General features: G+C 36.3%; 2 protein-coding genes and 1 non-coding gene across 3 annotated transcripts; all 3 read left to right on the top strand.

Moving 5' to 3' along the window:
• Positions 1-38641: 38641 nt before the first annotated feature.
• On the top strand, positions 38642-38748 carry LOC124888289. Its single transcript, XR_007046417.1, has one exon. It is a non-coding gene; the product is annotated as a small nucleolar RNA R71 (small nucleolar RNA).
• Positions 38749-63373: 24625 nt separating this feature from the next.
• LOC124887745 lies at positions 63374-63760 on the top strand. The gene has a single exon (XM_047397661.1). The coding sequence runs from the start codon at positions 63374-63376 to the stop codon at positions 63758-63760; it is 387 nt and encodes a 128-aa protein (XP_047253617.1).
• A 459-nt stretch (positions 63761-64219) lies between these two features.
• Positions 64220-65139, top strand: LOC107861627. Its single transcript, XM_016706924.1, has 2 exons — positions 64220-64408; positions 64948-65139. Exons 1-2 carry the CDS (start codon positions 64220-64222, stop codon positions 65137-65139), a joined length of 381 nt encoding a protein of 126 aa, XP_016562410.1.
• Positions 65140-72089: the final 6950 nt, after the last annotated feature.

The raw sequence follows: 72089 nt of genomic DNA, 5'->3' as shown, positions 1-72089 counted from the left end.
GGTGCCTGCAATATCTTCAGCCAGTGCCCCTTCACCCAAGACCAGGCAGGAGCAGTAGGAAAGACTTTGAATTCCAGTCTCAGGCTAGTGTGGTCGAGAGGCCTAGTTACTCGATATGTGCAAAGTATGGAAGGACCCATCCTAGCGAGTTCTTGATGGGTAAAGAAGTTGCTATGGTTTTGGAAAGTTAGGCCACAGGATCAAGGAGTGTCTATATGCTAAAAAGAGAAGCAGGGATATTCGTCCTCAATCTCAGGATACTAATCCATCAGCTCAGCCAGGCCGCCCAATTCCTTCATAGGGCGCATCATCCAGTACCAATGGTGGTCAACACCAGAATTGGTTCTATGCTTTATGATCCCTTCAGGAGAAGAAGAGTTCACCATACGTTGTCACTGGTATGCTTCGTGCCTTCCACCTTGATATATATGTGTTGTTAGACCCAAGAACTAATCTCTCTTATATAACTCCATTAGTTATTGTAAATTTTGGAATTGGTCTTGAAAATCACTCCAAGCCCTTCTCAATTTCTACCTTAGTGGGTGAGTCAGTTGTTACTAAATAAGTCTATAAGGAGTGTCCTATTACCGTCCTCCATAAGATCATACTAGCGGACCTAATAGAGTTAGAGATGGTAAATTTTGATGTTATTTTAGGAATGGATTAGCTCCATTTATGCTATACATATATAGATTATCACACCTGCATAGTAAAATTTTAGTTTCTTGGTGAGGTAGTTTTTAAGTGGGAGGGTAGTGATGTGTCTCCTAAAGGTCATTTTATTTCATATCTTAAGGTCCAAAAGTTAATATCAAAAGAGTGTATCTACTATTTAATTCGAGGTCAAAGATACTAAGTCTGAAGCCCCAACAGTTCAATCCGTTTGTGTAGTCAATGAGTTTCCTGAGGTTTTACCTGAAGATCTGCTAGGGGTACCTTTAGATAGAGAAGTAGAATTTGATATTGATCTTCTTTCGGATACTCAGCCCATTTCTATCCCTCCATATCGTATGGCCTCGGTTGAACTTAAAGAGTTAAAGGAGTAGTTGAACTTAAAGAGTTAAAGGGGTAGCCTAAGGACCTCTGAGATAAAGGTTTTATCATACCCAATGTTTCTCCATAGGGTGCTCCAGTTCTTTTCGTATGCAATAAAGATGGAACTCTCAGAATGTGTATAGCTTATATATAGCTAAATAAGGTCACCATCAAAAATATGTATCCCATTCAAAGAATCGACGATTTATTCAATCAGTTTCAAGGTGCCCAGCGGTTTTCAAAGATTGACCTTAGGTCGGGATACCATCAGTTGAAATTCAGGGAGAAAGACATTCAAAAATAGCTTTCTAAACAAGGTACGACCATCTCAAGTTTGTGGTTATATCGTTTGGACTAACAAATACTCCTACAGCCTTTATGGGTTTGATGAACAGGGTCTTCAAGAAGTACTTGGACATGTTTGTAATTGTCTTTATAGATGACATACTGGTATATTCTAGGAGTGAGGAGATCATGTAGACCATTTAAGAATAGCACTGCAGACCCTTAAGGACCGTCAATTATATGTGAAGTTTGGTAAATGTGAATTTTGGATGGAATTTGTTCCTTTCTTAGGGTATATTATTTTTGGGGTGGGTGTTCATGTAGATCCTCATAAGACTAATGCAGTGAAGCACTGGCCTAGAACTATCACTCCATCCAATATTAGGAGCTTTTTGGGTTTGGTTAGGTATTATAGGAGGTTTGTTAAAGGGTTCTCCTCTATAGATGCAACATTGGCTAAGCTGACCCAAAAGAAAGTGAAGTTCATATGGTCATATAAGTGTGAGAAAATTTTTGAAGAGTTGAAGGATAGATTGACTTTGGCATCAGTGTTAGCTTCGCCAGAAGGGTTAGATGAATATGTAGTGTATTGTGATTCTTCAAGAGTTGGGTTGGGTTTTGTATTGATGCAATATGGTAGAGTGATAGCTTATGCCTCTATGCAACTTAAGGATCATGAAAAGAATTACCTAACTCGTGATTTGGAGTTAGTTTTTGTGATTTTTACCTTGAAAATTTATAGGCACTACATTTATGGCATGCATGCTGATATTTTTGCTGACCTTAAGAGTCTTCAGTATATATTTTCTCAAAGGGAGATGAATCTTCATCAAAAAAAGGTGGTTGGAGCTATTGAAAGAGTATGACATAAATATGCTATATCATTCGGGTACGGACAATATGGTGGCAGACGCACTAAGTAGGATGTCTATGGGTAGTGTGTCTCATGTGAAAAAAGAAGAATAGGAGTCCCATTTGGGAGTATGTTTTCTCTACAATGACGATAGAGGAGTAGTAGTTTAGATAGTTTAGAATCATCTTTGGTAGTGGAAGTGAAGGAGAAATAAGAAACTGATCCCATACTTAGCCAAGTATTAGAATCAGTCCAGCAGTAGAAGGGCGAGGTTTTCTCCCAAGGGGGAGATATTGTATTTCACTATCAAGGTAGGCTATGTGTTCTAAATATAGACGGGTTGAGGGGAAGGATACAAGACAAGGCTTATGGTTCGGGTATTCTATTCATCCAGGTTCTACTAAGATGTATTGCAACTTACGGGAAATTTATTGGTTGAATGGTATCAAGAGGCACACAGCCGAGTTTGTAGCCAAGTGTCCCAATTGCCAGCAAGTTAAAGTTGAACACCATAGGCCTGGTGGTGCATTGCAAGAGATTAGTATCCCTACCTAGAAGTGGGAAGCAGTGAATATGGATTTTATCTTAGGGTTGCCTCGCACAAGACATCAGCATCATTCAATTTGGGTTATAGTTGATCAAATGACTAAATGAAACCATTTCCTACCTTTCAAGACTTCAGATACCATAGATTATTATGCAAGAATTTATATTTGTGAGTTATTAAGGCTTCATGGGATACCCTTTTCCATCATTTCAGACAGAGGCATGTAATTCACTTCTTAGTTTTGGCAGTCTTTTCAGAAAAGCCTTGGTACAAAAGTTAAGCTTAGCACTACTTTTTATCCGTAGACTGATGATCAGGCTGAACACACCATTCAGACGTTAGAATACATGTAGAAGATGTGTGTTTTAGACTTTAAAGAAAGTTGGGAGAACTATCTACCTTTGATTGAGTTCACTTATAATAATTGTTATCTTGCTGTCATTCAGATGGCACCATTTAAAGCATTGTATGGGTATATATTCATATCACCAATAGAATAGTATGAGGTTGGTGAAGTGGCTTTAATTAGGCCAAACTCCATTCTCAAAGCTATGGGAAAGATTCAGTTGATACATAAGAGATTAAAAACTGCTCAGAGTCATCAGAAATTGTATGTTGATGTAAGAAGGAGAGATCTCAAGTTAGAAGTGGGCGATTGGGTATTCTTGAAAGTGTCACCTATGAAAGGAATAATGAGATTTGGAAAGAAAAGGAAGTTGAGTCCCTGATTTATTAGTCTGGATGAGATAGTGAAGTGTACAAGAGAGGTTGCTTACAAAATAAATCTTCCATCAGAGTTAGCTATAGTTCACCCAGTGTTTCATGTTTCGGTGCTCAAGAAGTGCATTGGAAATCCATCCTTAGTAGTTCCCTTGGAGAGTATTTGGGTCAAGGATAACTTGTCATATGAGGAGATTCCTGTGGAGAAGCTAAGAAATAAGGAGGTAGCATTAGTATAGGTTTTTCGGAGAAACCAATTGGTTGAAGGGGTAGTTGGGAAGTTGAAGCAGACATGATGACCAAGTATCCTCATCTCTTTTCTCCCAAATCAGTTCCTACAAAAGGTTAAAATTTATTTTTAGTAAAAACTCCTTAAGTTTATGTCTGTCTAAGCATTCTTAAGTCACATCTTATGTTATGTAAAACTGAGTCCTTGTGGTAATTGTAAGTTTGATTATAAAATTTAGTGTAGAGATGTTGATTCTTTTACCAAATACAAATACTAGGTGAACCACATTCGAGGATGAATGTTGTCAAGAGGGAGATATTGTAGCACCTCGAGTCTGAAAGACACTATCCATCGTACGACTCAATCTCTTAAGTCATACATACTTCATACGAGTCTTAAATAGTGAGTTGTACCCATGTCAATGTGGGGTGATGTGAGTTATATTCAAGTTACTAGTTTACCCTAGAAGTCATCAATCATGGTACGAGTCATATGAAGGTAGGTCGTGAGTTCATCAGTATAGGCTCCCTAAGATTTTGTCTAAGTTACGATTGGGGGGCCACAAATCGTATGGAGATGTTACTAGTTATAGGTTTAGACTTGGAGGTCGACCAGTGTATACCCTCTTAGATCCAACCAAGCTTAAGAGTTAGGAGGCCTAGTTGTACCTTACCATACGAGTTGTATGGTTGACTCGTAAAGACTGATGATCAATTTCTGTGAAGTTTAGTTAAAGGGCCTTTTGGTCTTTTTCCCTCTTATAACTCTAATCCAGAAGCTATAACCCCCAAAGAGGCATTATTTTCCTCTATTCCTCAATCAATTAACAACACTTCCTTCTCCCATCTTCAAGAACATCAAGATTAGGGTTTCTCTCACCAAGTCACCTTTCAAGTCCCAAAGTTCAAGCTCTCTTCACAAGTCAAGAGATTTCAAGTATGTGGGGTTTATGAACAATGATAATCTTTCATATTTATTCCCAAAAAGCATGATTTTAAAATTGAATTTACTTGTTTTGAATTATGGTTCATACCCAAATAACTATATTTTTGAAGTATGATACTACCATGTGATTGAAAGCTTTAAGTGTATAAAGGTTTACATATATTCATATTATGACTTGTAAGATTTATATTGTGATTTGAATATTATTATCTTGACTGGGATATTGTTGAAAGATTTCAAGGCGATTATTGAGCATAATGTTTTGTTATGAATTTCAATAAAACAAAGCATGAATTCCCTATCCTTAGTACAAGCGTTGAGTTTACAAGAAGTTTATACTCTTAAGTTCCTTTGATATGTGTTATAGCATAATTTAAAGAAAAGCTTGATCTTTTGATCTAAAGATAAGACATGAAATCCCCAACTACTCATCTTGGTTATGATTTATAGTAAAGAGAGGCATAACTAGTTTTCATTCTATAAAACCTTATGTTATTTTAAGGTGGATTTCTAAAGTATGAGCATATAAGTATTCTGGGAGTAGTATTTATCACCGAGAAGGGATGTGGATGAGCGTATCCTAAATTCCTAGAAACTATGAGTCACCGTAGGTTAATCTTTTTCCTAATGTGGATGAAGTTCAGCGATCACTTAAGTTAAGGTTCTATTCCTATGAAAAAAGTAGAACAGCTCTCCCCAATGTGGGTAAGACGTTTGACTCATGGTAGCTAACATGGTTTATGTTGGTTAGAAGAATCTCCCATAAGAAAGAATAAAAGTAAAGATTTTAGAAACTAAGTGTTATGGCTCAGTAAGCTTATTTTATGCTCATTATCCATGTTTTATGATCTTTTAGTCTTCAGTTTTTCTCAAGTCCAAGGTGAGTTATTAACGCTTAGCATGCATCATTTGAAAGTATATATATAGATATTCAGCTCTTGTTTTACTTATGCATTCATTCCCACATACTCAGTAGATTCCTGAGGTACTGAACCACATATATGCCTAAAAAGTTATATTGTCTTATAATGTAGGTTTTGGTGCTCATTTCCAACAACACGATTGACTATGGGCATCATCACCTACATCCCTACTTGTGGTGAGTCCTCATAGTTCAAGGACCCAGCTTACCAGACTTCCGTTCAGTGATGCAAGTATATAGTTGTTTGATTTCCGCTTGTGTTTGGGTCAGTTGGGGTCTGTCCCAGTGGCTTTCTATTAAGTAGTAGAGGCTTGTCAGACTGTGTGTGTTTTAAGTTCAAGGAGTTTGTTTAATTTTACCAAAGTTAAGGATTTACATTAAGTCATGGAATTATTTACCTTCAGTTTCTATATATGTTAGTTCACTTTGCATGTGAGTTTCAAGTTGAATAGATATCATGGGTTAGCTTAGGGCTATTCATAGTCTTAAGCACCGTGTGACATCAAGGGGATAATTCTGAGGTGTTACTCTTGTCTAGACTTAGTAGTTGTTTTCAGTTATCACCTCATCTTAGAGGATCTTCAGTTATTATTTACATTATTACGAGTGTTAGTCCATTCAAATTTTAGACTTATGAACTTACTAGTTCCTCCTATGGTTTTGAAATATTAAGAACATCAGATCAATGCTATGTTAGAAACATGGGTTAGTTCAGGATACTTTCAATCCTGAGCATCGTGTGACGTCTAGGGGGTAGCCTCGAGGCTCACACTTTAACACCTAAATTTTCACTAATCTGAATATAAAAAACAAAATGACACAAAATTGAACTAACCCAGATAAGATAATCACCAAAAATGTACTAGGTCAAAGAGAATTTAATCATTAGAAACTCAAAATTGCACAAGATTTGACAAAATCAGATAAGATAATAGCTAAGAATGCACCAGGTCAAAGATAAATTGAGTTGTAGAAACTCAAAATAAAAATTGTATCTACACAAAATCAAACAAAATAGAGGATACACATCTGAGAAATGGAAGTAACAAAGCATCAAGATGAATAATGACACCTTTTACATCTTAAACAATTTGTAGGATAAGGAATGAAGAAAACAAAATGAGAAAAAATGGTGGAAGTTATTAGCAATAAAGAGTGAGGACAAGGGAAAACATAAAAAGCAAATTTACAAAAAAGCTCCTTAAATGCGCTCAAAATTCATGTAGCACATGCCCTTTGCTCAGTCAGCAAAAGGTTATAAAATGACATATTTGAAGACTCTTTTAGGTGCTTAAAATAAACAACGTCCACTTTAGGCACCAAAATGGAAGTTTCGGCCAAGTTTAGGGGGTTGGCAATGTGTTTATCTCATATTTTAAGTAATATATCTAAAGACAATATCTATCGCAAGAAAAACTAAGTAATGTATCCAAGATAGTTGTATCATGAGTAAAATGCAATGTATTCGAGATTTAGTAATGTATCAGAGATTTTTGATTTTTGGGCAATGCAATATATCGGGACCAACACAATGTATTAGAGATTTCAATATTATATTTGAGATTTCCGATGTTTTGAGATTTTTAGTCATATTGAAAAGAATTGGATATAGGGTAATTAGCTCCAAAAATCATGGGATTTATGTTGTTTATACTAAGTGTACTTTTACTATATCAACATTTGAATATAATAAAATTACTGCTTTATAAATATATTGAGTAATGAATAGTATTTAATAGTAAGGATAAAGTGAGTAGAAATGAGTAAATTATTCATTGATTTTTCAAGCTAGACAAGTAATGTTGGACATTTATTTTTAGAAACTTGGACAAGTATTATTGAAGGGGGTATTTCATTACTACCTTTTGCTATTTTTATTGTTATATGAGGAATGCAAGTAAAATTTCTTTCTTTTCACTATTTAGTACTTAAAAAAATTGAGCATGATCTTAAATCTTATTTGAGAATATTTTTTCTTATATAATTATTGTAAAAATATGTCAAATTCTTAAAAGTTATTATAACTTGCATTCATCTCATACTGCACTGTATTCACACATTTATGCTTATAAATTTGTACGAGCTACTAGTTATTCACTTATCATTATTTCCATTAGGTTGTAGATGTTTAGATATCTTTTTTCTTTCCATTGTATAGATGTAGGTTATATTTGCTCTTTATACTGTATATTTTTCTTCTGAGCTCAGTCAGCCTATGACGCTCTGAGCATCACGTGTTTTGTTACCCATACTATACTTTTGCATCTATTTTGATGCAAATCCTCATATGAGTCTTCATCATTGATCCCCTACTTGTTCAGAGGCCTTTTCATGTCAAATTTGGGGTGAGCTCTCGACGTTCAGAGCAGTTCCATCTCCTTCATGTGGATATTGTCTTTATTTTTGTACATTCAGAGACTGACTTATATATTTACACTTATGTAGTATTACTCTTTTATTATTAGCTCTTGTACTAGTGACACTAGGCCATAGGGGTTGTTTGCATATGTATTTTAAACTTTCAAACCACTACCTATGAGCCCTTATTGGTTGTATTTATCTACATAGTTCGTCGAATTATATTGTTGTTCTTTATTTCACTTATTAGCTATTACTTTTTTATATATCATTAGTGGAGTTGGCTTACATGTTGGATTATTAGAGAAGGTATCATTACGGCCTGGTCTCGGGTCATGACATAAAATCACCTAAAATCAAGCTCAAATTATATCAAAATCAGATTTGAAAAAATGAAATTGCATCAAGGAATATTTCAATAAAAATTCTAGGTACCTCCACAGTTGCAAACAAAATATCACAATTGTGAGATTCTCTTCGATCTTAAAGACATTTTCTTCCAACCTTGAAATTGAAAAAAAAAATCTCATAATTGAGGGATCCACAGAGACCTCAAACATTGCATTTGTGAACCACCATTACAAATCTGAACCTACACTAGATGACAGTCGTTAGCAAGACCTACAATAATAAAATTCTCAGCATTGTTACGACCCAACTAACCAAATCGTGAGGATACCTACTCTAATTCACCTAGATAGGAGAACTCTTACCACCCATTTCAAAGTACATGCAAAAGTTAAAAGAAATTCCATTAAGGATTTCAAAATCTAATAAATAATACAATTTTTAAAAATGAAATTATAAATGAAAACACTTTCCCCAAAGACCTTGTCTAGACAATGTACAAAAGCTTTTAATATAGTTTAATACAAAAACTCCCACCATAGGAATGAAATAAGTAAAAATTGTTGGAGACTATCCAAGTCACCTAAGAAATATCAGTTGATCCTACAATCAGACTATAGCCCACAAAGGAAATAGCAAGAGTAGTATCAGTACAACCACACGTACTGGTAGGTATCATCAGCCGACCAGGGTTAGATCATATAAACATAATATAGAAGTTACAAAGACAATTTGTATAATAAATTACACATCACTTTCATCCACTTATGTTACCGAAGAGTATTTCCATTCTTATTCTTGTTGACTTAGTTGTATCCAATTCATTACTAGTAGTCAATATGTACCATTGACATTCCCCTTATACCATTAACACTCAATCTTACGAATAATGTGTAACCCTTCACTTCAAAGGTCATTTATCATAACTCTCACTTTTTAATCCCAATAGTTATTATAAGTCAATATGTTTCACTTACACTTTAATTAAACTCAATAATAAATGAGAACAAATAGACATAATATTGTAAACAAGTACAACCATAAATATTTAACAATTACTTCAATTATGTTACCACTTTACCTTTCACGACAACAACAAGAAATTCGGTCAAGTGTAATCAATATAGATGTTAAATCAAGTCTGTCACAGCCCAATTTGTTAGTTCATGATGGCATCTATCATAATTCATATTAGGTAAGCAAACCAATATTCTGGAACCACTAGCAATGGACTAAAAATAAAAGGGATACAAAACTAGTGAAATAAAAAGTGGACTAGAAAAAGTTAATCTATTCCCAAAACCCGGTGAAGCCGGTATAATAGCTTCTAATAGAACAAGAATACGAGATAAGATAAATGTATAAATATACACAAAATTGTCTCTGAATTACAAATTAAAGATCAGTCTAATAATAAGAGAGAGCTTGAATATTTTGAACGTTGGAATCTTACCCCAGATATTCAATATATGGTTGCTCTGCACGATGCACACATAAACAATGAGAACTCATACTATGATCTGCAAGCTGCAGAAGTGTAGTATGAGTACCAAACAAGTGGTACTCAGTAGGCTTTGATCGACTGAGCTATATAAATAATACAAATATAAATAACATGTAAAGCAGGAATATAATTTATAGGAAGCTATATACAATACTAAGCATAATAATACTAATGAAGCGATAAGGGTAACCTATCATGAACTACCTAAAATTAGGGACAAGCATGATACCATAAGTATCTAGCTAATCGTAGAATGAAGAACTGTATATACAATGTGTAATAGTAGTAGGAAAGAAGGAAATGATGTACAAATCCTGACTAGAAGATAGTATATATATAGATATATATATCAATGTTATACCTACAAATAAACCCAAAGATACTACTCCGAGAGATATTTCCTAATATCTCAAGGATCATAAGTAATGTGGGAACTATCACTTGTATAATTAGGGTCTCTACCCAAAGTGCATAATAATAAAATAGCCTAACAATACTAATCCTTACCACAGTACAGAGTAAGGAACTCAGAAGTGAGCCTGCAATCTTAGGTACCAACCTAAAACCAATCTGTCATGAATTATTTAATAATATCAAAACAATAGCAACATAATTGGCTAGATTAGACAAATAATAATTGAATAGAGACCCCATAAGCCCAAAGGTACATGCAAACACTCAACAAACAGTAACCATAACCTATACCTATACAGTACCCCATAAGATAGATAGATACAGGCTCCAAACAATTATACTAGTGGTAGGAAATGCATATTGATGAATTAGTGTAGGGGAAATCCAGTTTATTAACCAACCCAATGTCAAAATATACCAAGTGTATACACTTCCTCTAGCTCAGTACTTGCAAAGGCAGGACCTACGGTGACCATCCTTCTTTGTTACCTTGAATTATCAAATGAAAAGTCCCATAGGGGACTTAAGATACCCATATACACTACCTGGTCCAAACTAGGACTTCCAATACCCATCACCACAAATCTACCATATCTAGTACCAGAGAGGTGTATATATAGTATCATAAGAATGTCAGACTTAAACAAAAAATGAATGAGTCAATATCTATAAATCTGTTGCTCCAGATTGAATCTAGGACTTAAATAGTATAAATGTAGAAATAGTCAGAATCTCCCTCGATTGAAGTGAGTGGTAATGGTAAAATAAAGTGCATCAAAGTGGATCAAAACAACCTCGATCAAAGTTTTCAAAGTAATATGTTTAGTTTAAACGTTTTTAACTCATTAATAAAGGTGGTACAACTTCCATTTAAAGGATCAGTTTTAAAGTTGGGGATAAATCCTTTTTTAGAAAATAGTAGTAAAACCAAGGATTTAGTTGGAATCATGCCACTTATCATTGTAAATGCATCTAAATGATTGAATGCCATCACCAGTATTTAAACAATACCACCACGAGTGTCTAAGCATCAATAAGCTAAGTCAACATTCTAACAAAGCATAGAGGACTAACCTGGCATCTAACTAGTATCGTAACCATGATTTTAGGCCCAATAGTATGTAACACAACAAGATATTAATGCCATAAATTGAGAAATAAGGGTAAACAAGGGCATAAGCCTACTTGAAAGGTCTAATCAGGAAATATCACTCAACATATTATGTAATATTATAAGTCTTATACTAAAGGATCCCTGATACAAATCTATGGTTAATCAAGTCTATTATTAGGTGTAATAGGATCCTATAACCAAAATAGGTATTGTAAGATAAGTTTTGAGATACATTTCTATTCTAAATCCCCTAATTAGGTCAAGTCATGAGATATCTAGGTGTAAATATAACCCATAATCCCTATCTAGCATGCAAAATTTACAATACACAATTTCATAGAGATAAGTAAACCGCCTACCTCGATGTTGAACCGCAGTCTTGAACTATCCATAAATTGCTCGTCCTTACTCCATGATCCCAAAATAATATTGTGATATCGAAAACACAATCTAGATGTTACTAGGAGTATAGCAATTTCAATATTAAACTTCAAACCTAAAATTGGGTCAAAAATAGGCCATGAGGCCTGCGAACGGAATTTCCAAAATTGAATCTGTCCGCTAGTCCCTTAAAGGACGAGGAATATGTGCTCAAAATTTAAGAATAAACGAAGCACAAATTAGGACTCGAATCATCCCCTAAAGACCAAAGATTCTAAAACTAAAAACAAGAATAAAATAGATTTTAGGAAGGAATAACAAAAGAATAAAAAGGGAAAAAGAACAAGAAATGATGGTTTAACATACCTGAGCTTATTTGGATGAAATCCTAATAATTTCCAAGCTCTAAGGTCCAATAATGGCTGAAAACCGGCATGAAAATGATGAATAATCATGGAAGATGTGATTTTATACTACCGGGGCATTGGACTTTGCGATTACAAGGGACAAGACTTGCTAACATGAAGCTTTCAAGGATTGCCCTTTGCAAACACAGAAAAAAAGGTCACGAATGAAAAGGCAAATGGGTGAGAAGACCACAATCGTGATGCAAGGTGGTCATGAATGCAATGAGTATAGGCAGATCAAGTTGGGAAACCTTCATTAATAACACGATGGGAGGGCTCGCAAATGCGATGGTCATAGATTTGACCCTTCGCGAATGTGGCCCAAACCTTGCAAAGAAAAAAAGCAATGTACTTTGATTGGGTGCTCGGGATTCATTTGGAACCCCATGTGTGCAAACGAACTATGCTACTATACCAAATTTGATATTTTAGACTCAACAAAACCATCAAAATTTACATCTGAGGTTGTTTTGATTAAATATGGGTTCCACACCTATAATTCCATTCTCACTAAATCTACCTAATTATCTAAAACAATTTCAAAACCCTTAGGACCCAGATCAAGGGTCCCCTAGCCTAAAATTAATATTTCAGAGTTTATGGTGGTGTCGAAATTCCTATCCAAGGCTGCTTACAAAATGTTTTGGTTTGAGACCAAATTCACTAACATCAAAAGCTCCAAAATAGGGAAGTGGGATTAAAACCCAAACGAACAGCACGAAAATCAAATGGATGGTTCCGTCAAGTCATAAATGACCTTTATTTGTTGTAGGAAGGCATAAAACATTGATAAAGCATAGAAACTAAGAAAATGACTTGCAGGGCCATTACAATATCCACTAATAAAAGGAATTCTGTATGCAAAAGTCAATGGATAAAAAGATCCCAAAATCTTAAAAGGATGAGGTACTAGGCCTAATACCCCAAGCAAGACCTCTTAGATAACCTCTAAGATAAAACAATGCTTCTAAAGGAATTTTATAAAGGCATACCTTTTTCCTTCAAATCCTTATTTCACTTTCCAAATAACTAAAAAAACAATCCTCAACAACCAACTGGCCTCCAACTGAACCAAGCATGGTTGAAGCATACAAACCCAAACCACATCATGCTAACATTACACTAAAATAAGTACAATTAAGCAGATACCCACCGAACCTAAGGACAACCCAAGGCATGAATCATACCAGCAACTTCAAACTCTAAATCTAATATTTTCTTGCCTTTCCAAACCTGACGTCTTATCCAAACTACATAGAATCTTTCCACATTATTTGAGTCATGTCCACATAATCACATCACATTAACCTTAAAAGTCTGAAGCTACACCTCGCATACCTACATGAACTAGCATAAGAATAAAGACTATAAGGTCTCCCTAAAAACTCACATGGTGATGACTAGTGTCTACAACCTCTACCGAGCCGCTAACTGGTTCGGGTGACCCTTGAAACCAATAGAAAAAAGATTGAACCATAAGCACCCAAAACTAAATAAACCACTTTAGAATATCCCACTAACTATGGGTGAAACCTTGCTAAGCCCAACTCGATTACACTTCTTCCGTTGAGTAGACATTTTAAATTTCTAATGAAAACTGAGAATCAAAGCCCAAAGTAGTAGAAACCAATATCATGTACCAATGGACTATCTTCTGAGAATTTAAACAAGAAAAACCCATCCAAACTGAAGAAAACTAAATCGGTAGGTAACGAGTAGGTCTATCCAACTTGACATCAAAGTCTCAATAAAGTCAAAACCTCAAATAGGGCAGCAACTAAGTTATTCAATTCAAAGTTGTAATCTCAATACAGAAGCTAAACCACTTGACCTCAATTATCCAAACTGATCATATTGACATGTAAGCATCCATACTCTAAGAGTTATCACCACTTTTAAGTCATCATTCAAAAGAGTCAAAAATCATAACTGAATTCAAAATTTTTTTACTAAGGTCAAAATACCCAAATCAATCTTACTTTTAGAATTCAAGAATATTCCCAAACAAATCTAACTTTTAGACACTAATATAATATCTAATAGTTCTTACAGGGGCTAAAACTAAAACTCCGCAAAGAATATAATTGCAACTGAGGAAAACCACAAGCTAAGGACATGATCAATAAAATTCATATCCATTGAAGATACATCATATCAAGGTATAACAAAGACTTACCAAGGTTGTAAGGTGTGCCAGTGTAGCCGAAACTTGATCAACTCAGAATATGCAATCTTAACCTGAATATGGACAATCTAATACTTGATCTCTAGCAACGAATACTCACTCCCAAAAAGGCACCCACTTTGGTTACCAACAACTAATACAAGCATAAACCATCATGGTGAAGCATCCCAAAAAATCATATATGATCAAAATAATTCCAAAATAAGAAATAATTAAATTCACCCATTTACTCAAACCTTAACTCAACTTACTATTAACCATATTATAGAAGAATAGACAACCAAACTCAACGCCAACACCAAGATCAAGAATGCTTCCATGAGACAAATTAGACAAAATGGATAACAAACCTCAAACTTATTGACAATAGAAGCAAACTACGGAAGAAAATCACTAAAGATAGAATCACCACTTTACCATGGAAGGCCAAACCTTTCTTTACTCTCACAACCCACTCAATAACTAACTTTTCTAATAGAAAAGGAAAACTAACCAACTAAGGTATCCATCTAAGCTAATAGACAAGAATCATAAGAAAAGGAAATACTGACAAGATAACTCTAGTCTAGTCATCTATCAAGTAAGAATTGATCAAGGTTAAAACAATAACAGTATAAAGTGTTGGTAGCATAATAAAATGAAAACACAACTAGTACCACTCAAATATCACACCAAGGAAAATATGCCAATGAAAAAAAACTTTAAAAATGCTACACCCTAAGGAAATTACCATGCCAATCCACTCAATTCACTACTAAAGAAATTATCTACGGGGGTAGTCACATAAGAAAAAATCTACATAAAAACTTACAATAATTAATATAATAATCTCAAGGCATAAAATCATCGATGGTTATGTAAACCCTAACTCAACCCAAATAGAAAGTAAAAGACAATAAATAAAAATTCCACCTCTAATGATGAAATTTGAGTCCATGGCCCCTAACATGACCAAAAAAGTGCAAATTTGAATGGATACAAACCCGAACTGAGTATCTTCACAAATAACTAAAATACTAAGTGCACTACCTCTAACCAAAGGTACCTGTAATGCCCTGAGAGTACACCTTAGGCATCACACGATGCGTATAGTCACAAGGGACCACAAGCTAATCCATGAGTTTGTACCTTCTGTGAACACTAAGTAAAACTGATAATGACATAACATATGCATAATTTAACTGAGGAATGTCATAAGGTTTTAAGTAATAAATCTGATAGAATTTGTAAACCAAACTGATAATACTGATAAGACATCTAAGAATGATAACTAAAATCTGAGAAACTAACTATCTGAAATAGTCTGAAAAGCATCTACTGACTGATTGAAGAGATGATAGGACAAACCCCCTACTAACTCTAACTAAATGGAAAAGACTAAAATTGATAAGTTAATTTGAACTAAATAAATTATGTCCTTGAAATATGATGACTCACTACTGCTATGGCTGATAGTATAGAAAATCTATGCGTGATCCAAGAATTGAACGTCCGAACCTATAATATGATATATCACAGCGTAAGAAAAGAGTATGCGATCAGTACATTGAATATACTGGTATGCTAAATGAGGTAGGTTGATATGCATTATTTCATGAACATAAATATTAACTATCTGAATATAGTACATGAAATCTGTAGATACAGAGAATACATGAAATCTATAAATACTGAGGATGCATGACCAAACATATAACATATTATGAATATAATCTATAAATACTGAAATACTAAAATCTAATAACTAAAATACTAATATCTCTATGTTATGGTCAAGCAACTGATACTGAATTACTGAAATAATTATTAAACTGAGACTGTGGGAGGTATCATCTAATCGACATGCCTCAATCTGAGCTAATCGGGTTCCAACCTCTAACCCTAGTTGGAAGGGTGTTAGTACCATGGAATGGGTACAAATGTTGGCTGCGTTAATCCACTATATTGATATACTGTCCCAAAGGACTAAGTTTGTCAAGCCTAAACTGATAGGTGACCACTGTGAGGTAGTCAAGCCTAAACTGATGGGTGAATCCTCATGTCCTATGTTGGATACATAGTTCTAGAGTACAGATACTGCTACTAACGACTCTCCATATCTGATGAGGAAGCAGCTATCCCTGCACTCGCTCCATGCTAAATTCTACTCCCAACTAAACTGACTCGAAATGCTGAACTGTCCTAAGTTTAACTGATTTTGATGACTGACTAAACTGATAATGCTTATAACATATTTAGAAATTATTTTGATGATACTGAGACTAGGTAAATAGCTAAGTTTTTGGATATTCATAACCCCCAAGACTCAATAGCAATAATAGTAAAATAGTACTTAAGCTTGGAGGAAATAACATGAAAGCTTTTATCAAATATTCATTCTTGTAGGCACTTTTGTCAAACACTTGATATTGATAGTTTAAGCCAATCATGGGAATAGTATGAAAATTGGGGTAATAGCATGATTTTGACATCAACAACACTTAATCATAATTTAAATCAGTGAATAACAACACTAGAACACGTGGGGTCTGATAAATAACAACAACTTCATGCAAACATGGTATAAAATTTCAATGAATGGGAGTTCATGGTTAAAATCACAATTTAAAATCATAATAACTTGTAAAGATCACAACTTTAAATTTAAAAAAGGATACTTGAACTCCATGGGTGGAAGGAACCCATGGATGAACACTTAACATACCTGGGTTAATGAATTCGTGAGAATTGATGGTGAATTCTTGAAATTTGTTCTTGAATTGTGGAGGCTAGGGTTTATTTTTGTAAGAGAGAGTGATTTCAATTTGAGAAAAATTGTTAAAAGTGATGTAAAAGTGGTATTTAGGGACTTAAATACCATGTTTGGACTAAATAATGTGAAGAAAAAAAATACTTAAAAGCCCTTGGGAAAATTAAAACTCAGAAATGGTAACTAGAAATCCTAATTTTGACACCTGGTGCAATGTAGTACAATCGCGTCGGGCCACTAAAAAACTGATGAACCCCATTTTGCCCAGTGGCGCGATGCGGTGCTATCACCACTGGAAATGGAAAATTCTCATTTGGACTTTTGGTACGATGTGGTGCTATCGCGTTGTACCACTGTAAATGGACAATTCCCATCTGGACTTATTTAGTATTGAATTGGAACCAAGATAACCTTTGAGGTACCTTAAGATCCTTTTCAAGTTTGAATTATTTCATTTGGAATCCGGGTTCTTCTACTTCATATTTAAAAGGTACAAAATAAATCAGATTAATAAAAGTACCATGTGAATTCTTTGGTTTTTCCCCTTCCTTGATCCCTATCCCATAGGTATAATTGACAACTGCAAAATGGCATCAGCGCGATGTGGTGCTTATCGTGATGGCACACTGGAAAAGGACGAACGCCATTTTTGGGTACACTGTGATGCGGTGCTGCTCGTATTGAGCTACTACTTTCACTAAAAGTGTCATAACTTCTCGCCCGAGTGACAGATTTGGGCAAAATTGGTATCATTTGAAAGATAATTCAATTTCCTACCATTTTGTGGGTTTTTAACTGGAAAATTCTGAGTAGAGTAAAAGATATTCTCATTTGAAGTTGACTAAAACAACATTCTTATGAAAAATTCAATCGGTAAGGATTATCTTGATTCGTCTAATAGCTGGGAGTTATTTGAGCCCTTAATATACATCAAACTAGCTCATACGTCTACTAAGGAACTATGATATAATATGAATGATCTTGAAACACGGCACTAACATTGGTTTGAATTTTTGGGGTATTACAATATCTTTGCCTTGGGAACATTCATCCTCGAATAAGATAGATTAAACTGAAAACACTGAGGAACTGAGATTATATGCTGAATATACGTGATGAAAACATGATTACATGACTGAGTATGAAACATGATTCATGACTGAACTAGTTCTATGAATGGATAAATGATATGAGAATGATATGCAGCTGAAACTGAGCATGGAGAAGAGAAATTCTAAGAATATTGTTACCTTAAGCTGAGTCTGAGTTTGTGGACAAAATATGAAGGTACTTGTTCCGCATATCTTCTTCCCAAGTGGATCCCTTAACGGAATGATTCCACCAAAGAACTTTGACTAGGGGAACTTCTTTGTTCCTTAGTTTATGGACTTGTCGATCAAGAATTTTGACTGGAATTTCTTTATAAGAAATACTGTTCTTAACATCTATATTTCCTAAGGGAACAACTACAGCTGGGTCACCAATACATTCTTTAACAACGAGAAATGGAATATTAGGTGCACTGATGCTAAGTCTGTAGGCAACTCAAGCTCATATGCCACCTTTCCGAAGAAGCTCAAAATTCTTAAAGGGCCAACATATCAAGGACTAAGCTTTGCCTTCTTACCAAACCTCTTCACTCCCTTCATGGGAGAAATCTTCAGATATACGAAATCACCAATTTCAAACTCAAGATCTTTCCTCCATACATCTATATATGATTTTTATCGGCTCTGGAATGCCTTAAGTCTCTCCGTAATCAACTGTACTTTCTCTAAAGAATCAAACACCAAGTCAGGCCCTACTAGCTTAGCTTCTCGTACTTCAAACCAATCAATCAGAGATCTACATCTCCTTTCATATGGAGCCTCAAATAGAGCCATCTGAATACTAGAATGATAGCTATTATAATACACAGACTCAATCAAAGGCAAGTGATCAGCCCAACTGCCCTTAAAGTTGACTACACACGCTCTTAACATATCCTTAAGAGTCTGGATGGTCCTTTCTGCTTGACCATCTATCTAAGGGTGGAAGGTTGTAATGAGGTGAACTTGGGTACCAAGACCCTTCTGAAAAGCTTTCCAAAATTAAGAGGTAAACTGAGTACCTCTATCTAAGATGATGGACGATGGAATATCGTGCAATCTAACCAGCTCTCTGAGATAGAGTTTGTCATATTCCTCGGTCGAATAAAAAGTATACAGTAGCAAGAAATGAGTTGATTTGGTATTCCTATCCATAATGACCTAAATCAAATCATACTGCTGACGAGTATGAGGCAAACCTATCATAAAATTCATGTTCACTTCCTCCCACTTCTAAGTGGGAATACTGAACTCCTGCATAGACCCATTAGTCTTCTAATGTTCAATATTAACCTATTGATAAGTGGAGAACTTAGCCAAAAAACTCTATAATATCTCTCTTCAACCCACTCCACCAATAGATTTCTCGTAGATCGCGGTACATCTTTGTGGCCCCTGAATGAATGGAGTAACGTGCACCATGCAATTCTGCAAGAATTCGCTATCTCAACTCATCAATACATAGTACACACAATCTACCCTTACAACGCAATACACCATATCCCCCTTAGGAGAAAACCTCTACTTTCTAATCTCTGACTAACTCTTCATCTTCACTAAACTGGGATCACTATCCTACTTTTCTTTCATTTCGGCAACCAAAGAAAAATTTGAACTACTCTGAACCCAAACACTACCCTCACCTGAGTCAACCAAACAAATACCTAATGTGACAAGTTAATGAACTTCTTAACTAACTCATTCCTATCACTCTCGACCTGAGCAACACTACCCATAGACAATCTACTTAGGGCATCTTCCACTATATTAGCTTTGCTCGGGTAATACAAAACACTCATATCATAATCTTTCAACAACTCTAACCATCTCCTCTAACGCAGATTCAAATCCTTCTACAAAAAAAATATTGCAAGCTTTTATAATCTATGAATACATCAATAAACACCTTATACAAATAGTTCCACCAAATTTTTAAGGCAAACACAACAGCTGCTAATTTAAGATCATGGGTAGGGTAATTCTTTTTGTGAGGATTAAGCAATCTAGAGGCATAGGTCACAACCTTACCCCTCTGTATCAAAAAACACCCCAAACCAACTCTGGAAGTATCATAGTACTCAATAAACCTATCTAAACCATCTGGTAGCATCAAACTGGGGTTGTCGTGAGTTGAGTCTTTAACTCTTGAAAACTCTTCTAACAAGAATCTGACACTGAAACTTAACTTTCTTCTAAGTCAATCTGGACATGGGGGACGTATTAGACAAAAATCTTTTAACAAATTATCGATAATAGCCAGCCAAACCTAAGAAACTCTTGATATTTAATGGAGAGATGGGTCTGGGCAGTTTCTCACCGCCTTGATCTTTTGAGAATCGACTCTAATGCCCTCAACGGAAATAACATGGCCAAGGAAAGCTACTAATCTTTGCCAAAATTTGCACTTACTAAATTTTGTGAACAAATGATAGGATCTAAGTGTTTGCAATACTATTCTGAGGTGGTCTGCATGATTATTTTTTTACGGGAGTAGAGAAGGATGTCATCAATGAAAACTATGATGAACATGTCCAAATACTGCTTGAACACTAGGTTAATCAAGTCTATAAAGGTTATTGGCGCATTCATGAGACCAAAGGACATGACTAGAAATTTGAATTGACCATACCAAGTTTTGAAAGCTATTTATAGAATGTCACATTCTCTGACTCTGAGTTAATGATAGCCAGATCTGAGGTTTATCTTAGAGAAATAATTGGCACCCTAAAGTTGGTCGAACAAGTCATCAATTCTAGAAAGTGGATACTTGTTTTTTATTGTGACTTTGTTCAACTGACGATAATCAATGCATATTCTAAGAGAACCGTCTTTCTTACGCATGAACAGAACTGGTGCACCCCATGGGGAGATGCTAGGCCTAATGAATCCCTTATCTAAGAGATATTTCAACTGTTCTTTCAACCCTTTGAGCTCGGCTAGAGCCATTTTTTATGGTAGAATAGAGATAGGTTGAGTATCTGGAAGAAGGTATATTCAAAAGTCAATTTCCCTCTTAGGAGAATATCTGGGAAGATCTTCAGGGAACACATCTGGGAATTCCCTCACTATTGAACTGACTCAAAGTTAGAAGTCCTATAATTAGAATCTCTGACTCAGACAAGATAGTAAACACACCTTTTGGATATCATTTTTCCCTCTCTAATGTACGAAACAAGATGACCCTTAAGAGCTATAGTACTACCCCTCCATTCAAGGATTGGTTCATTTGGAAACTAAAAATGACTACTCTATTTATGTAATCAACTGAACATAGCATAAGTGGAACCAATCTATGCTGAGAATGATGCCAAAATCTGTCATGTCTAACTCCACTAGATCAACTGAAGTGACTTTCTGAGACACCATAACCGGGTAGTTCCTATATACCCGCTGGGCTACAATAGAGACACCTACTGGGGTAGACTCTGATAAAGGTTCTACCAAGATTTTAGAACTGGTTTTGAATTTGATGGCTATATAAGGGGTTATAAAAGAAAGAGAAGCTCCAGGGTCTAATAAAGCATAAACATGTAAATAAAAGACCTACAACGTACTAGTGACTACGCCAAAAGAATTTTCCTGATCCTTTCGAGACTAAAGGGCATATAATTTGTTTGGACGCTGACCACTTGTAGCACTGGACCCTATTTAGTCGGCCGGCCAACTAGAACTAAAGACGAATAGGATTGGCCCTGTTAGCGAAAACCCCTACCTTTCTTAGAAAGCATACATCACTGCTAGCTCTACACTCTCCCTGATGGTTTCTACCATATTTATGGCAAAGAGGATTTGAACGAGCACTGTTAACACTACCCTGCGACTTAGAGCCTAGCGCCCTACCCTATTGTCATTTCTAAACTTGGGTACTGGGCACTAGCTAAAGATGGAGCTAGGACTGAAGATTTCAGATGGAACTAAGGACGGTTGCCACCTTTTAACCTTGGCTGATTAAAATTAAATCTACCTATTCTAGCCCTCTTATTCTCTCTTTCTCTCTCTTTTCTTTATCTTCTGCTCCTCGATCTGTTGAGCATGGACCATCAACCTAGACAAGTCTATCTCCTTAATTAGCATTGCGGTCCTACACTCCTTGACCATACTATCAGATACACTAAACACGAACTTACTCATCTTAGCCTTGCTATTAGCTACCACATGAAGAGCATACCTAGAAAACTGAGTAAACTTAAGGGAATACTCTTTCACACTCATGTTACCCTGCCTCAATTTAATAAACTCTAGCACCTTAACCTTTATTAACTCTAATGGAAAGAACCTATCTAAGAAGGCAGTAGCAAACTCTTCACATTTTATAGGCCTTGCATCTATGTCTCTATCTACCTTTTACTGCTTAAACCATGTATGAGATACATCTTCCAACTAATAAGTAGCTAACTCAGCACTCTCACTAGAAGTCATCCCATAATAGTTTTTACCTTCTGGACCATGTCTAAGAATTTCTGTGGATCCTTTTCAGATTTGAATCCTAAGAATAGACGAGGATTTATTTGGGTAAAGTCCCAAATCCTAACTGCAGTAGTATTGGTAACTGGGTTTGCCAGAATAGTGGCTAGCTGAGCATTTTGAGTCACTGTGGAATGGGATAGAGTACTGAATGCAGCCGTGAACTCTGCATGAGAAACATGCTCATTTAGTGGATCTTCCTGAGCAGGTGAAAGTGTTGGCTGGTTTATGTTTCTTGTTCCATTTATCATTTTGGGAGGTATATTTTGTAAATAAAATAAAGAATAGATTAAAAAGAGAGTTTAACTTGAGTTCATGCTCAGTTGCACTACATGAATACTGAAAGAAGGGAAACTTTTCCTAAAATGCCTTGTAGTCTCTTTTCCATAAGTGTGGCATGCTTCACACCCATGCACAAGACTCTACTTGACGCGACTTTCAGACTTTCTAGGACACTTTAAACCTTAGTCTCTAATACCAAGTTTGTAACTTCCCGAGAGTACACCCTGGGTGTCACACAGTGCTTACAGTCCCGAGGGACCACAATTTAACCCATGAGCTGGTACCTACTATGAACCCTGAGTAAAACTGATAATGACATAACATATGTAGAATTTAACTGAGGAATGTCATAAGGTTTTAAGTAATAAATCTAATAGAATTTGTAAACCAAACTGATAATGTTGATAAGACATCTGACAATGATAACTGAAATCTAGGAAACTAACTAACTATCTAAAATAGTCTAAAAAACCTCTACTGACTGACTGAGGAGCTGATAGGACAAACCCCCAACTAACTCCGACTAAATAGAAATGACCAAAACTGATAAAGTAATTTGAACTAAATAAATTATGTCCTTGAAATGTGAGAACTCACCACTACTACGACTGATAGTCTAGAAAATCTGTGCACGATTTGGGAACTAGGCATCTGAACCTATGATATGATACATGATAGTGCAAGAAAAGAATATGCGATCAGTACTTTGAATATACTGGTATGCTAAATAAGGTAGGATGATATGCATGATTTAATGAACATGAATATTAACTATCTGAATAAATATATATAACATGAAGTACTGAATAGAGAGCATAAAATCTGTAGATACTGAGGATACGTGAAATCTGTAAATACTAAGGATGCATGACTAAGCAAATAACATGTTCTAAATATAACCTGTAAATACTAAAATCTAATAACTAAATCCCTAATATTTGTATGCTATGGTCAAGCAACTGATACTGAATAATAGAACTGATTATTGGACTGAGACTATGGGAGGTATCATCTAACTGACATGCCCCAATCTGAGATAATCGGGGTCCAACCTGTAACCCCAGTTGGAAGGGGGTTAGTATCGTGCCATAGGTATTAACTCTAGTTGTGCGGATCCACTATACTAATATACTGTCCCAAAGGACTAAAGGTGTCAGCATAAACTGACGGGTGACCCCTACGAGGTAGTCAAGCCTAAACTAGCTGGTGACTTTTCATGTCCTATGCTGGCTATATTGTTCTGGAATACAAGGACTACTACTAACGAATCTACCTATCTAATGGGGAAGCCGCCATCCCTGCACTCGCTTAGTGCTAAATCCTACTCCCTACTGAACTAACTCAGAATGTTGAACTGTCCTAAGTTTAACTAATTCTGATGACTGACTAAACTGCTAATGCTTATAACATATTCTGAAACTATTCAGAAGATACTGAGACTAGGTAAACAGTTAATTTTTTGGGTATTAATAACCCTTAGGACTCAATAGCAATAATAGTAAAATAGTACTTAAGCTTAGAGGACATAACATGAAAGACTTTATCAAATATTCATTCTTGTAGGCATTTTGTCAAACACTTGATATTCATAGTTTAAGACAATCATTGGAATAGTATGAAACTTGGGGTAATAGCATGATTTCAACATCAATAACACTTAATCATGATTTAAATCAGTGAATAACAACACTAGAACATGTGGGATCTAATAAACAACAACAATTTCATGCAAATATGGTATAGAATTTCAATTCATGGGAGTTCATGGTTAAAATCACAATTTAAAATCATAATAACTTGTAAAGATCACAACTTTTAATTTAAAAGAGGATACTTGGACTCCCTGGGTAGAAGGAACCCATGGATGAACACTTAACATACCTGGGTTAATGAATTCATGAGAATTGATGGTGAATTCTTGAAATTTGTTCTTGAATTATGGAGGCTAAGGTTTATTCTTTTAAGAGAGTGGTTTCAATTTGGGGAAAATTGTTAAAAGTGATGTAAAAGTGGTATTTAGGGACTTAAATCCCGTGTTTGGACTAAATAAGGTGAAGGAAAAAGACTTAAAAGCCCTTGGGAAAATTAAAACGCAGAACTGAAAATTGGAAATCCTGATATTGACACCCGACATGACGCAGTACAATTGCGTTGGGCCACTAGAAAACTGACGAACCCTATTTTGCCCAGTGGCGCAATGTGATGCTATCGCGTTGCACCATTGGAAAAGGACAATTCCCATCTGGACTTTTGGTCGATGCGATGGTAATCGCGATAACTCACTAGAAATTAATCATTCGAAATGCCACATCGGCGCGATACGATGCTTATTATGATGTCACACTAGAAAATGACAAACGCCATTTTTGTATTCACCGTGATGCAGTGTTGCTCGCATTAAGCTACTTCTTTCACTAAAAGTGCCATAACTTCTCTCCCAAGTATTGAATTTGGGATAAATTGGTATCATTGGAAATCTAATTCAATTTCCTACCATTTGGTAGGTCTTGATCTGGAAAATTATGAGTAGATCAAAAGATATGCTTGTCTCAAGTTGACTAAAATAACATTCTTATGAAAAATTCAACCGGTAAGGATTATATTGATTCGTCTAATAGCTGGGAGTCATTTGATACCTTAATATACATCAAACTAACTCATAAGTATAATAAGTAACCATGATGTACTATGCATGAGCTTGAAATACGACACTAATATTTGTTTGGATTTTTGGGGTATTACAATACTACATCTCTAAGGGACTAATTTGGTTGTAGACTGTATAATAATCCCATGGATAGGACACTCTATGGACCATGGCCTCTTACTATAGTTGTAACAAACCCTTGAAGCTTTAAGTTGGTGAGAGAAAAAGTTAACCCCAACTGGCTAAACAACTAATGCTCGAGGCAATCCCTGCAGAAATGATTATCTGCATTGCGATCATAACCAACCTTAAAAGCCCTGGAATATAGAGGAATATGTATTAACCCTGGATGAATAATCAACTCACGCTTGGATCACTCCCTAGATGAATGACCAACCTCCTCAAAATCAAATCATTCCCTAGAACTCTTTGAAGTACTACACTAGCTGACCCAAAATGGGCACCATAGCCTGAAGACCATGACCAAATACCTTGTATTTTCTAAGGAGAACTCTATCAATTTTGACCACCATGACCTACCTAAAACCCACCCATAAACTAAGCTCCTACCTATGTAGACCTAGTAGGTTATAAGTGATGCTGACCTCTGTTTCAATACATGCCCTATCTTAGCCTTTGCATGATTAATAACATAAAGGAAAGTAAACCCAACTTCTAGCAAATTCTCCAACGCTAAATGGTGTGGCAATGCTAATCATATGATAAACCCATGCACTATCTCAAGCTTTGTTGGAAATAACATAGGAATATGTCTAGCCCACTCAAGAAACCTAATGTCATACTTTAAAACTGATAAAAAACCTGTTGAATACCAGTAAACCTACCTCTATCAAAGCCTAGGCTGGATCAAGACCTCTAGTTTATGTTGAAGATCTATGATATCAACCACTAACTCCCTTGCCTAAGGTTGAGCTGAAACTCTAGTAACACGAGTAGAAGTCCCTACCAAAACTATTGACAACCTTGTGCTATCCATATAGGAAAGACTGGAGTCAAAAGAATTGCTAGATGTTCATAAATATACGAACACACAACAAGGAATAAAGAATAGAATTGTCTAAGAATGCCCTATAGCCTACTGAAGATAGGATACAAATGTCTCATACCAATTGATAAGACACTGATAGAAACTTTTCTCTTATACTAACAACACTGTTGAATCTATGCTCTAATATAAATTTTTCGTGACCTGATTTCTTATGTGAATGATGGAACCTACCATAACCCACTAGTAGGTAACCCAACCCACAGTATAAAATCGTTAGTAACAGATAATGAAAAAAGTGGAAGTAAAACTAGTAAAACATAAAAAAGACAAGAAAAAGCAAATATATCTCCACAACCTAGTGAATTTAGTACAAGATCTTCTAATAGAATAAGAGTAAAATGTAAGTATACTATATAAACATATACTGACCTATCTTTAAATACAAAGTAAAGATTTGTCTAATACTAAGAGAGAGAGATTGAACATTTCAAATGTTTAGAGATCACCCATCTCCATATGATGCACATTCAATGATGATAAATTGTGCAATGAATTGTAGGTTGTAGAAGTGTAGTATGAGTAGAAAATTCTTGGTACTCAGGAGGCCTCAGCTGACTAAGTTGTAGAAACAGTGCAAATCTAAATAACATGTAAAGCAGAAATATAAGTAACATAAAGCTATCTACAGAGCTAAGCATAATAATACTAATGAAGTGATAAGGGTAACATATCATAAACTACCTAAAATCAGGGACAAGCGTGATACTATAAGTATATATAATAGAAAAGTGAAGCAAGAGATGTACCATATACAATAGTAGAATGAAAAAATGTATTTACAGTGTATAATAGGAGTAGGAAAGAAAGAAATAATGCACAAATAATGGTTAGGGGAGAGTATATATATAGATATGTATCAATGCAATACCAACAACTAAACCCAAAGATACTACTCACAGAGAGCTAGTGTAATATATCAAGGATTATAAGTGATGTTAGAGCTATCTCTGGCATAATAAGGGTATCTACCCAAAGTGAATTATCATAAGATAACAATACCAAATATTACCATAGTAGGGAGTAAAGGAACTCAGAAGTGTACCTGCAATCTCGAGTACCAATCCAAAACTAGTCTGCCATAATCATATAATAATATCCAAACAATAGCAATCTAACTAGCTAGCTTGGAAAAACAATAATATAATAGAGCCCACATATGCCTAAATGATACATGAAAACACTCAACAAACAACAACCATAACCATAACTTTGTCCTTATAAAATCCTTAAGAGATCGATAGATAGAGACACCAAACAATTATACTAGTGGTAGGCAATGTATACTATCTACCCCGATAGGTTATTCTTTAGTAGTGGATCAGGTGTACTGATGAGTGGCTAAATTGCCACTCATTTGCATCAAATTTCTTGCACATTATAGTGAAATAATGAATAAATGATACTAGTTCGGTGTAAAATGCATTAAATTTTAGTGTTTGTGATCCTACAAGTAAGTATGATGAAAAAGATTTGAGACAAAGCTGGAAAAGAAGGGAAATAGAAAAAAGATTAGCTGAAGATAAGCTCTAGGAGATGACCTGACACAAACCGAATGAAGGCCTTATCATAACGGGCATCCCAAGTCCAACCAGGATCAGGGACCACCCTCGATACCTAACCCAACCATCCAAATGCACACCCTTAGTCGGATGAATTCTGAACATATAACAAGATAGCGTATTTGTACCAATCCAGACTTTGGGATAGGTCCATGACTGTGACCAACCCAAGCAAGTCTAACTATCCAAAACCCATCCAATAACCATACCAAAACCAATCCACACATCATATACCGAATGAGTTCCAAATGTAATCTGTATAGATTATCCAATTCAAATGCCAATACTAAGGCTGAAACTAATACTAACACCGCACATACCAGCCCAAAGTAGTTTCACAAAGCCTCTAACCGAAAGTAAAACAATATCTGGTTGGAACATACCTCCAAGTATAGCCAAAACCATTATCTATAAGATGACCAAAGTATTTAAGAACATCCATGATTTGAAATAGAGTTTTTTGAAATATGAAATCTCACCACTTTAATCCAACTAAGCTGATCCTAAATCCAATTACTAATCATGAGAAGTAGAATGTTCGGTTCCTACATCGTGTGGTGATACAGCTGCCCGAAGATGGGTTAATGGGTGAACGCTAATATGCACTCAGGATAAGGATAAAATAATATCATTCTTTAAAACTAAGTAAACCAACCATAGGCATTCACATTCATATATACATATATATAACCATTCTGGGAAAGGGAAACGGGTTTAGCATGACTTTAAAATCATTAACCTGGGTATGTGTAGTGTAACCATCCTAGAACCACCCACAGGCTATATTGGTCCAGTGTAACCCCCTAAACGGGCTATGATGCGTGTAGCCAAACAAATCGGAGATACTTAGGAGTAGGGGATTCTCGAGTACCCTTTGCAGTCTATGATACATATGTACAAGTGTACTAAGGGGATTCCCGTGTACACTGTAAGTATCATATATGGTCGCCATGACCAATCCTCATGTCGGAAAACATGAGTTTCCAGTGTTTGTCTTTTGGGCTCACACCTTTATGGTTAGCTACACACCCTGCCATTATTGTACAATTAAAACCATTACCATATAACTAAACCACCATTCTATGTATTATTAACCAAGGCTATAAGTAGTGGTATCGCCATACCAACTATAGATTACAAGCAATGTCCTTATCCAACCTTTTTATAGAAGGAGGGATTCCCATGTACCCATAGATTACATTATCTAATTGACTTAGGAGAATCCCATGTACCCCACAAAGTGTTTGTTATTAAGTTTCCTTGGGGGATTCCCATGTACCCATAGATTACATTATCCAATTGACATAGGAGAATCCCATGTACCCCACAAGGTGTTTGTTATTAAGTTTCCTTGGGGGATTCCCTTGTACCCCACAATGCTTTCAATTCGACCAACCATAACCACCAAGACCTTACCATCTAACCATTCCAAACAATTTATACCATTTAGGGTTACATTATGAAGTTATACCATGCATAGTTCAATCAAAGTAAAATAATTTAACCAAAACCATTCTCATTGGGAATTTGTGAAATATATTGGGGGCATGGTATTTCCAAAGACAAAACCATGTACCAATTAATCATTTCCATGCAATCAAATGTTCAAACCCCCATAATAATATGAAAACCATAAGTAAAGGACATAAGAAAACCATAACCAACCATTGTAACCAAAACCCCTAACATATATTTGAAAACCCAAAACCATACAACATTTATTCCATGAAAACAATTCATAAAACATGCCTTTAGTTGGAACTAACAATGAAGGAGGAGTAACATGCCTTAGATTACGAAGAAGATGGAGATAAATCACCCTTATAAGCCCCAAATTAATCAAATTGATGAACCCTAGCGTTCTTTTACCCAAGAGCCTTGAGAGAATTTGAGTGTTTTAAGAGAGTTTGAGTGATTAAAAATACGTTAAATGATGTCCCAAAAGTGTTATAATTCATGGAGCCTTAAGAGGTTACAAGAGGAAATGTCCAAATTACCCCTAACTTAAACTGCTTAAAATTCTCGCATGATAGTACGACCACCCATAACAAACATACTCTACCATACGAGTGGTACCCACCACTCATACCCTAGGCCTCCTCTTTGACCTCAATAATGTCCCACATACAACCACCCAAGCCAAACCGTACCCAACCATATGATTAGTACTATGAAATGATACCCTAGCAGAATCATAAGGAGTTGAACACTGTCCAACATGTGAGTTAGACTATACAACTCGTACCCTATCCTCACGACTCTTGGTGAGCCACTCTTACTCAGATCTAACTTAAGTTACAAAGTTTCAGATTAAGTAAAGGAAACACAAACAAATGACCCATCACCAACCATACAACTCATACCCATCTAGTCGTACCTATTTAAAAAATTGAAGCACCTAAGACCACCTCACTGGACAAAATGTGACTAGGTCACCTGAACCGTACCCTATCATACAACTTGTACCTCCTAGTCATATGATGTTCAAAAGCCAAAAACTGGGAAATTTTTCTAAGGGTCAAAACCCAAGGTATTTTTTTCTCCCCTTCTAGGATCATTCATCCCCGAATAACGGGCAAGGTAGTACAAACATGAATTACACCCCAACATAACCATTCCAACCTTTAACTAAGTTAGAAAACAAAAATGCAAGGAAATCAACCTTGTTTTAACCAAGTTAGAAATCAAATATGTGATCAAGAACACATACTTTCTGCTCAAATATTTGTAGCAGAAAATAAATACAGCTACTTGGACTTCATGTCCTCTTCCGCTACCCAAGTATCTTCTTCCACCATGTAGTTTAGCAATAGAACCTTAACTGAAGCTACATCCTTGGTCCGCAACCGACAAATCTATCAATCCAAGATCTCAACTGGGATCTCTTCATATGATACAGAATCTGAGATATCTAATCCTTCCAAAGGAACAGCCGATGAAGGATCACCTATACACTTCCTCAACATAAAGACATGGAATATCGGATGAATGGAGCTCAAACTAGAAGGAAAACTCAGATTCAAATGCCATATTACCAACCCTCAAAACTATATAAGCACCAATATACCAGGGACTAAACTTTCCTTTTTTCCCAAACTGTATTACTCCCTTCATGGGAGACACCTTTAGGAACACCCTATCCCTAACCTCAAACTTCAAGTACCTACGCCTTACATCCGCATAGGACTTTTGGAATCATTAGGAAGCCTTAAGCCAATCGCAAATCACCATTACCTTCTCCATAGCATGATAAACCAAATCTAGGCCAAATAGATCCTCCTCACCAAGATCGAACCACCCAATAGGAGATCTACACCTCCTACCATATAATGCCTCAAAAGATCCCAATGCTAGAATGATAACTATTATTGTAAGAAAACTCTACAAGAAGTAGATGCTCAACCCGATTACCACCATAACCAATCACACATGCACAAAGCATATCTTTTAATGTATGAATTATTTTTTCTACTTGCCCATCCATCTACGGGTGAGTAGTAGTACTCAGACTAACCTTAGAACCCAACCCCTTCTAAAACGACCGACAAAAGTGAGATAAAAACTGTATACCAAATTAGAAATAATCAAAACAGGTACCCTATGTAGCTTTACAATCTTATTAAGATACAACCTCGCATAATCCTCAATCGAAAAGTTGGTCCTCACTGTCAAGAAGTGAGCCAACTTTGTCATCCTATCTATGATAACCCAAATCGAATTAAATTTATTTAGAGATCGAGGAAGACTAGTAACAAAATCCATATTTATCACCTTCCATTTCCATTCTAGCAATTCAATTTCCTGATACAAGCCTCCGAGCCTTATGTGCTCAATTATCACTTGTTGACACACCAAACATTTGGCCACAAAATTATCCACATCCTTTTTCATACCATTTCACCAATACATATTCTTGAGATCATGATACATTTTTGTCAAACTGGGATGAACAACATAGTGTGATTTATGCACCTCAGCCAATAAATTTTCTCACAAACCATTGATGTCAGGAATACATAACCTCTCTTGGTACCGCAAGGTACCATCACCACAGATCTCGAATACCTTTACCTTTTTCCCACCTACATCACCCTTGATTTTTATCAAGCCAGGTTCTATCATTTACTTCTCCTTGATCTCTGCACCATGAGATGACCAAACCACTTCCTGTACCAACACACTACCATTCTCAAAGTCCAAAAGGTGAACTCCAAGTTAGCCAAGCGGTGAATATATTTCACCAACTCCCACCTCTCCTTATTGACATGAGATAAAATCCAAATAGACAACCTGATAAGAGCATCATAATAATATTAGACTTACCTAGATGGTAGCAAAAACTTATGTCATAATCCTTGAGAAGATTAAGCCATCTCCTTTACCTGAGGTTAAGCTCTTTTTGAGTGAACATATACTGTAGAGTTTTATGATTTGAGAAGATGTCCACATACACTCCATACAAATAATTTTGCCAAATTTTCAATCCGAACACCACCGCTAAAATCTGTAAATCATAAATAAGATGGTTTCTCTCATGTACCTTCAACTACCTAAAATCATAGGCAATTACCTTCCCATGTTGTATAAGAATACAACCAAGTCCCACCTAAGATGCATCACAATAAACCACAAACCCCTTATTGCCTTCAGGAAAAGTCAAAACTGGAGCTGAAGTTAGCTTATCTTTCAGCTTCTTGAAACTACCCTCGTAAGCATCCGACTAAGAGAACTTTACCTTTTTTTGAGTCAACTTAGTTAATGGGGCAGCTATCATCTAAAAGCTCTCTATAAATCTCCTATAATACCCATCTAAACCCAAGAAACTCTGAATGTCAGTTGGAGTCATAGGCCTAGGCCACTTCTTAACCACCGCCACCTTCTGCAGATCCACCATAATCCCCTCACTAGAAATAATATAACCCAAGAAAGTGACAGTGTTTAACTAGAATTCACATTTTAAGAATTTGGCATACAACTATTATTCTTTCAAGGTCTGCAACACCACACAGAGGTGATTGGCATAATCCATCTCACTCTTAGAATATACCAGGATGTCATCTATGAACACAATGACAAACAGATCTAAAAATTAATGAAATACCCTATTCATCAAATCCATGAATGTCTCCAAGGAATTAGTTAGACCGAATTACATAACCAAGAACTCAAAGTGCCTATACCAAGTATGAAAGGCAGTCTTAGGGATATCCACCTACCTAATCTTAAGCTGATGATACCCAGACCAAAGATCTATCTTTGAAAAGAACTTGGCTCCTTGAAACTGATCAAACAAGTCATCTATCCTTGGAAGAGGATACTTGTTCTTAACCGTCACCTTATTCAACTGCCGATAGTCTATATATATTCAGAGAGAACCATCCTTCTTATGCACGAATAACATTGATGGACCCCATGGGGACACACTAGAATGGATGAAACCATTATCCAAAAAATCCTTAAGTTGCTCCTTGATTTCCCTTAACTCAGTGTTGCGCCCAAGTGCACATGCAAGTGTACGTGTTCTCACCAAGTAATATAGTGGTCTTAAAATAAAGTCGAATATCGATCCCTCAAAGACTTGTGTTGACAATTTATCAATTTCTAGTTCAACTATTGAGATAAAGTAACCAAGAGGATTTAGGAATTGTAAACTAAAAGTAAATTAAACAATGAATAAAAGTAATGATTTTGGACAATTAGTGAATAAAGACCCGGGGTTAAAGAACTACGAACATTCATAATATGCATTTGAAATTCATTGGTTAAGTTATTTATCTTGATTGATGATTCACAGGATTGACTTTATGATCATGGTCTCCCGACCTCTAACCACCTATATAACTCAGACTCATAATTACATTATTGAGCGGGGATGTGAGCACTAAGCTAAACGCATTTATATTTCATCCCATAGTGAACCAAGAAAAGTTTCTAGGTATATGCATACCCTAGATGCTAATTCAAATTCCTTATTTCATAAAGGAATAAGAACCTTACTTTACTTACCCCCCATATTCTATTATCTTATTTTCCCTCTTGAGTTCAGAAAGATGATAATAAGTATATCCCAAGGGTTGTAAATACTTACAATAATGATAATAATGGTAAATAAATAATAAAATATTATAAATAAACAAACCCAATTCAATTCCAAGCAACAAGAATCATGTTCTTAGCTTTAACCCTGAAAAAGGGGCTTTTAGCTGCTAATAGACATAACTTTAATAAAGATATATGAATACATGATAAAATCGATCAAAAAGATATAGCTAAAGAAGAAAAACCTTATTTTAAGTGTATTCCAGTCCCTATCCAAGTTTCAAAGTCATCCAAGGTCTATAACATCAAGCACAAGTGTCCTATTTATAGGAGGACAAAACTGCCACATTTTTATACTAGGCCACGATGTGGGGCTAATTTTATGCGTCTAACTTCATAAAGAACACTTATAATGGATACCCACTATTTTGGGTCCCTTAGGAATCCAAAAAATTTGTGGAACACGCTAGTTGGCCTTGGTTTGAGACCACGACATGCCCTTGATATCCAAGGTGTCCAATTTACGTCAAGTTGTGTCTTATGCTGGTGTTGTTTATACTTGATTTGAAGCTTGTATATACTTCATGTATCATCATAATCAACTCAAAAAGCATAATATATAATTATTAACAACAAATTAGAGATCAAAACAACACAACATGCAAGACGACGAACTACAAACTTAAGCTAAGAATACTAGTTTTGCCCCTTTTAATCTTTCACTTGGTTTGGCTCTTCGATTAATTAAATTGTACTTTAAACACTATAAAAAAGTTTTTACACACATAATTACACAATAAAACCATTAGTATCTCATTCAACGCATTAGAATCCATCGCAATAGACTAGAATATCACCTAGCTCAATCTAGTAAAACTAGTTTTCTTGTCTAGACTCTAAATGATCGATTTGAAACAAAACTTGTTTGTAAACACCTTTAAACATTGTAATCACATACTTATACACTTAGATGATTATTTATATCATCATTAACACATAAAGAACATGAATTTACCTCAAAATAAGGCTAAATAAGCTAGGATAACAACACTAAAGTGCAAAAATACACCACAGATCATCACCCCATACTTAAAGCCTTGTTCATTCTCGAACAACTCCTTACTGTAAGCATCATAAGCTGAGCTTATTATAGACTTATACAACAATAAAGATACTCATGCTAGCACTATACTGACTACATAGAATGCAAGTTTCTACACTAAGCATAGTATGTACATAATTGAAAGTTCAAGAACAATACTCCAAAATGTCCTAGCCTCAAGAATTGACTCACCTATTTGGAAAACTCAAACATATTGTTCAATCAAAGACATCATATAAATCACCCAACTATCATCAAACATGTTCCCTCACAATAAGATATTTACCCATAATCACTCACAATAATACCATTTATACATAATGGGAACAAGATCAAATTGCGCTCACTCTCATAAAGAATTCACAAGTTACAAATGATGAACCATATGCTTGCCCTTAGTGTAGTGCTTCATTAATATTTGACTATTAAGCTTAGGATCAAATAGGTATTTATGAGTTGTAATGCAATCTAAAAAAGGGATGGGTAGGAACTATTCTGGCCAGTAATAGTGACTATCTTCCCTAAGTGCTTTAATATATCACATTATACAATTAAGATTAATCGTTAACAACCAACTCTCACCTCTACACCCTTCACATATACATAATTTTACCCCATCTTATTAAGCTCATTCATATAAAATATGGTGGGAGTATTGTCTATTAATTCATGATTCAATTTTTTAGCATAAATTTTTTAATGCCAATAGCCATTACTTAGAGGCTTCAGTTTCACCTTTTCCTTCTTAACTTTCCAACTCCTTAACTTAATTAGATTTCAACTAAAACACTTGGGATCTCTGGATCAAATTATGGTCAATCAAAGAAGAGAATTTAGGCTACTTATGAGGCTGCCAAAGAAAAAAAGTTAAAGGCTCAATGGGGCTAATTAGGATTATGCATAATGGTAGGTAAAAGATGATATGAAACCAGGCTATCAAAGAAATGTATATATCATCTCCTAAATCCACACTCTTTATTTTTCTTTGCTCACACACCAGGCAAGTTTTAGACATCACATGCAACAAGGAATATACAACACCTCACACACACATGGCATATGCTCAACTCAAGTAAGATCATCATAGACTTTCAACTAAACAATCACATGGATTCAACATTAAGACAATAAGTACAAGAGTCATAATCATGAGCCTAAGGGTCTCAAAAAGTAGTAATTCACACTATCAATATGCTCTTTACAACAAAAACACTTGCATCATGTAATCAACTATAGCACCAACAAGAACATCTCACACATAAAAAAATTAAAACTACTCCTAAAAAGGAGAATTTCTCCACCCCATACTTAAAAATATACTTTGTCCCTAATGTATAATTTAAAAGTAAAGATAGAAATACTCTTTGATGCCTCTAGACCTATCTAGTAGCATCTATATACATCAAGAGGGTCCGTAGACCCCACACTTAGTCTTCTCCATGTTCCTTAGCTCAGTTTTTTAGGTACTCAAACTTCCCATCAACCTGTGACTGAACAAGAACAAAAACCAGTGAAGTAAAAACAAAACTACTAAAAATAAAACCTACTTAAACTTGGGTTGCCTCCCAAACATCACCTAATTTAGTGTCGTAGCATGACCCAATCTATGACTTATCCATGTTATTTCATCATCTTCTACACAATAGGACGCCATCTTCTTATTTGTTTCTGAACTATTGAGTGTGAACTCCCAAGGTCAATAGCTTTCTAAATAATAGTATTTTCAGGATCATCAATTTACATCATGTTGGATTGTGGTATTTGTCACTTTGGCAGCTCAATAAGAAAGTTTGAAGAGGTATTTTCTAGGATAGACTCCACCACCCTACACTTATCCCCTTCAATCATTGTAATCATGCACAAATCTTTATAGTGGGATAGTGTTTTGACCGGTTTGTATACTTTGAGTACCGTCTATTTATCATCCAGCCTCATTGTAAGTGTGCCCTCTCTCACATCTATCAAAGCTCCTCTTGATGCTAAGAATGGACATCCAAAGATGACTGGCACTCTTTCATCTGCCTAAAAATCTAAAACAATAAAGTCAGTAGGAATAATAAACTTACCAACCTTGATGAGAACATCCTCTATGACTTCTTCGAGATGGTATAGGGTTGGGTCTACCAATTAGAGTATCACAATACTCGGTCCTAGCTTCCCCAGGCCTAAGGTGTTAAAAAAAGAGAGAGGCATCAAGTTGATACTTATCCCCAAGTCACTAAGTGCTTAGACCACCTCACTATTGCTAATTTAAATCGAAAGAGTGAAACTCCCAGGGTCTTTAACCTATTAGGGCATTTTCTGCATCACCACAGAACTAAACTTCTCAGTGAGTTATATTGTCTCAACATCATGTAGTTTAACTTTCTTAGTGACCACATCCTTCAAGTAATTAGTGTACTTCGACATTTCCTGCAAAATATCTAAAAGAGAAAGGTTAATATAAAGTTCTTTAAACATGCCAAAGAACTTCTTGAAGCATGCATCCCCTTTTGCATATGATTCTATGGGAAAGTTAGCGGTGGGATGTTCTTTACCTCTTCAATAGCTGTGGTTTTTGAGTACTCAAACTTCCTTAAATTTTTAGCAACTTTGTCATCTACCTTCTTAGGAACCAAATCAGCATCTACCTTCTTACTTTTCTTTGGAGGTTATTTATTAAGTTCCTTACCACTCCTTAAATTTATTTTCATAACTTGTTTAGGATTTTCAGTACCACTTGGCAAACAAACTTGAGGCCTGGTATTTTGTGCCTTCGCAAACTAACCAATTTACAACTCCAAACTCCTTGTAGATATTTGTTGGCTCTTTATATCTGCTACAAATTATGCTTGAGTAGCCATGTTTAGCTTTATCATCTCTTCCACATTGCTACTCTAAGTTGTGGCCTAATTATTCTAAACATACTGCTACTAAAACTACTATTGTTGGGTGTCCAATTATTGGTTTGAGGGTTGAGTCAGCCACTTCAGATTATAGGCATTCCCATAATTCGTCCTTTAAGCATTGCCCACAGATATCACAGACTCGGGATTTGTAGCATATATAGTCATTGAATACCCATTGTTACCATAAAACTTACACCAACCTGTAGTTTGTTGAAATACATTAACTGTGGATGCAGGATGTATAACCCTAACTTCATATTGGTTATCTAATTTTACAGTGCAGAAATTTGGGCGAAGATAGTAGTAAATTGGTTTACCTGCAACCTTTATTATGTCATTTCTTAAGTCTGAATGCCACTCAAAATTTCCTTGTGCAATTCGGTTCAACAAAGTATAAAGCTCATTATTTGTCAACTCCAAACCTTGACCACCTATAGCTGAATCTAGCAAAATTTTTGTGTTATAGTCAAGTGCTTTAAAAATAGTGTGAGCTAATACCTTGTTGGACTGCTGTGATGCAGACAGTCCTAAAAAAGTACTTTGAACCACTCCCAAGCATGATACAAATTTTCATCTGGATTTTGTTTGAAGCACACAATCTCACTTTAAAGTCTTGTAGTCTTGCCAGATGGAAATAATTGAATGAAGAATTTCTGGGCTAAGTCATCCCAGGTTGTGATTGAATTTACTATCTCAGCGTTCAACCACTTTTTCTCTTCCCCCAATAGTGAAAAGGGGAATTATGTCAGCCATACATAAAGGGGGCTTTTAGCCATTAATAGACACAACCATAATCAAGATATATGAATCCATGATAAAATACATTACAAAGATAAAGTTAAAGAAGAAAAACCCTAATTAAAGTGTCTTCCATCCCCTCTAAAAGTTTCAAAGTCGTCCAATGTGTATAACATCAAGTACAAATGTCCTATTTATATGAGGACAAAACTGCCGCATTTTTGCACTAGGTCGCGTCGTGGGGCTAATTTTGTGTGTCCAACTGTGTGGCATGCCATTATCATGGATACAAATAGTTTTGGATTCCTTAGGAATCCAAACAAGTGTGGAAATCACCAGTTGTCCTTTGTTTAAGACCACTACGCGCCCTTGACATCTAAGGTGTCAAATTCGTGTCAAGTTGTGTCATGCTTTCGTTGATCCATTCCAAGCCTTTTTGTGATGTTTCCACTTGAATTGAAGCTTGTATATCATTAATTTATAATCATAATATACTCATAAAGAATCTTATAGCATTAAAAACAATAAATTATAGCTCAAAAAAATACAACATCCAAGACAACAAACTAGAAATTTAAGCTAAGAATACTAGTTTGACCCATTTTTATCTTTAACTTGGTTTTGACTCTCGGATTGATTAAATTGTACTTTAAACACTATAAACAAGTTTTTACACACATAATTACAAAATACAACCATTAGAAACTCATTCAACACATTAGAATCCATCGCGATAGACTAGAACACCACCTAGCTCAAGCTAGTAAAACCAGTTTTCTCGTCTATACTCTAAATGATCGATTTGAACCCAAACTTGTTTGAAAACACCTTTAAACATTATAATCACATACTTAAACACTTAGATGCTTATTTATATCATCATTAACACATAAAGAACACGAATTTCCCTCAAAACAAGGCTAAATAAGTTAGGAAAACAACACTAAAGTGCATAAATACACCTCAGATCACTCAGCTGGAGCCATTCTATTAGAAGGAATAGATATTGGACGAGTGTCCGGAAACAAATCAATCCATAAATCAATCTCACTATTCGGAGGAACACCAGGAAGATCATCCAAAAATACCTCAGGAAACTCATTCACCACTGAAACCGAATGCAAAGAAGGACCTTCTGAGTTAGAGTCTTTAACCTGAACCAAATGATAGAGACACCCTTTAGAGATTAACCTTTGAGATGTATGACATGACATAAACTTCTCTTTAGGAGCTAGGGAACTACCCTCCCATTCAATAATAAATTCACCAAGGAACCTAAACACAACCTTACGTGTCTAACAATCTAAGAATATGCAGCACGAGTGTAACCAATACATCCCCAAAATGACATTGAAACCACCCGATCTAATTCGAAAAAATCTACCAAAGTCTCCTTACTTCCAACAGATATCACACACCCTCTATAGACTCTTCTATCAACCACAGAGTCACCTATCGGGGTAAATAGAAAAAGATCAAAAATAACCTATGGAACAAAACCAAAATACAAAACCACAAATGAGGTCACATAAGAGAAAGTTGACCCTGAATCAAGTAAATAATACATGTCATAAGAAAAGAGTTGTAACATACCTGTCACGACAACAAGCGATGCCTCAGACTCATGTCGGGTAGCAAGAGCATATAACCAATTCCAAACTATGCTGGAACTAGAAGCAAAAATAGATGCAGAAGAAGCACCCCTGGGTGTAGTAGCAGATAAAGAGGCAACTTGAACCTTTTTCTCTCCCAAAACAACCTTACCAACTAGATAATTTCTAAGAATATGTCCTGACAAACTACATTTAAAGCACTTGTCCCTCCCCTTATCATAAAAACCCCAATGTAACCAACCACAGAACCTACAAGAAGGACAAAGTAAGGTCGACTAAGCCTCACTATCCTGAGATTGGGCACCCTGTGCTTTGAAGTTATCACCACCCTATCGACGCATGTCTCTCAACTGCTTCAGGTAAGGAGTACTAGATGTGGAGAAAGAACCAGAAATCCCCCACTTTTCTTTTGCCACTTACCACCATCTTGGCCATTTTGTTGTTGTCTATCCTGCTCAAAGAACCTAAACTTCTTACCCTGTCTTTCCTCTACCTTAGTCTACTTTATTTTTTTTTTCTCCACCTATTGCATATGGACCACTAACCTAGAGATATCCATGTCCTTAATAAACAATGCAGTCTTGATTTGAAGGATCAACTCACGAGATAGTCCTGAAGAAAATTTTCTTATCTTGGCCCTCATATCAGACACCATTTCCAAAGCATACCTAGACAACTGGTAAAATTTTAAGGCATATTCCTAGATAGATGTCTTCCCCTATTTCAGATTAACAAATTTCTCTTTCTTCACTTTTCATCAACTCTTGAGGAAAGAAGTGGTCCAGAAATGCATTAAAGAATGTTTTCCATAAAGATAACTCCTCAACATCACCCCTTGCCTGATCCCATTCCTCATACCATTGATACGTCATATCCTTTAGCTGATAGGTAACAAAATTCACCTCTTTCACATTTATGGCTTGCATGACCCTGAAGATTTTTCCATCTCATCCAGAAAATGTGAGGATCTTCCTCCACCTTAACACCAGTAAAAGTTAGAGGATTTAACCTCATGAAATTGCCAACCCTTGTGGCCTCAGAATATGGAATACCAGATATACTACGCTCAGCTTGAGAAGCTACCAACTAAGAAATCACATGGATGGACTGAAAAAACTTGAAACTCATCATGTCTGCCTAAAAAGGACTGGATGGAACTGGTGGAACTCTAGAAATATAAGGGACTAGAACCCTAGATAGAGTATGGATCCCCTGAGTAGAGTGTGTCCCATCAATATTGACCCCTGTTGGGATAAAGGAGTTTTTGTGAACTTTAGATCATCGAGGCATGATCTGAAAGACAAGCAAACAGAAATCAAAAGAATGTAATACCTTAGACTCCTAGTTTGAAAATAGAACATAAAGAAGACAAACATTTCCTAAATGCGTTGTAGCCTCTCTATTATGAGTGTAGGGTGCTACATACCCTTAAAAGATACTCTACTCGACACGGCTTTGTGGACTCCTAATTGAACATGAACCTAAAGCTCTGATATTAACTTGACATGACCGAAACTCGAGCCTTATCATAATGGGCATCCCAAGTCCAACCAAGACCGCGAACCATCCCATATACCTAACACAACTATCTAAATACACACCCTGAGTCAGATAAATTCTGAACATATAATAAGATAGTGTATTTGTACCAATCCAGATTCTAGGATAGGTCCATAACTGTGACCAACCCAATCAAGTCCAAGTATCCAAAACCCATCCAATAATCATACCAAAACCAATCCATACATCCCATGTCAAATGAGTTCTGAATATAATATGTATAGATTATCCAAAACAAAATAGAATGATCATAAATCAAATATAGTCAATCGGTGTCAGCCCCAATACCAATGTAATTACAAAGGCTGACACTAATACCAACACCTTCCATACCAACCCATAGTAGTTCCATAAAGCCTCTAACCAAAAGTAAAATAATATCTAGTTGGTACAAGCCCCTAACCATAGCCAAAAACATTATATATAATATGAACAAATTATGCTAAAATATCCATGATCTGAAATGGAGCCTTCCAAAAAAAAAAGTTCACTACTTTAATCCAACTGAGCTAATCCTAAATCTGAGTACTAAGCAGGAGGAGTAGAATGGTCGGTTCCTACATTGTGTGGGGATACAACCGCCCGAAGATGAGTTAGAGGGTGAGAACTATCATGTACTCAAGATAAGAATAAAATAATGCCAATCTTTAAAACCAAGTAAACTAACCATATGCATTCACAACCATACATACATATATATAACAATGCTAGGAAAGAAAAATGGGTTTAGAATACCATTAAAACCATTAACCTAGATATGTGTAGCTTAACCATCTTAGAACCACCCAAGGGCTATGTGGGTCCAGTGTAACCCCCTAAATGGGTGCCGATATATGTATCCACACAAACCAAAGATACCTTAGGAGTAGGGGATTCTCGAGTGACCTTCACTCTCCATGATACATATGTACAAGTGTATGTAGGGATTCCTGTGTACCCCATAAGTATCATATATGATCGCCATGACCAATACTAATATCAGCAAATATGAGTTTCTAATGTCCATCCTTTGGACTCATATCTTCACAGTTAGCTATCACACCCTGCCATTATTGCCCAATTAAAACCATTACCACACAACCAAAACACTATTTTATTAATTATTAGCCAAGGCTATAAGTAGTGGTATCGTCATACCGACTAAAGCTTACAACAAATGTCCTTAGTCAACTTTTTCAAAAAAGAAGGGATTCCTATGTACCCATAGATTACATTATTATATTGACTGGGGGGAATCCCATGTACCTCGCAAGGTGTTTGTTATTAAGTTTGCTTGGGGGATTCCCTTATACCCCACAAGGATTTCAATTAACCAACCATAATAACCAGGACCTTACCATTTAACTATTTCAAAATATTGAAACTATTTATACCATTTAGGGTTCCATTAACAAGTTATATGATGCATAGTTCAACGAAAGTCCAATAATTTAACGTAAAACATTTTCATAGGCATTTTATCAAATATGTTTAGGGCATAGTATTTCAAAAGATAAAACCATGTACCAATTAACCATTATCATGCAACCAAATATTCAAACTAACATGATAATTTTAAAACCATAAGTAAAATTCATAGGAAACCATAACCAACCATTGTAACCAAAATCTCCAACATAAATTTGAAAACCCAAAACCGCACAAAATTTATGATAGAAAAACAATTCATAAAATATGCCTTTTGTTTGAACTAACAATAAGGAAGGAGTAACATATACGAAGATGATGGAGAAAAATCATCCTTGTAAGCCCCAAATTGATCCTATTGATGAAACCCTAGCCTTCATTGACCCAAGAGCCTTGAGAGAATTTGAGCGTGTCTTAAGAGAGTTTGAGTGATTAAAATTAAGTTAAATGATGTCCCAAGAGTGTTATAAGTCATGGGGCCTTAAGAGGTTAAGAGGAAAAATGTCTCGATTACCCCCAACTTAAACTACTTAAAATTCCTGCAGGATGGTATGACCACCCCATAACAATCATACCCTACCATACAAGTGGTACCCACCACTCGTACCTAGGCCTCCCCTTGGACCCCAACATGTCCAACATACAACCACCCAAGCTAAACCATACCTAACCATATGATTAGTACCATGAAATTGTACCCTAGGTAGAATCATAAAGGCATGAATGTTGTCCAACATATGAGTTAGACAATACGACTCAGGCCTTATACTCATAACTTATGGTGAACCACTCATACTAAAATCCAAATTAAGTTACTAAGTTTTAGATTAAGTGAAGAAAACCTAAACCAATGAACCATCACCAACCATACAACTCGTACCCACCTAGTCGTACTTATTCTAGAAACTCAACTTCCCAACACCACCCACCACTAGACAACATATGATTGGATTACCTAACTCATACCATATTATATGAATCATACACCATAGTTGTATGATGTCCAAAAGTCAAAAACTGAGAAATTTTTATAAGGGTCAAAACCCAGGGTGTTTTACTACCCTCAGGTGTTGCGATTGTAACCTGAGGGTTGCGATTATGATCAATCAAAAAATTTAAGGATGGCGATAATAATATGATGCCACATGATTGCGAAACTGTGACCATAACTACGGTAGCGCGATCGTGATAGGTTTGGCAGATCACAAAGTTTAGTTCCAAAATATAAAAGGATGAACCCACAAAATTTTCCACATCTAATTTTATAGTTTTGGAGAGTAAAACATTTATATTGAGTAAAGTAAAAATTGTTAGTATTATTCCAAGAGAGATTTGGTTGTAGATTGAAATTGAAGTTAGGATTTATAGTTGTTTTACTTATGATGAATGAATTGCATACCAATTTGGTTATATTTATTATATTTAATTTCATGAGTAAATAAACTTATATCTTGGGGTTATGTTTGATTAGGTGGTGAATAATGTGTGGGTGATGATTGTTAGTCTAAATAATTAGTTAATTGTGATGGGTTTTGCTCTTACTTTATGTTTGAATTGATAATTAAGAGTGAAACTCTAATTTTGTTGGATCCCATATAATCCTTAAAAGAGGGATATGGATGAGGATTAATTGTGAACACAACTTAAATTAGCTTCTTTCCTAGCATCATCTCAGAGATAAGGGTGTTATTTCAGTTAGCTATTTTCATAAGCATCATCTTAGAAATAAGGATGCTAGTTTGAGGTAATGGATTGGTAAACTTATCATGTTCATGAGGTGTTCAAAAAAATCCATTAATGAAATTTGGTGCTCTGTCGAATGGTTAACACTAAGACCCTAAATCTAAACTACCCAAAACCCTTTGATAAACTTGGACTAACTATTGATAACCCATGCATGAATACCACCTAGGATAGCATAACCCAAAGGTTATTCTTAATTTTGTAATAACTATAAATTATTTGATCTGGTATTAGTGTTATTTATGATTGTGTTAACAAACTTCTAAATCAAACTCCCTAATTATTTTCATGTGTTATTTAATTAGTTCACTATGGGTTAACACATAGTTAACTCTCAACACATGTAAGCTTTGAAAACTAAGTTTGCACTCTTCGAGGATTTGACCCTGACTTATGTTGGGTATATATTGACAATGCCTGCCTTGTATTAAATTTATAGTGTATGTTAAGTGTTATTATCTATTAAACTTGTGTCGTGACTTTAGCTGGGAATGATACCTTGGTAGATTTCTTGTGTTATATATGATTAATTTTGATGTTATTTTGTGTATGGATTGGTTAGCTCCTTATCATATTATCTTAGATTATTTTTCTAAGACCATGACTTTAGCTTCCTCGGGTGTGCCACGGATAACTTGAAAGGTGTGCTTTATTCGGGTCCTAAGAGGATCATATCTTATGTTCAGGCTCATAGATTAGTTGAGAGAGGATGTTTAACTTATTTGGATCAAATTCAGAATACTTGTATTGTTTGACCTTTTTTCTTAAATTCAGTTCGTGTTGTCTAAGAACTTATAGATGTGTTCCCTACTAATTTTCTTAGTATGTCTCCAGATCATGATATTGATATTGCCATTGATGTTGAGTCGGGTTCCAATCCCATCTCTATTTCTCCTTATAGAATAGCCCTAGCCAAGTTAAAGGAATTGAAGGAACAGTTGCAAGAGTTTTTGGATAAAGGATTTATCCAACGTACTGTATTTTATTAGGGTGAGCCTATTTTATTTGTGAAGAAGAAGGATGGGACTATATGGATGTGTATTGATTATCGACAGTTAAACAAGGTGATGGTTAAGAATAAGTATCATTTTTCTTATATTGATGATCTATTTGACCAGCTTCAGGGTGCTACAGTGTTTTCAAAGATTGGTTTAAGGTATGGTTATCACCAATTGAGGATTAGAACTTTGTATATTCCAAAGATAGCCTTAAGGACTCGATATGGTCATTATGAGTTCTTGGTTATGTCTTTTCGATTGACCAATGCCTTAGCTACATTCATGGAGTTGATGGACTGGGTGTTTCGATTGTATCTTGACTTCTTTATTATTATATTTATAGATGATATCTTGATTTATTCTAAGAGAGGTTGAGCATGAGGAGTATTTGAAGATTGTGCTTTACAGATTGAGAGATGAGAAGTATGACAAGTTCTTCAAGTGTGAGTTTTTATTGGAAGTTGTTTCTTTCTTAGGTCATGTGGTAATTGAGGAGGGTATTATGGTTCATCTAGCCAAGATTACAGTAGTTAGCTATTGTTCTTGACCTACTATAATCATCGAGATTTAGAGTTTTGTAGGCTTAGAAGGTTATTATCAATATTTTATTGATGACTTTTCATCTGTTGTAGATCCTTTGACTAAGTTAACTTCGATGAAGATTTTATTTTAGTAGTCTGATATGAGTGAAGTGAGTTTTTAAAATCTCAAGGATTTGTTGACTTCAGCTCCTATCTTAACTTGGCCTAAGGAGGGAATGGGATTCACCGTATTTTGTAATTTCATAGGTGTTAGGTTAGGTGTTGTGTTGATGCATGAAGGTAAGGTGATTACATATGCTTCTTTTCAGTTGAAGCCTCATGAGAGGAATTACCCTGCCCATGATTTAAAGTTGTACATGGGTTTTTTTTCTCTGAAGTTATGGAGGCACTATTTGTATGGAGTATGTTGTAAGATTTTCTTGGATCATCAAGGCCTTCAATACATCTTTACCAAGCAAGATTATGATATGAGGCAGCATTGTTGGTTTGAGTTATTCAAGGATTATGAATTGACTATTCTTTATCATTCGAGTAAGGCTAACGTGGTTGCAGATAACTTAAGCCAAAATTCAACTAGCATGGGCAACTTGGCTCATATTTTGATACAAGAGAGGCCTTTAGACTTAGAGGTTTATTCTTTAGCTAACCAGATGGTTAGGCTTAATATTTCGACACCTGGTGTGTTTTGGAATTTGTAAAGGCTAAGCCTTTCTTTATGGAGCATATTTGAGCTCATTAATTTGATGATGGGGGATTGAGATCGATTCGAGATAAAGTGTTGAATGGAGAGTCTAAGGAATCCTCACTTAATTTGAATGGGGTTTTGAGAATTAGAGGCCGAGTTTGTGTGCTGAGAGTGGGTGATTAGATTAGATTGATTTTAGAGAAGGCTTATTATTTTAGGTATTCTATCCACTTGGGAGTGACCAAGATATATCATAATTTGAGGTAGCATTGCTGGTGGAGAGGTATGAGGAAGAATATAGTGGATTTTATAGCTCGTTGCCTTTGTTATTGTAGGTGAAGGCCGACCATTTGAGACCTAGAGGATTACTTCAGATTATGCATTCCCGAGTGGAAATAGGAACGGATTACCATGGATTTCATAACCAGATTGTCTCAGACTTCCCATGGCTCTGATAGTGCTTGGGCCATCATAGATTAATTGACTAAGTCCACGTATTTCCTTCCTATGCAAGTCTCTTACAGTGCTACAAGGTAGATCATATCTATATTTGTGAGATTTTTTGACTTTATGGTGTGACGGTGTCTATTTTTTTAGTTTGGGTGTATGTGTTCACTTCATACTTTTAAAAAACTTTTTAGGATGAGTTGGTGTAATAGCCCAATTTGCTGAACCAGAATGCTATAAGGTGCTCATGACCCCAAAGGACCATAAGCTAACCCATGACTGATATATGTACCTGTATACTGCATAAAATACTGAATAATGCGGAAACATACACTGAAAGGACATAAGGTTCAATACTGAACATAACATAGATGAGATAACATCTGTGGGGTAATACAATACCCAAAACAAAACTGTAAACACTAAAGTCTGAAACACAATAGTCTGCATCTAGTCTGAAAGCCTCTACTACCTGAATAATCTAAATAAGGAGTTGATGGGCCATATCCCCAACTAACTCCAACTAATAACTAATTAATGAAATAGTGGAGAAATAATCATGTCCTTAGAGGATGAGGACTCACTTCTATTCTGACTATTGAGACTGGAATCTTCTTTTGATCTAGAACTCGTGTCTCTGAACCTATGGTGTAACATAAAAAAAAAAGCACCATAGCGCAAATGTGTCAGTACAATGGAATTTACTGAGTATACATATGAGGTAGGCTAATGTAAGGGTTAACATGCATGAATAATGCTAGCTGACTGTCTAACATGAATGTGAGAATGCATACATAAATACGTAACTGTAACTGACACTGTGATATTATGATTACAGAATCTAAATACTGATGACATGAGATAGTAATAACTGATATAAATGATAGCATAAATAGTTGTATCTGAATGTAACTTATAACATGGGAGACTGTATCTGACAGTCCTGAATCTGATAGAACCATCTGAGTTCATTACTGTATTTGAGTCAATAGTATCTGACAGTCTTGAATCTGAAGAACTATCTGAGTTCTTTTACTGAGATTGGTACTGAAACTGAGGGAAGTAGTATTTAACCAACATGCCCCTGATACTTTATTATACCTGAGCTGGGGTCCAATCTGTAACCCCAATTGGAAGGGTGTCAAAATTACACCACTGGTAAGGATAAGCTGTGAGAGATCCTTATCTGGTAGTGTCCCCAAAAGAGAATGGCGGGGCCCTTATTTGACAATGCTTATCCACCTCACCAACCCTTATCAGATAGTGTTGATGTCTCAACCTATGCTGGCTACATAGTTCTGGAATGCAAGGATGACTTCTAAGGATCACACCCTCATCTGATAGTGTGTGTCCCCATCTTTAGGTTCACTCGGTGCTAATTCCTACTCCCATATGAATGGATACTGAACATGACTTACTGAACTGAACATGAGCTGAGTTACTAAGTTTCATTAACTGACAGAATACTACTGATATCTAACAACTGACTGAGTCATGAGATCATGGAGATTTCTTGAGTCATAAGACTATCTGAAGTCTAAGGAGTCATAGCTTGACTGAGAGTATCATGAAAACATGACATGGCTCTAGGTACACAGCTAGTGTATCGAGTACAAGTACCTCCAGGACTCGATGGAAGCATGACTTACTTGAATACATAATAATCATCATAATACATTTACTGAAGCATTTTATCAAACATGTGATAGGTATAAGCTTGTACGTACATGGAGATTTCATGATATCATGCTAATTAGATACTTTCCCTTTATCTAGGCATTCAACTAAAAATATAGTAGGCATAGAATGTGTAAACAACATCATACAACAATTAACAGTCGTGATTCAATTCCAATTTAATCATTCAAGGGTTTAGTCCTAGGGTTTCATGAATCTATACTGATACAAATCAACCCATATGGAGTTTAACACTCTTTCATGGAATACAATTCAATTACTTATTATCAATATGAACAAAAGCAGCCCAATCATGAAATTTATAAGAAAATCCATAACTTGAATTTAGAAAAGCGATTCTTGGGCTTCATGGACGAAAGAAGACCATGAATGAACACTATGCATACCTTAGTTCGTGATTTCGTGAAGATTGATGGTGAAACCTTCTTGAATTTGAATCCCCAATAGAAACCCTAGCTTGTTCTTGAGAGAAACTTGAGACAAAATAGTATATTTTTGGTGAAGAATAGCTAAATCACATGTTATTGGGTTTAAATAGGAGTAGGAAATTGACCCTTTTAACCTAGGATGCATCTTTTAATTTCAGTAAAATTTTCCCAAACTGGGCCCCTGGCGTGACACGGCGTTATCGCGATGTGTCAATAAAAATTAATAATTGGTAAATTGAAGGATAGCGTGACGCGGAGCCATCGTGTTGCCCCTTCCTTCGTGACTTGGAAATTTGGTGCGGTGCGGGGGAAATCGCGCAAAGACACTGGAAAAAGGAAAATTTTGAATTTTAGTGCTAGCGCGACGCGCCATAATTGCGGACACCTACTAGAAATTGCCAAATGCCATTTTCTCTTATGGCACGGTGTACCACTGACTAATATGGTGCTGTTTTATGATGGGAACTTGAAATAGTCATAAATTCTTATCCAGTTATTGGATTTAAGCGAATCATATATCGATGGAAATCTTATTGAATTTTCCACATGAAAAAAAGTGAAAATCTTGAAAATTCCTCATGTAATAATTATCATTCACTTTAGAAGCTAATACTAGGTATTCTTGGAACGAAATTTACTAGAAATCTTTGGGGTATTACAATATCTCCCCCTTGAGAACATTCATCCTCAAATGAGACTGACTGAGAGGGGAAATAATAATCTGAACATGAACTGAACATAAATAACTGGAACATTATCTCATGACTAACAAGCTGAACATAACATACTAAAAATGCATATCTGATGCATGTGTAACTGATTTATGAATGCATGACTGAATGTTTCGAGGAACTAAGTTTCTCACAATGAGAATGCATTTCTGATGCATAATTATATAACTGAGCTGATACATGAATGCAGGAATAAATATGCAATGGTACTTGACACCAAGTTTATATTGGGAATATGAACATAAAACTAAATACCAAGTTTTTGATGAACACTGATCATGAAACTGAGTAAGCTTAAGGAGAACTGTTACCTTGAGCTTGATCTGAGTTGGTGGAGAAGAGGTGAGGATACTTGGTACACATGTCTGCTTTCCAAGTATCTCCCTCGATGGACTGATTTCACTAAAGAACTTTAACTAGAGGGACTTTTTTGTTCCTCAATCTACGAGTCTGATAGTCTAAGATTTTGACTAGAATCTCTTCATAAGAGAGATTGTTCTGAACATCAATGCTCTAAATAGGGACTACGACTGGTGGGTCACCTATACACTTCTTGAGAAAAGAGACATGGAAGACTGGATGAACTAAGGCTAGATCTAAAGGCAATTCAAACTCATAAGCTACCTTGCCGAAATAACTGAGAATCTTGAAGGGACCGATATATCGAGGACTGAGCTTTCCTTTCTTGCCGAATCTCTTCACTCTATTTATGGGAGAGATCTTTAGATAGACATGATCACTAACCTCAAACTCTAGATCTTTTCTACGAACATCTACATAAGACTTCTGTCATCTCTGAGCAGCACGGAGTCTTTCTCTGATTAACTGTACTTTTTCTAAGGCGTTGAATACTAAGTCAGGACCTATGACTGAGGCCTCACTAACTTTGAACCAACCAATTGGAGATCTACATATCCTACCATATAGAGCTTCAAATAGAGCCATCTGAATACTGGAATGACAGTTGTTGTTGTATGCAAACTCAATCAAAGGCAAGCGGTCATCCCAACTTCCCTTGAAATCAATTGCACATGCCCTTAGCATATCTTCTAAAGTCTGAATGGTTCTTTCTGCTTGACCATCTGTATAAGGATGGAAGGTTGTACTAGATGAACTTGGGTATCGAGACCCTTTTGGAATGCTTTCTAGAAATGAAAGGTGAACTGGGTACCTCTATCTGAGATAATGGATAATGAAACACCGTGCAATCTGACCAACTCCTTAATATAGAGCTTGGCATAATACTTAGCTGAATAAAAGGTATGAACTGGAATGAAATGAGATGAGTTGGTCATTCTATCTATAATGACCCAGACTAAATTATGCTGATGATGAGTTTAAGGCAAACCCGTCATAAAGTCCATGTTCTCAAATTTCCACTTCCAAGTAGGACTACTGAAATCCTACATGAACCCACTAGGGTTTTAATGCTCTATCTTAATTTACTGACATGTAGAGCACTTAGCCACAAACTCTACAATGTCTCTCTTCATCCCACTCCACCAGTAGATTTCCCGCAAGTCGCGGTACATATTTGTGGCCCCTAGATGAATATAGTAGCATGCACCATGCTCTTCTGCAAGAATTCACTACCTTAAGTCATCTACACCTGGAACACAGAGACGACCCTGACAACATAAAACACCATCTCCCCCTTGGGAGAAAGCCTCTAATTTCTGATCCTGAACTAAATCTTTTAACTTGACAAGGTTGGGATCTTTATCTTGCTTTTATTTTACCTTAGAAACTAGAGATGATTCTAAACTACTCTGAACACATACACCACCCTCTGAAGAATCGACTAAGTGAATACCTAGTCTAGCAAGCTGATGGACTTCTTGAGCTAACTTCTTTTTACTATCCTCCATATGAGAAACACTACATATGGATAGCCTACTGAAAGCGTCATCCACTACGTTGGCCTTGCTCGAATGATAGAGGACACTCATGTTGTAGTCTTTCAAGAGCTCTAACCACCTTCTCAAATGAAGATTGAGATATTTTTTAGAAAAGACATACTGAAGACTCTTGTGATCTGTGAAGAAATCTACATGAACTCCATAGAGATAATGCCTCCAAATCTTTAAGGAAAAGATTACGGTTGCTAACTCAAGATCATGAGTAGGATAATTCCTCTCATAGGGTTTAAGCTGTCTAGAGGCATAGGCTATGACCTTACCATGCTGTATGAGGATACAACCCAAACCTACTCTGGATGCATCATAATACACCATAAACCTATCTATACCATCTGGAAGAGCTAAGATCGGGGATGAGGTAAGTCGAGTCTTAAACTCCTAAAAACTCTTCTCGTAAGGGTCTGACCACTAAAACTTGACTTTCTTTTATGTCAATCTGGACATAGGGGATGCAATAGATCAAAATCCTTCAACAAGCTATCTATAATAGCTAGCCAAACCCAAGAAACTCCTAATATCTGATGGAGAGACAGGTATTGGCCAGTTTCTTACTGCTTTGGCCTTTTGAGGATCAACACTAATGCCATCACCTGAAATGATGTGACCAAGGAATGCTACTGACCTTAGCTAAAATTCTCACTTACTGAATTTAGAAAATAGTTGATGATCTCTGAGAGTCTAAAGTACTATTCTGAGATGGTCTGCATGATCACGCTCAATGGGAAAATAGACCAGAATATCATTACGAAGACTATAATTAACATATCTAAGTACTGCTTGAACATGTGGTTCATCAAGTCCATGAAAGCTACTGGGGTATTGGTAAGACCAAATGACATGACTAAGAATTCAAAGTGACCATACCGAGTATGTAAAGTTGTTTTTAGAATGTCACTTTCTCTAACTCTGAGCTGATGATAGCCGAATCTGAGCTCTATCTTAGAGAAATAACTGGCACTCTAAATTTGGTCAAACAAGTCATTGATTCTAAGAAGAGAAAATTTGTTCTTGACCATAACCTTATTGAGTTGACGGTAATCAATGTATATTCTGAGAGAACCATCTTTCTTGCGCACGAATAAGACTGGTACGCCCCACAAAAAAATGTTGGGTCTGATGAATCCCTTGTCTAAGAGATCCTTCAACTATTCTTTCAATTCTCTGAGTTCTACTGGTGCCATTCTGTATGGCGGAATAGAGATAGGCTGAGTATCTAGAAGAAGGTCAATACCAAAGTCTATTTCCCTTTCGGAAGAAATTCCTGGAAGATCTTTGGGAAAGACATCTGAATACTTATTCACTACTGGGACTATTTCAAGGCTGGGAGTTTTAGAACTAGTGTCCTTAACTCAAACAAAATAATAGTCACATTCTTTATATATCATTTTCCTTGCCCAAAGTTAGGAAACAAGCTGACCCCTGAAATCGGATACACTACCCTTCCACTCAAGGATGGGTTCATTTGGAAATTGAAACTAGAATATTCTATTTCTGTAGTCGACTGTGGCATAGTAGGAATGAAGTCAATCCATATCGAGAATGATATCAAAATCAGTCATCTCTAATTCAACTAAGTCTGCTAAAGTGACTTTCTAAAATATCATAACCGGGCAGTTCCTATATACCCACTAGGTTATGATGGTTTTTCCCACTTGGGTAGAGACTGAGAAGGGCTCTGCTAGAATTTTAGGATAGATTCTAAAACCAACTGCTATATAGGGAGTAACAAAAGACAAAGAAGCTCCTGAATCTAGCAAACCGTAAACATGCACATAAAAGATCTGTAACGTACTAGTAACTACATCAGGAGAAGTTTCCTAATCTTATCAGTTCTGAAGAGCATATAATCTATTTGGATGTTGCCCGCTAGTAGCACTGGTGGTGGCATCCTACTGATTTTGGTGATCAGACTGAGCTGAGGAGCGGAGAGGACTCTGATAACTTGACTGAGGGAAGTATGTAACATTGTTGCCTGGCTTGCCACAACCAAAAAAGACATCACTGCCAGCTCTGTAAGAAAAATATGGTTCTTACCATAAGTCTGAAAAAGGGGATTAGTTCAGGCATTGCTGACACTGCCCTGAGACTTAGAGCCTGGCACTCTATCTCTAAACTTAAGAGCTGAAGCACTGGCCAAAGAAGGAGCTGGAACTGATGACTTAGGACAAAACTGAGAATGATTTTCTCCTTCTAATTTAGGCTGACTAAAATTGAAGCTACCTATCCTAGCTTACTTATTCTGCTTTTCCCTATACTTAATCTTCTACTCGTCTATCTGCTGAGCATGGGTCATAATTTTGGCTAAAGTTATGTCACTATTTAGCATGGTGGATCTGCACTCATTAACCACGCTATTATTTACCCCTGAAGTGAACTTACTCATCTTGGCTCTGTCGTCTACAACCACATGAGGGGCATATCTGGATAATTGAGTAAACTTTAGAGAATACTCTTTCACCATCATATTACCCTGCCTGAGGTTGATAAATTCTATCACCTAAGACTCTCTAAGATCTTGGGGAAAGAATTTGTCTAAGAATGCAGTAAAAAACTCCCACTCTATAGGAACTGCATCATTTGACCTTTTTAACTTCCACTGTTTGAACCAAGTATGAGCCACATCCTACAACTGGTATACAGCTAACTCATTACTCTCAATAGTAGTCACCCCCATGATGTCTATCACTTTCTGAACTTGATCAATGAATTTCTAAGGGTCTTCATCTACTTTAGACCCGTCGAAGGATGGAGGATTCATTCGGGTGAAGTCCCAAATCATAGCTGTAGCTGGGTTGGCTACTAGGTTGGATGGAACAACAGTTGGTCGCTCATTATGGGCAGCTACTGACTAAGCAAGGGTAGTAAATGCGGTCCTAAACTCTGCATGAGAAACATGATCTCCCAAAGGTTCTTTGGGCTGAGGGGCTGACTGATTTCTTTTCTTAGGAGGCATGTTCTGAAATAAAGAGAAGAAACAGATTAGACTGAGAGATTGACTTGTGATTATGCTCACTGGCATGACATGAATACTGAAAGAAGGGAAATTATTCCTAAACATCTCATAGCCTCTTGCACATAAATGTGGTGCGTAACACACCCATGCACAAGACTCTACTAGATGCGGCTTTTAGACTTCCTAAGACTCTATTAAACCTTAGGCTCTGATACTAAATTTTTAACAACCCAATTCCTTCATAACTCTGAAGGACCACAAGCTAACCCATGACTGATATTTGTACCTGTATATTACATAAAATACTAAATAATGTGGAAACATACACTGAAAGGCCATAAGGTTCAATACTGAACATAACATAGATGAGATAACATCTGTGGGGTAATAAAATACCCAAAACAAAACTGTAAATACTAAAGTTTGAAATACAATAGTCTGCATCTATTCTGAAAGCCTCTACTATCTGAATAATCTGAATAAGGAGTTGATGGGATATATACCCAACTAACTCAAACTAATAACTAATCAATGAAATAGTGGATAAATGATCATGTCCTCGAAGGATGAGGACTCACTTCTATTCTGACTACTGAGACTGGAATCTACTGCTGATCTGGAACTCGTGTCTCTGAACCTATGGTGTAACATACAAAGAAAGCACCATAGTGCAAATACATCAGTACAATGGAATGTACTGAGTATACATATGAGGTAGGCTAATGTAAAGGTTAACAAGCATGAATAATGCTAGTTGACTGTCCAACATGAATGCTAGAATGCATACATAAATATGTAACTATAATTGACACTGTGATATCATGATTATGGAATCAAAATACTAATGACATAACATACTAATAATTGATATAACTAATAGCATAAATAGTTGTATTTGAATATAACTAATAACATGGGTGACTGTATCTGACAATCCTGAATCTGATGGAACTATCTGAGTTCCTTACTGTATCTGAATCGACTATATCTGACAGTCTTGAATTTGAAGAACTATCTGAGTTCTTTTACTGAGACTGGTACTAAAATTATGGGAGGTAGTATTTAACCGACATGCCCCTGATACGTCATTATGTCTGAGTTGGGGTCTAATCTATAACCCTAATTGGAAGGGTGTCAATACCGCACCACTGGTAAGGACAAGCATGGGCGACCCTTATCTGGTAGTGTCCCCAAAAAAGAATGGTGGGGCCCTTATCTGATAGTGTTTATCCACCTCATCAACCCTCATTGGACAGTGTTGATGTCTCAACCTATGCTAGCTACATAGTTTTGGAATGCAAGGATGACTTCTGAAGATCACACCCTCATCTAATAGTATGTGTCCTCATCTTTGGGTTAACTCAGTGCTAATTCCTACTCCTATCTGAATAGACATTAAATAGGAATTACTAAATTAAACATGCATTGAGATACTAAGTTCCGTTGACGGATGGAATACTACTGATATCTAACAATTGACTGAGTGAGATTTCCTGAGTCATAAGACTATCTGAAGTCTAAGGATTCATAACTTGACTTAGAGTATCATTAAAACATGGCATAGCTCTAGGTACACAGCTAATGTTTCGGGTACAAATACCCCCAGGACTCAATAGAAGGAAACTGACAAAGCATGACTTACTTGAATACATAATAATCATCATAAAACATTTACTGAAGTATTTCATTAAACATATGATAAGCATAATCTTGTACATATATGGGGATTTCATGATACCATGCTAATTAGACACTTTCCCTTCAGTAGGCATTCAACCAAACACGTAGTAGGCATAGAATATGCAAACAACATCATCAACAATTAACTATAGTGATTCAATTCCAATTTAATCATTCAAGGGTTTAGTCCTAGGGTTTCATAAATCTATACCAATACAAATCAACCCATATGGAGTTTAACACTTACTGATGGAATACAATTCAATTACTTATTATCAATATGAACAAAAGCAGCCCAATCATAAAATTCATAAGAAAATCCATAACTTGAATTTAGAAAAGGGATTCTTGGGCTTCATAGACTAAAGGAGTCCATGAATGATCTCTACGCGTACCTTAGTTTGTGATTTCGTGAAGATTGATGGTGAAACCTTCTTGAATTTGAATCCCCAATAGAAACTGTAGCTTTTTCTTGAGAGAGAATTGATAGAAAATAGTATATTATGGGTGAATAATAGCTAAGTCACGTGTTATTGGGTTTAAATAGGGGTAGGAAATTAACCCTTTTAACCCTAGACGCATCTTTTAATTTAAATAGAATTTTTCCAAACTGGGCCCCTAGTGTGATGTGGCGTTATTGCACCGTTTCACTAGAAATTGACAATTGGGAAATTAAGGGATGGTGCGACACGGAGCCATCACATTGCCTCTTTCTTCGTGACCTGGAACTTTGGCGCGACGTGGGAGAAATTGCAGTGAGACACTAAAAAAAGAAAAAATCTAAATTTAAGTACTGGCGTAATGCGCCATACTCGCGGACACCTAATGAAAATTACCAAATGCCATTTACTCTTGTGGCGCGGTACGCCACTAACTAATATGGCACTGTTATACAACGGGAACTTGAAATAGTCATAACTTCTTACCCGGTTATCGGATTTAAGTGAATCATATATCGATGGAAAGCTTATTGAATTTTCCACATGAAAAAAAATTAAAATCTTGAAAATTCCTTATTTAATAATTATCATTCGCTTTAGAAGCTAATACTAGGCATTCTTGGGACAAAATTTGCTAGAAATCTTTGGGGTATTACAATTAGGTACTCGGGTTGACCTTAGTATAATATTTCACCCCCATAATGATGGTCATTTTGAATGGAATATTCAAATTTTAGAGGATATGATCCGCGCATATGTGATAGATTTTGGTGGCCAATGGGAGCAATATTTGGCTTTAGAGGAGGTTGGTTATAATAACAACTATCATTCTAATATCGATATGGCTCCTATTGGGGCATTGTATGGTAGGCTTTGTCACTCACCAGAGGGTTGGTTTGATGTTTCTGGGGTTATACCTCAAGTTACATACTTGCTTCATGAGTCCTTGGATAGAGTCTGGATCATTCAGGATAGGCTTCGTGCAACTTAGAAAAGGCAAGAGTGCTATGAAGATCATAGACTTTGTTCCTTGATATTTTGTGTGAGTGATCATATTTTCCTTTAAGTTTCACCCATGAAGGGTGTGATAAGGTTTAGAACTAAGTGTATGCTTAGGCCCAGGCATATTGGTCCATTTGAGATTCTTTGGACTGTTGGTGATGTGGCTTGTGAGTTATGTTCCTCCATATTTATCAACTGGTCATCCAGTTTTATATGTTTTTATGCTTCGACATTATATTCTGGATGAGTCTCATGTCATTCGTAGGGAGTTAATTCAGTTAAATGAGTTGTTGTCATTTGTTAAGAAGTCGGTCTCTATTTTGGCTAGGGATGTTAAACGGTTACATTCTAGAGGTATCCTTGTTGTTAAGGTTTAATGGAGACCTAGACTTATAGATGAGGCTACATGTGAGGTTGAGTCTGATATGCGTAGTTCTTATCTGTAGCTCTTTGTTGATTCAAGTTTTTCTTCTGCCTTTAGTTTGAGGACAAACTACACTTTTTGTGGTGGATAATGTAACAACCTAAAAGTTGACGAACTATGTGAAATTTGTATTTTTTTTGGTTATTTGACTATTTTAACCCTCCTCGTAGTTGCATTGTGATATTTCTAGATTGTGGGAGTGACTGGCATGGCCTTCAATGTATTTTAGTACTATTTGTGAAATATTGTGGTTTTTTGGAGGCTTCGAGAGCCTTATTTTTTACTTCTATGGTTATCTTTTGATCTATGCAACGGATAGCTGAACAAACTTTGCTAGTAGATCCATAACGTCGATTTTAGAGTGGTAACATGGTTGGTGTGGTTTTATCACTTTTAAATCTCATTTCAACCCTCGGTTAGAAAATTATGATTTTGGGTTTCTGGGGTTGACTCTATGAAAATTACATTTTTTAAAATTATTATATCTCCATTGAGTACGGAGCGTCGAATTAGTGTGGTTACATAGTTCATTTGTATATATCAAATTTCTAATGAATCTTGGACAACCCATCAAAGTTTATTTTAGACTTAGAAAATCCGGTGCACCAAGTTACACCAACAACCTGGATTACAAAGGGTAAAACTTATTTAAGGAATGCGTTTTATGCCTTATGCACCTCGTAACCTGGTATGAGTATAAATAGCCCTATTTTTTCAATTTTAGCTCATTTTACATCTTGCTTCTTAAGAGCTAAACCCTAAAATAGTGTGAGACCTTAAAAGTTAAGCTTGTGGGTGCTTGGGAAGCTAGATTAACATCTATTTCTTGATTCTCTTACGAATTTAAGTTGAGAATCCACCCTTTTCTTTATCAAATTTCTTAATTAATTGTTGAAAAATCTCAAAACCTTAGTACTTGATTTTGCCCCAAATTCTATATCTTTTCACTTGAATAATGTTCTTAATCCTATAATTACTAGTTTTTCACAATTTCATCTTCAAAAAAACTTCAATTCTTGATTCTAAAATAGATTTTAAAGGTTTTACCTGAAAAATCTCAAAAATGGTTTTTCTTCTATTTGACTTAGATTTTTAGCTATAAATTCCTAAAGGTATGGGGAACACGTTTTTGAAGTAAAGTTACAATTTTTCTCTTCTTTTTTGAAAATCTATTTTGGGGGTCCGTTTTGACCCCGAACGAAAAGTAGGTAATATGGGTATTGTTAGACTTGTTTTGATGCATAGATTCTATATTTCTTAGTTTTAGTTAATTTTGAGACTGTTCGTGAGAAGTAGGGCTTTGTGGTTGTAGTATTGTATACTGGTTTTGGCCTTCGAGGTAGGTTATGGCTTAACTCTTTTAGACTGGGCTGGGTAGTAAATATTGGTACAAAATAAATGTTAAGGGTGGGAACTAATCATGATAAATGGCTATCTATGTGTTGTGCCCATGTGGGGACCTATATGTGATGTAATTGTTGAAATTAAGATATAGTGCAATATGTATGACTGTATGGGGTCCTATGTAATGTTGATAGCCTAAAATATATCTGAGATTGTATTATGTTGTTGAAAATACCTTTTTTTTGGTATAGTTGGCGTATTGTGATATATTCAGACTTCTTGGTATATGAAACGTGGAAATTCATGGATGGATGAAAATAGTAAGTGGATATTGGCTCACTTGGTTGTGGAAATATAACATTGTGATTGATTGTGAAAATATATCATTGTGGTTGGTTGTGTAAATACTCATTGTGACTAATTGTGAGCATTATATCCTCATATCATACTCATTCATGAAAAAAATTATACCACCTTGGCAACACCTGAGATACACTGGCAAACCTTTTATAAAACCCTCCCCAAGGAATATGCCAGGAGAAAATATTGCAACACCTTATAAAACCCTTTTTGAGGGATGTGACTTGAAGGAGATATGGATATGGATTATGGATTGTATATGGGTTAAAGAACACCCCATGGATCCCACATCTGGAGGCTTGCCTCCAAGGGTGTATATGGAGGTTGAGTGACGACCTCGTGCATCATCACCATCATAATAATAATAATCTACTACATTGAACTTACATTATTATGTCTATGTTATGTTTGAATTGACATATTGACTTATCATATCTTATCTGTGCTATCTTCCATTAGTTTTACTTGATAATCTTGTATGTACATATTCTTTCTTGTCCCTACTTGTATGTGATCTAATGTATATTTGTACTCTACTTGGTTGTGTTGTTGCAATATATAAGATATGTAAATTAGAACTTTTAGTACTGGCGCCATTGTGGATATTTTTTAATTGCAGGTGACGTGAACTTAGGATGTATTATGCTTTATTTTCTACTTTGCTCGGTCGGCCTATGATACCTACTGAGTACAAGTGGACCGTACTCATGCCCACTGCTCCTTTTAGATACAGGTCCTAGTATGAGTGTGCCCCATCTTGGTTTATTTGGGTAATATTTTGTGCATTTGAGGTAGTGGTTGGCTTTTAGGCGTCCGATGTATTTTACTACCTTTCTTATAGACTATGTCTTGACTTTTATTTAAGAGACAGAGCTTTTCTTATATTTTGACAGCTTATGTATTTCTTTTGTATTCGAGTTATACTAGATACGTTCTTATGCGGTTGACATTAGGTTTTGGGAGTTATGGTTAAATTGTTGATTATATTCTCTACGCACTTATTATCTTATATGGTTTGACTTTGTTGTAAAAAAGTTACATTAGGGGTATTTCTGTCTTTACCCTTTTTTATGTATCAGTTTGGATTATAGGTTTACTTGTCAATGTACACTGCAACAAGTGCTATTATGACCCTTAATTTTGGGTCGTGAAAACGTGAGGCACATTTATTGATAGACAATGTTGAAAAGGGAACTATTTACATAATGTTTTGTAAGACAGAGGACCAAGTTACTGACATCTTCATAAAGGCTCTTCACAATGAGTAATTTGTGAAGAATAGAATAAGGCTGGGATTGTTCAAGATGAATTAGCCTACCGAAGTGGACAAAGTTCCTCAAATTCTTAGCTATGATTAGGACGTAGGTATCCTTGTACCAATTTATGCAATATGGTCTAATTAAGTACCATAAATTTTTAGGTATACATGCACAGTGTCCAATTATTGAAGGGGAATAGATGAGACATACACAAATTAAAAAAGTTCATTCAAGCAAGGAAGGGACCTAGTCCCATCTCGAAGGTTAGTATCATTCAGGTGTATCTTAAAAATTGCATAAACCTTTTTTTTTTTGAAAAGCCACATCCTTTTCTGCCCATTTGAAAGTTGTCAAATCCCTAAAAAAATAAAGGGTTGCACCTTTTGAGACCAGAAATGTCTCATGCCCTTTAGTTTCAAACATTGCATCCTTTTACATTCTTGAAAACAAAATCAAATCCCTTTATTTCACTTAGTCTTATTTCTAAAATTAGTTCTAAATCCCTCCCCTAAAAGCAGAATTTTTTTCTTCATCCAAAATCATCTTTCTTTGTTCAAAAATACTCTTCCAAAAACACCAAATAGCATATAAAACCTCGTATTCAGTCCCTACAAAAGAATCAAAATTTTTTCTATTTTTCTCTCTCTCCATCAAAACCCACTTATTGTCTTTTCCTCACCATCAGTTTCCATGGCTAAATCCACCATGGAAGAAATCTTAGAAATTGTGGAACCCAGCCCTGAAAAGGCCATAGTTTTTGACACCAGTGAAGGCTTTGGGTCACTAATAGAGATTGAGTTTCCTTAATTTGCTACTCCATCAGAAAACCCAAAAGTGGATACCCCTTTCGAAACTCTTAAAGAACCAAGTTCTCCTACCCCTCAGATTCAAACCCTATTTTTGCTCAACTAGTCGAGGAGGATCTTTCTTTTGAAAAATTGAATCAATCTGGTAGTGCCCTTGAATGGGAAAACTGGGTTTCTAGAAACATGATGTTACTTACTAATAACCTTAGAGAAAGTTCTGATGGGATTAAATAGAATGTGGTTAGCGATACCCCTCTTTCCTCAGTCAACTCAACTACCGAGTCTATTGAGCATATTTTTTATTTTGTACAACCTCTTGTGGAGGATGAGGAGGTTGATGAGGATAATATTCCCTTGAGATGGGTTATACAATGACAAAGATGAAGCAAAGGAAAAGAGAAAGTTGAGGAGATTGTGAAAGTGACTAAAACCTATACAACAAGAAGTGTGGAAATAAAGTTCATGGGAAATTCCATTAAGGCAAATAATTCAGCAACTACTAAAAAAAGAAGGTTGAAGAAGATTAAGTTGGTCATAGGGGGTTCTATGCCGCATGTGTGTAGTGTGTATATGCCGCAGGTGGGGTTGGAAGAGGAGGTGAAAGCAAGATTTTGGGAGAATTTGGACGAGGTGGTGAGAAGCGTGCATAGCTTAGAGAAAATTGTCATAGCAGGGGACTTCAATTGCCACATTGGGGTATTATCGGAAGGCTACAATAATGTGCATAGATGTTTTGGTTTCAGTGATAGGAATGGTGAAGGAGCTACTCTGTTGGATTTTGTGAGTTCTTTTAGTCTGGTGGTAGTGAATTCGAGTTTTTCGAAGGAGGATCACTTTATTACCTTCTGAAGTACGATAGTTAAGACTCTAATTGACTTTATTCTTCTTAGGAAAGGGGACAGGGTGTTATCTAAGGACTGTAAAGTCATTTTGAGAAAGCATTTTTTGACCCAGCACAGGCTTCTAGCGATGTACTTATCTATCAAGAAGTGAAAGAACAGTAGATCCAGGGAGGGTCATCCTAGAATTAAGTAAGGTAGCTTGACGCTCGTTAGTGCACTGGAGATAGGGGAAAAGATGGGGGTTTGGGGGTGTAGGAGTGTAAGGGGACGTGGATGTTATATGGGAGGGGCGAACAACTATATCATGGAGACTGCTAGAGAAGTGTTGGTGGTCTTGAGGGGTCAGGTAGGATGTCATAAGGGGGACTGGCGGTGAAATGAAGATGTAAAGAAAAAAGTAGAGATTAAGAAGGAGGCGTATGTTAAGTTGATTGAGAGTAAAGATAAAGAGGAGAAATGGGTGAATATGGAGGTTTACAAAGTAGCAAGGAAGGAGGCTAAGTTAGCAGTTATGGCTGCTAAGTCGGCAGTGTTTGAGAGCTTATATGTGGGGTTAGAGAAGAAAGGCGGGGAAAAGAGGTTGTATAGGCTTGCTAAGGCTAGGGAGCGGGATGGTGATGACCTCAATCAAGTGAAGTGCATTAAGGGGAGGATGGTAGCATTTTAATAGAGGATGTTCACATTAAGAGGAGATGACAGAAGTACTTTCATAGCCTTTTGAACGAGGAGGCAGACAGAGGCATTAAGTTAGGAGAGCTGGAGCACTCGGAGAAGAGCCATGATTTCAGTTATAGTAGGTGCTTTAAGGTTGAGGAGGTTAGAAAGGTTATTCATAGGATGCAGAGAGGTAGCTCCACATGGCCAGACGAGATTCCAGTAGAATTTTAGAAGTATGCTGGTCAGGCAGGTTTGAGGTGGTTGACTGATTTGGTTAATGTTATTGTCAAGATTGCAATAATTCCTAAGGCTTGGAGATGGAGTACGATTATTCCATTATATAGAAACAAGGGTGACATCTAGAGTTGCAACAACTAAAGGGGTATTAAGTTGTTGAGTCACACGATAAAGATTTGGGAGAGAGTGGTTGAGGGCAGGCTGAGGAAGGTCGTGTCCATTTCGGAGAATCAGTTTTGATTTATGACTAGTCGCTCGATGATAGAGGCAATCCACTTGGTAAGGATATTACTGGACCAGTATAGAGAAAGGAAGAGGGATTTACACATGGTGTTTATCGACCTAGAAAAAGCGTATGATAGAGTCCCAAGAGAGGTTCTTTGGAGATGCTTGGAAGTGAGAGGGGTTCTGATGGCGTACATCAGAGCTATTAAGGACATGTACGATAGAGTGAAAACCCAGGTGAGAATGGATGGAGGAGACTCAGAGTAGTTTCTGATCGAGATAGGGTTGCATCAGGGATCGACTCTTAGTTCATTCCTTTTTGCACTGGTGATGAACGTGTTGATGTGGGGTATTCAAGGTGAGGTGCCTTGGTGTATGTTATTTACAGATAATGTAGTACTGATTGATTAGATGCGGGGGGTGTGAATGACAAATTGGAGATCTAGAGGCAAACCCTTGAGTCTAAGGGGTTCAGGTTGAGTAGGTCAAAGACGGAATATTTGGAATACAAGTTTAGTGAATTAAGGCAGGAGGACGAAGTGGTGGTGAGGTTGGACTCCCAGGATTTATGTAAGATGGATAGTTTTAAGTATCTTGGGTGTACGATTCAGGGGAATGGTGAGATTAACGAGAATGTCTCTAAGCGTATTAGAACAGGATGGATTAAGTGGAGGCTCCCCTTGGGAGTTTTGTGTCATAAGAAGGTGCCCCTTAAGCTTAGAGGCAAATTCTATAGAGTGGCAGTCCTTCCGGCCATGTTGTATGGAGCGGAGTGTTGTCCAGTCAAGCGCCCCTACATCTAAAAATTATAGGTGGTAGAAATAAGAATGTTGTGTTGGATGTGTAAGCTTACTATAGGGGACAGAGTAAGGAATGAGATAATTCAGGAGAAGGTGGGAGTAGCTTCGGTGGAGGACAAAATATGGGAAGAAAGGCTGAGATGATTTGGGCATGTGATGAGGAGAGGCACGGATAAGGGTAGAAGGCTAGTGTGAGTCTGTGGGTTGTAGCATACAGTTAGGAGAGATCTTGTGTAGCCGGAGAAGTAACCCTAGGACTGTATACATAGGTGGGTGCCCTTTTTCTTATGTCTTAGTTCCTATTTGTCTTATTTCATGTCGCCAGTATTTTCTCATATTTCGTATTTCTATGATTACTATTTTTATCATTTCTTATTCCTGATTTTCTTTTATGTCACCCATCATCCCCCTTATTTACTATTCTTTATCTTGAGTCGGGGGTCTATTGGAAATAGCCTCTCTGCTTCTTTGGAGGTAGCAGTATGGACTACGTATATCTTACCCTCCCAAGACCTAACTTTGTGAGAATACACTGGGTTTTTTGTTGTTGTTATTGTTGTTGTACCATTCGGATGGTGTCTCAGAGTAGCAATAGACATGAGCGAAGATGTAGATGCATATTTCAAGTCTTGTGGCGATGTCTTGTCTTAAAGTTGAGACTCTTCGACTCCGATATTCATGTAAAAAAAATGAAAGATTAGTATAATGAAATGATTCTTTATACATAAAATAAATAGAATATCATGGCCATTCAACTTAAAAATCATAATGAATAGAAAATTGAGAAACAGAAAATGTGAATAAGGATATAAAATTAATCAAGTTTCACACTATTGATATCACACAATGAACCATCTAAGCTATAATTCCTACTTTTCCAAAGTAAGAATCTCAACTTAGTCCTTTATTGGGGGACTAACACACAAGCAAAATTGTAAACTTACAACACTTATTACCAAAGAAGAGACAACAAGCAAGACATTTGAAACATTAAACAAAAAAGAAGAAAGAAATCAAAAAGGGATTGACATTCATTTTTTGTGTTGTAAAAGTAATCTCATATATTTTTTAGATGTATACCAATGAAACAAACTAATATATCCTAAAAATAAGATTCTATCATGTAACGCCCCAATTTTTCTGAACTTGAATGCTACACGGTGCTTATGACCCCGAAGGATCACAAGCTAACCCATGACTGATATCCGTACCTGTACACTGCAATATATAATGTAATAATGCAGAAAATATGAACATGTAGTCCATAAGGTTCAACTGAATAAAAAATCTGTCAAAACATAACATCCATATGGGTGAAAGATACCCAAAAACAACTAAAAATGTAATCAAATCTGAACATAAGTCTGAATACTGAATATGAAAGCCTCTAAGTGTTGTTTGAATAAGAAGTTAAAGGAACATGTCTCTAACTAACTCCGTAAATTGATAACTAGCTAAAATAATAATGAATAAATCATATTGTCCTTGAATGAAGAGGACTCACTGAATCTCTGCGACTGGAAATGCTACTGCTACTACTGATCTAGAGCTCGTGTCTCTGAACCTATGGTGTAACATGAATAGAAATCACCATAGCGCAAATGCGTCAGTACGAGGGAATGTACTAAGTATACGAGTGAGGTAGGCTAAATATAAATAGGGTTTACATGCATGAACAATGCTAACTGTTTGACTGACATGAACGTAAGAGTACAAACATGCAAACATAGTAACTGAAATCGTGGGTGCATGATAGCTAGTCCTGCATGCTAATAAATGTTTTACTGATGGCTAACATGATTGATACTGAAATTCTGATAACATGGGCGACTGTATCTGACAATCCTAAATCTGATGGAACTATCTGAGTTCTGTACTATAACTGAGTCTGACTGTATCTAACAGTCCTGATATACTAAAATCTAAAGACCTATCTGAGTTCTTTTACTGAGACTAATTCTAAAATTATGGGAGGTAGTTGTTTAACCGACATACCCCAATAACGCATATAGCTAAGTTGGGGTCTAATCTCTGCCCCGTCTGGAGGGGTGTCAATACCGCGCCACTGGTAAGGACAGTTGTGGGTGACCCTATACTGGTAGGTATTCGAAAGAAGAATAGTGGAAACCCTAAACTGACAGGTTAATCCACCTCATCAACCCTAATCTAACAGGCTAAGATGTCTCAACCTAAGTTGGCTACGTAGTTCTGGAATACAAGGATGACCAGTAAGAATCACACCCTAAACTGGTAGGTGAGTCCCCATCCTTGGGTTCACTCGGTACTAACTTCTACTCCCATCTGAAGAAACTAAACATGATTCAACTGGCTGTACATGGATAGATTAACTGACTTCCATTAACTAACGAGTAGTATTATTATCTGAGAGTTAACTGAGATCATGAGATTTCTAAGATTTTCCTGAGTCACATGACTGACTGAGTTCTATAGATTATAGCTTAACTGAGATTATCGTGACAACATGACATGGCTCTAGGCACACAGCTATTTTTTTGGGTACGAATACCCCCAGGACTCGATAGAAGGAAACTGACACACATGACATGACTTGATCACAATATTTGAGTCCATAATTCATAATATCATAAGTAGGGGATATCATATTTCATATAGTTATTCAACACCTTAAACATTTTAGGGAATGCATGGATATATTTCGTGTACATATTGTAATCTCCATTATCTTACATGTTTCATACCACCACAATTGCAACACATAAAAAGCATGGGATTCATATTGAATATATAGCTAACATGGACTTGTCATTTAGGCATCATAGAACCATACAAACATGAATTTCTAGCATCCTAAGCATTTTATCAAACACCTTGCATGCATTTTTTAAGGCATAGGTAAGTTTCATACTTGCACCATATTAAACCACCTAAAGTTCATGGTTTTCAATTAACAAACATATATATTCCATGAAAACACCTTTAGACATCACATTAAAACTTAAACAACAATCGCCAGCATGTACATACTCATATCACCACAAAAAGTTTACAAAATAATATTTAAACCATGGTTCTTGAGCTCTATGAACTGATTGGAAGCGTAGATAAACACTATGCATACCTTAGAAAGGAAACATTGATGATTTGCTGGAGAGTTCTTGGATTTGTAAACTTAATTCTCAATTATCTTAGAAAAAGGCTTGAATCTTGCTTTTGAGAGATGAGTTTGATGGAAACCCTAATCTTGTGGTTGAGAGCGTAAGAGAGGGTTTTTAAGATGCTTAACTGAACAAAAAATGGGAAAAATTGTGCCTCTTTAGGGTTATAAGTCGTGGAAGGTGAAGGAAAAGACCAAAATACCTTTATGAAATAAATTCCCAGTTGTTAAAAATCATAGCTGATGATATTTGTGACAAGGCGTCAAAAAATTTGACAAGCCATCAAAAATATCATCACACAGGAGATGGAATTAATGGTTTCTGCCTAAGCCTGATGACATTTATGACAAGGCATCAAAAATGTGACAGGCCGTCAAAAATGTCGTCATACAGAAGCTGGATTCTGCCTAAGGCTAACGACCTTCATGATAGGGTGTCACAAATGTGGTAAGCTATCATGAAATTTCGTCACTTAGGACCTTCGTGATAGGGCATCACAAATGTGGTATGCTGTCATGAATGTCATCACTTAGGAGCTGGTTTCTACCTAAGAATGATGACCGTTGTGATAGGGCATCACAAATGTGGCAAGATACCATGAATGTCATCACTTAGGATCTGGTTTCTGCCTAAGGCTGACGACCTTCGTGATAGGGAGTTACAAATGTGGTAAGCTGTCACGAATGTCGTCACTTAGGAGCTGGTTTCTACCTAAGGCTAATGACCTTCTTGATAAGGCATCACAAATATGGTAATCTACCATAAATGTCGTCACTTAGGATCTGGTTTCTGCCTAAGGATAAATACCTTCATGATAGGGCGTCACAAATGTGGTAAGCTACCATGAATGTCATCACACTGTTTCCATCCTAACATGCTGGAGTAAAATACGAATAACTCTTTGCTCCGATATTGGATTTAGGCAAAATTGGTATCATTGGAAATATAATTCAATTATGTATCTATTGATAGGTCATGATATCAAAAATTCCCAGTATAATGAGAGATATTTTCATTTGAAGTTGACTATACCAATATCTTTCTCAAGAATTCAATCGGTAAGGAATGTTTTGATTCTCCTGATAGCTGGGAGTTATTTGAAGCCTTAATATACATCTAACATACTTATAAAACTATAAAAGAACCATGATGTACTATATTAATTTGGATTTTTTAGGGTATTACCATATCTCCCCCTTGGAAACATTCGTCCTCAAATGATGACTGCTTGAGAGGGGAGAAAAGATAAAATGATGCATACACTGATCATGCTTAACTGGCACATGATTTTAGGACTGAATTGAATTCTAAACTAAATGTATCCCAACTGAACATACATATGATGCATGACTGATAAGCTGAACTCATGAATGCAGATAAGCTATGCACTGATACTTGATACCAATTTTATACTAGAATTTTGAACATGTAACTGAATAAGCTTAAGGAAAATGGTTACCTCGAGCTAAGTCTGAATTAGCAGAGAAAAGATGAGGGTACTTGTTTCACAAGTCTGCTTCTGCTTCCCAAGTAGCTCCCTCCATGGACTGATTCCGCCAAAGAACCTTGACTAGAGGGACTTCTTTGTTCCTAAGCCTACGAGTTTGATAGTTAAGGATTTCAACTAGAATCTCTTCATAAGAGAGGCTATTCTGAATACCAACTCTCTGAATAGGGACTACAACTGCTGGGTCACCTATGCACTTCTTGAGCAAAGAAACATGGAAGACTAGATGAACTGAGGTTAGATCCGAAGGCAATTCGAGCTCATGAGCTACCTTACCGAAGCGACTGAGAATCTTGAAGGGACCGACATATCGGGGGCTGAGCTTTCCCTTCTTGCCGAATCTCTTCACTCCCTTTATGGGAGAGATCTTAAGATAGACATAGTCATCGACCTCGAATTCAAGATCCTTTCTATGAACATCCGCATAAGACTTCTGTCAGCTCTGAGTGGCCCAAAGTATTTCTCTGAACAACTGAACTTTCTCTAAGACATCAAATGCTAAGTCAGGCCCTATGACTACGGTCTCACTAACTTCAAACCAACCAATCAGAGACCTACATCTCCTACCATAGAGAGCTTCGAATGGAGCTATCTAAATACAAGAGTGATAGCTGTTGTTGTATGCAAACTCAATCAAAGAAAAGTGGTCATCCCAGCTTCCCTTGAAATAAATTGCACACGCCCTTAGCATATCTTCTAGAGTCTGAATAGTCCTTTATGCTTAACCATTTATCTGAGGATGAAATGATTTATTGAGATGAACTTGGGTACCAAGACCCTTTTGGAATGCTTTCCAGAAGTGAGAGGTGAACTGGGTACCTCTATCTGAGATGATAGATAATGGAACACCGTGTAATCTGACCAACTCCCTAATATAGAGTTTGGCATGATCCTCATCTAAGTAAGAGGTATGAACTGGAAGGAAATAAGATGACTTAGTCATTCTATCTACAATGACCCAAACTGAATCATGTTGATGACGTGTTCTAGGAAAACCCGTCACGAAGTCCATGTTCACTTCTTCCCACTTCCAAGTAGAAATAGTGAACTCCTGCATGGAACCACTAGGTTTTTGATGCTCTATCTTAACCTGCTGACATGTAGAGCACTTAGCCACAAACTCTGCAACGTCCCTCTTCATCCTACTCCACTAATAGATTTCCCACAAGTCGCGGTATAACTTAGTTACCCCTGTATGAATAAAGTATAGTGCACCATGCGCTTCTGCAAGAATTTGCTGCGTCAATTCATCCATACCGGGAACACACAGACGACTCTAACAATGAAGAACTCCAACTCCTCCTTGGGAGAAAACCTCTACTTCCTGACTCTGAACTGACTTTTTTAGCTTGACAAGGCTAGGATCCCTATCTTGCTTCTCTTTCACCTTAGAAACTAGAGATGACTATAAACTACTCTGACTATATACACCACCCTCTGAAAAGTCAACTAAGCGAATGCCTAGTCTGGTAAGTTGATGAATCTCCTGAGCTAATTTCTTCTTACTATCCTCAACATGGGAAACACTACCTATGGACAGTCTACTAAGTGTGTCGGCCACTACATTGGCCTTGACAGGAATAAAGGACACTCATGTCATAATCCTTCAAGAGCTCTAAACACCTTCTCTGATGAAGATTGATATCTTTTTGGGAAAAGACATACTGAAGGCTCTTATGATCTGTGAAGACATCTACATGAACACCGTATAGATAATGCCTCCAAATCTTTAAGACAAAGACAACTGCTGCTAACTTAAGGTCATGAGTAGGA

The sequence above is a fragment of the Capsicum annuum genome, chromosome 10, assembly GCF_002878395.1.
Source record: "Capsicum annuum cultivar UCD-10X-F1 chromosome 10, UCD10Xv1.1, whole genome shotgun sequence".
Classification (NCBI taxonomy): Eukaryota; Viridiplantae; Streptophyta; class Magnoliopsida; order Solanales; family Solanaceae; genus Capsicum; species Capsicum annuum.
The sequence above is the reverse complement of the archived record's forward strand: the minus strand, read 5'-3'. Positions and strand labels throughout refer to the sequence as shown.

What these genes read in the sequence shown, in the direction of transcription:
- LOC124887745 (XM_047397661.1), top strand. Translation starts at nt 63,374, where the DNA reads ATGGGAAATTCCATTAAGGCAAATAATTCAGCAACTACTAAAAAAAGA.
- LOC107861627 (XM_016706924.1), top strand. Translation starts at nt 64,220, where the DNA reads ATGGAGGTTTACAAAGTAGCAAGGAAGGAGGCTAAGTTAGCAGTTATG. An exon ending in AGTGCATTAAGGGGAGGATG is followed by an intron (nt 64,409 to 64,947) that starts GTAGCATTTTAA and finishes TTACTGGACCAG; the next exon opens with TATAGAGAAAGGAAGAGGGA.